Genomic DNA, 72,089 nt, shown 5'->3' with positions numbered 1-72,089 from the left:
TTTGTTTTTATCCTTTATGGTTCTTGTCTGATGATGATCATGGCTGACCTCGAGGGCGTCGAGCGTGCTGCACCTTCGCTCCATTACTCCACTTCAGTGCAGCCCACACATTTCCGAGTGAGGAGCTGAATGGAGTGGGGCTCTCAAAGCACTGAACCCTCTACTGAGCTGACTGACCTGTAGCACATTTCTCTCATCTCCCCAGACCTTCCCGGAAAACGGGCAGGCCCTGACTAATTACTCTTAACAACAAGTGGGATGTGGGCGGTTTGTAATTGGCAAGAGTCAGCATTCAGCCAAAGATCTCTCGTCCTAAGGGCATTCGTGTCTGAGCCTCCCTTTTTTTTTTTAGTTGTCTCTCCTCAGCCGGATGATTTCTGTTACTGTTCCCCACTGTTTTTTTGTTATTTTTTTATGACTGCACACATTTTGTCTCCGAATGGGTCAAGCATTTGTCATTTGGTTCAGATTGTAAATCCAGAGGAGAATGGCTGGATGGGAACATAAAAAACAAGGTCATAAATACTGCAGAGACAAAGGAAATTCATGGGCAGGTTTCTTAACTAATGGCTTTAAAAATGGCCAGCCGAAGTAGTCAGCAAAATGCGGGAAACGTCGAGCTCCAACATGAGCTTGCTATGCGTGGGTGGGATGCCATAGATTACAGTGGCATACCCACTGACAGGAGGCCAGCAAGAACAAAGCCTCTCTGTTTGCAGTCTGAGTCGCAGCAACAACTGCCGTATAGATGGTGATTAAAGGAATGTACCGGAAAGAATTATGTAATGTATATAAAAAAAAAGAAAACTTCATATGTTTTTCTTCAACTCTTCTAAGCCTAAAACAACAATTCTCAATTGAAAAAGGCAGATCGATCCTTCTGTGTAGGAAGTCAGGCTCAAGAGAAGCAGTTCAAGTATCGTGTGGTCTTGTTGATTGTGATGGTTGGATGGATTGGAGAATGAACAGACAGCGCTGAGCTTTTCTACCCTTCTAGGTTCTGGCCTATGAGGGTCGTCATGACAAAAACAACAAGATGCTGGATGCATCCTCCAAAGGATAACTAGGCTTGTCCATAGACGTACCATCAACCATGGAGTCAGCTGAGGTTGTTCAGGTATTTGGTCAAGATTCCTCGTAGGAGGTTTTCTTGGAATATCCCACCGGGATAAGACTCGGGCAGATCTAGCAACTAAGGAAAGACGTAATACAAACTCCAAATAAATTTTCCTATGATCGTATATTTCTTCTCACCTGAAGAAAAAAAAACAACTTAGGATCACCCAGAATCTTCTGGAGAGTGTGACTGGGGACTGGGATATCTTGGTTTTGCTCCTGGACCCACTGAGACTCGATCTCGGATAAAAGGAAGACAAATGATGGATGTTTCTATTGTAAGGAGACGGTGTTTAAGGTGAAGCTGGAGTTTTCTGCTTTATATTTTTACCAGTGCAGCACCTTTGGGAGTGTCTTTGTTTGCTCTGGTTTGAATTGAAGATGTTTTACTTGGTGTGACAAGGACTGGTATCGACTTCCACTGAGGCCTGCAGCCTGAGAGTAGGGACACCATCCATAGATAATTCAAAATCCATTTTTTTCCCCCCCAAAGCAGGTCGAGCCAGGAGCCGAGGCCCCGCTGTTTAAGTCGACGCTTATCGGTTCATCATTCTCAATAAAGCTGCAAGTCCGATACCCTTTTCAGGGGGGAGCTGTAATTATGGTGCATTCAGAGTGATTATGCAGGGGTGTAAGAGCGGCTGGCAAATAATAAAGGAGACTTCACTTCAGCTGTCAGCTGCCATAATGCTGAATGACAAAGGAAAATGTAGAGACGGAGGACTTCATTTCAAAAGACATATATGAGATATGCCAAGTACATCAAGAGCGACCTTAAACTTTTAAAGGAAAAGATATTGGAAATGGAATTATGAACTGTCATGGGCAAAGTCATTTCCTTTTTCCCCCATGGCCATGCTTGGCCTTTGCAATGCCTCTAATATTAGAAAATATTACTGCAAGAATTATTTTCTGACATTCAAATGTTATTGCTTCCAATAGCACGTGGGTGTTGCTACTCCCTTGTTCATTTAGATATTTAACAAGACGCAGTGTGATGAACAGTAGCGGAGGAAAATACGCCTCTTACAGGATTGCAGCTTTGTGGACAGATCATACATGCATCAATAATTGAGTTTGGCACTAAAAAAAAGTGGGGTGTGGAAGGATTAAAAATTTCATGGGTTGTCAAGAACCCCCACCCCGCCCACCTCTTCTTGAACATCACCATCACCGTATCACTGCTCCCGCTTTTGCCTTTATTTCCCCTAGGCAGTGTGTCTCCTGCTCCAGCACTACGTACAGTGAAATGGAGACATCTCACATGGTGGGCACACTACTGCTATTCCTCACTTTATGCCATCAGCTTCATATGAGCTTTGAATACATCTCACGTAGCCGAACTGCGATGATCGGCACTGAAAAGTATTTTGCAGGTCAGATTTTAGTAAAAGTTGTTTGGGGGGACGGGCGGGTGAAGTTCTTTTGCACCATGCATTTACATGAATTTTCTGTAAGAGGATTTTTAATACAAGAAGGGAAAACCAGAGAAATGTGAAAATTAGAGTGAGTGTGACGGGGACCACACGACCAGATTAGAGCACCTCCAGAAATTTGGTCTATAGTGGTCAGAGTAGAATGTTTTCTTCACATATTTCTTCTTGTTTTTGCTTTTTTTTTGTCATACCTAAATCTTAACAAGTCAAAGTTATTTAAACATCACACAAACGTTTCTGGAAGAAGTAAGAGAAAAGAGGCTCCAGTTTGAATATGTGGAAAAGTAATCCCCCTCTTAAATTATTAGCTAACTGTGATTACCTTTGAATTTGAGCTCAGTTTCATTCATTTGATTAGTGCTTGAATCAAGGAATAACTAAGACAGAACCTATTTAAGAAAATGAGATGCTATTGCAGACTTTAAAAAGCAAAACGGCATGGAAAAAAAAATTAGAAGCCATTTCTTGGATTTTGGACTCCAAAGGACGTTGAGAACCTTTATTCAAAAACGAAGAAATCATGGAACACGGATTACCATCCCAGGCGTGGCCAACCTACCGAAATTACTCCAAGCAATGACAAAAAGACCTGGGCACAACATCAAGCTTAATAGAGGCCTCACTTGCGTCAGCTAAGGTCAGCGTTCAGGTTTGACAATAAGAAAGAGACTTGGCAAAAATGGCACCGAGAGAGTTTCAAGTAGAAAATCACTGCTGACTAAAAGGAACACAAAGTTCTGTCTCACATTTTCTGACAAACATCCAGAAAGTCCCCATGAGGTTATGGAGAAAAAAGAAGAAAAAAAAGTAACTTTTTGGAGTTGTGTGCATCCCATTACATCTTGCTTACAGGGGAGGTAAGGTTATGCAAAATTGACTTTTGTGGTGTTTTCATCATGTTACAATGCCATTCCCTCATTAAAAACATACCTGGAATGTTGTTTTCATTCTTTCATGTGTATTTGAAAAATCCTTGAATCTCCTGTGGTTGCTAAATACTTTCTCTGACAAAGCGCTGCCTATTTCCACATAGCTTCTCCTTGGAGCTGCAGTCTCCTCCGGTTGAGTTTCGGCCCCACAGAGTGTCCCTCCCTTTCCCACTCTGCTCCTTCAGACTAGTGGCAGCAGGAATTGGCAAACACCTGTTGAAACTGCACATCTGCTGACCTTAGCATGCAAACTACACCTCAGTGCAATGCTTTTAAGAATGGCTGCAAACGGCTTAATGGAGAAACATTGTGGTGATGTTTCTCACCACAATGAGAAACATCACCATTGATGTTTCTCCTTGTGGTGAGAAATCACAATGACACGCCTCCTCACGCTGGAGGAGGCGTGTCGGAAGCAGGAGCAGGAGCTTCTTAAAGAGACAAAAGCCCAATTCTAAGGCATCAAATTTCTCGCTAAGTTAGTTTTGATATAGTCAGCATTTTTAGAACGACTCACAGCAGCAGTTACTTGAATGTGATATAAAATAGGAAGCTGTGAGACTGTGTGTGTACAGCGCCGCATATTCAACTGCTTGATGTATGACGGGACAATGTGGGCTGAATATTAGTTAACATGAATAATGAAATTCTATTGAATACACCACTGTTATTGTTTTGACTGGTAAAAATAGATTGATGGGGCGTTTTTCTACCCGGACAGTCAAAATGAGAGAGAATAGAAAAAGTCTGACTATGAATGTGTTTCTTTTCCTGAGTGGGATTTGAACCCAACACTTTCTCCTTCATCGTCAAATGGAACGTCACCCCACAGAGCTTTCTACTTGATTTTTTTTTGTGGTGCAACAAAAAGGCCGCGGTCACTTCCTGCTGACCGCACCTTGACAGGAGGCCATTTAGTTGTTTTTTTTTGTGGATGTGTGTCAAGTTTTTCTATTTTTGCACTCCATGGAGCTCCTCTGCGTGCACACTGTGACACCGTGGTCCTTGAATGCTCGCTGGAGCTTAACGCTGTGTTGTTGGAGACAGCAGGGTCTTTGGTACATTACCTGGTGTTTGACAGCCTCTCGGACCGTCTCTGCTCCCGACGATAGCACTTTCGTGACAGCTGGTGGGCTTTTTGGTCCTTTAACACACAGTCTGCGACTGCGTTCCTCTTGGTGGGACACCCCCGCGCCCCTAACCCTGCGGAAAAGTGAGTTCTGCGAGGTGAGACTTGCAAAACTCCCACTTTCGCTATAATTCCGTGGTATTAGTGGAGGTGGTGGATTTCTTTTTACTCCTTCTGTTCATGCATTTCATATTTTTCTCTTTCTCTCTTTTGGTTGTGGGGGCGATGCTTCCCCAAGCTTGCGCTTCGCTTAATATTTTTTCCTGCTGTGGTAAATCAGCAGGTCAGGGGAATTCACCCTGCAGCCTGTCATGCCGCAGCTTCCATTTACAACCCCGCTCTGAAGCTTTGTTTTAGCAGCCCCAGATACATATTCGAGCTACATCAAACGCCGTCAAAGAAAGGGCTTTTTGGAACCAACTTTGCCCTTCTTCTTCTTCTTCTTCTTCTTCTTATTCCTCCCTTATAACTTTCCTCCCCTTGTTTCACATCCCCAGGATCCTCCCTCTTCTACCCAAAATGCTTGTGTGTCATCCCTCTTTTCTAATGAGAGGCAGGGATCAGCGAGGTAGACCCCTGGAGTTTGACAGAAATACCTGTTGTGCCTCCACATTTCTTCCTCCACTCTCTCCTCCTCTCACCCTCTTTCTGTCTCTCTTCCTCTCCCTAAACGCCGGAGCTGTCGACTCCTGCCAGTTTGATTTTAAACTGTTCCCCCATGTCGGCAGTAGCTGCCATGACAGGGAATAAAACGAGTGAAATGTAAAGTTTTAAGCGAACAATGTGAGGATTGGCTCCCTGCTTTACGTGGCGTGTGGAAAAAGTGGAGTCGTCTATTTTTTATTGTTATGTTTTTGTATATTTGTCTGATATCTGGAACGGAAATAACTTTAGAAACTTAATTTTGTCAGGGAACTTCAGTCGCATATACAAACACTTCCGAAGTTTACTGCCAGTATAAAGATAAACATTCAAGGCTTGAGAAATGCATTGCTTCGTAGGTTTATTAAGCAGTCACACTCGGGGGAAATTCAAAGAGAAGCTCCTGATAAGCAACAGTGAAACTTTACCACCATCGACTCTGCCGTTCTTTAACTACAAAACTAAAGGTGGAGTGAACCATGGCTTCTAATTTCAGTCTGCATAAGCTATTTCATTAACCATCAAATCAAGAGTTTTGAAAAAATATGAATTAAATGGTTTTGGTTTGATCAATCGCAAAACTGTTCCTCTCCAATGAATCCAGCAATTAAGTAAAGAAACCAGAGATCAATATGTGATATGGAGAACAATTAGCAGAAGCAGTGGCAGCTTATGGGCTCAATGGGCGCTTAACCCGAGTTGTCTACTTCTCTTAATATTAATATATTACTATGTTTGTGAGTACAAAGAGGAGAATAATCTGTGTGAAGCGCTTTAAGTGGTCGAGTGCTGTATTGGTTTAGCCCGTTTAGTAGAAACTCCTACACTTGAGATGTGACACTTTGCTGCTCCTCCAGAATTACCTCTTTACCGCATCTCTGTTTAATACTCTCAGTGGTCAGAGAACTGGACAAAGTCCAACACTGCTGCATTTTAACAGCACGCTAAAGTATTTTTGTTCTCCTCGCTGATATTGTCTGAAGTTTATCTTACAAAATTAATATTTCTAATTTCATTTCCTAATGAGCAAAATGAGAGCATTTGTTCTTAAGTGCCATCTTTGCCGTAGCAACAATTGGCATCTTCAAAATCCTAGATGGATCAAAGCAAAGGGAGGCAAGAAGAGAAAGACTTTGACTGCTGAAGCTCTCACTGTTCAGCTCAGCACTGTCAAGTAGGTCAATGCGACAGGCTTGACTGATTTCTCCCCCCTCCGCCTCCCTTCCTCTGTTTTTTCTGTTCAGACCCTTTGCTCAGCAGGTGCTACTCTGGATCCACCTGCCTGATACAAACTCGCACAGATGCAGAGTGAACCCGCGATAGATTATATATCGACTTAAGCAGGCGAAAGAATCATTAGATTACATTGGTGTGCATACAAAAAAGGGGAGAATATTTAAAAGACTGTACTGAAGTTCATCTGGAGTTCATGAAATGCCATTGGACATGTGATGGCCTTTAAGCTTGGGTGCCTGTTTTTTTTTCTTCTTCTTCTTCTTTTTTTTTTTTTTGGCAGGAACAGATTATCTCCATCGGTACCAGTTCTCATTGAAGTCATATTCACCTCTTACAATTGTGCGTTTTGCAAAAATACAGAGCATAATGACTTGCACCCTCCACTTCACAGGCCCTCTTCCTGCACACTCAGCTGCTTCAAAAAGGACCAGATCTGACTCATAATAGACCTCATTAGACCGGTATTGAATAAGCCCAGAGCCGGCGGAACCCACTCCCACTGTTTGCCCGATTGTGTGTGTGTGTGTTCTCCATTAGAGAATTAAAGATTAATTGCCAAATTTCTAAACTTTAAAGCATTGATTAATGACAATGAGAGTCACCGGTGGATCCAGGAGATTAATGTTGTGAGATTCGCCTCCTTTAGATAGCTATTGATTTTGATTTGCTGAAAAACGCCTGCCTTCTCCTGCCGGGAGGGCAGGAGGCTGCATCGAGCGCCGGCAACGTGCTCTAAATTACATTTCAGAAGGCACGGCTTAAAATATGAGCATTAGGAATTAACATTCACTTAATTGGGCTGCAAGTGGTTGTGCTAAAAGAGGTTACCAATGGCAACAAAGACTCAGCTGCTGTATTACAGGGGAAACGGTTCTCATTCAAATCAGGAATTAGCTCAGCACAGAAGAATTAAATATAACCTCTAGCTGCTTTTCTGCTTTTTAAGTCAAGGTGCTGACTAACGTGAGACAAAAAGAGGTGTGCAAGGTGGGATTTGTTTTGTTTTTTTTGTTAAAACTAGACAGCATTTCAGTTGCATTGTCTCCTTTTCGGTGACAGTTTTTCACTATTCAGTCTCGGTTTCAGCCCCAACAAATCAAAGCAACCGGAGCATTTTGTCTGCCTCTTTAGTGTAAGCGTGCCATTGGGAGGTAAATCTTACCAAGGCGGCACTGGGCCTCATTCTGATCAGCCTAAGCGCGCCGCATTAGCCGTATTATCAGAAAATCATATTAGAGCCACTTTGAAACGTGGGATGCTTCTGATATCTCTGTGCCGGGGGATCTTGCATTAAAGATCTCGTATTCAATTATGCTTCCATTTTAAATGAGGTGTCTTTAATGTGATATTTCCAGATAGTAAAATTTGTGTGGTTGAATTCACAAGATCTGGTTTTTTTTGTTTTTTTACTGTGAAAACACAAGTATGTTTAACATTGCATGAGAATGGGGGATACATATGAGAGCATAAATGAGCGTTACAGGACAACACACAGCTTCTCAAGGTGTACAAATCAGAGAAACTGTAGAATTTTCACACACATACACGCACATGCTCGCATCTATGTTTATACAAAATCTCAGCATTAAACCCATTATCTCAATCTCAGCATTAAACCCATTAAAATTCTGAATTAAAGTGCTGTGAAAATGTATTTCCCCCCGCTCCCCATTATAGGTTAATAACGTTTTTGCTTTTTGTCACTTAAAACATTCAGGTCAACTAAATGGACTTTGATGTCAGACAATACGATTACATAAATACAAAAGTTCTGTTTTGCAATAATAATTTTACTATTTAAGGGACTAAAGCTGTTGAAACCATCCTTGTTCTATGTAAGCATGTTTAATGAATGTCAGCATCTTAATACGATCAGATTTTTATTTTTGATTTTTGCTTTGAATCCTCGTGATGTAGTCCAAGTGCATTTGAGTTTAAGGTCTCAAACCGATGGATGGACATCGTCCTGTTGTCTCTAGGTATTCTGCTAGAAAGCCGAGTTCACAGTCCAGTCAGTTGCTGTAGGTCGACCCGATCCTGACAAAGCAGGCCCGTACCATCACACTGACACCCCTGTGCTCATGCCTGCTGCCATGTTCTTTTGCTGAAATCCTGTGGTTGTTCTGCCATTGTCATTGTTCAGTTTCTCTTTTATTTTGTAAAACGAATGCATGATTTGTTGCTTTTTGAGATATTTTACAATATCTATCTGACAATACTTCGCATTGTCAGATAGGTATTGAATGAGTTAAATTTTTTTCTAGATCAAGCCTGGCTGTGGCTTGTGAATCTGAACAAAGCTATACGGTAGATCAGAGTTAGGTCATGATTTAATGAGTGGTCAAACAAATACTTTTTCAGCTCGGACTGGGTTGGTTCGGATAGTTTCCCATTAATTAACAAAATCCTCATCATCTGGATGCTTTTGCACATACTCAGGATACTGTCGTCTGAAATTAAAATGCATTCAATGAAACAGGTAAGTGTGATAAAAGAACTGGAACAAGGAATCATTCGGGAAGTAAAACCTTTTTTTACGTCGTTGCAGCTGTAAGTGATATAAAGCAGGTATGTTTGAGATCCACTATTCCAAACCTGTTGAACTCAATCAGCGGAGCTAAGGTGGACCAATGATTGCAAGTCACGTAGACAGTGACAGGGAAATGTTTGTCTCTGTGATTGAACTGTCCCCTGAGCCAACATTAATTGAGCTCCCTGTAATCACACACAGGCGCATATGATTGGTGTCTGTGTCTCTTGAAAAGACTGAGATTACCTTTTCTACTGGGTCTTCCATTCCGAGACGGTAATGGATATAGATTTTTGTTTGCGTCTTCTCCGTTCTGATTGTCACCCAAACATATTTCTGCAGCGCCGATTTGTGTACTACATCATAAATTCATGAGAACTTTTTACGCGTACAGAGCGAGGCATGTTGATGTGTCTGCTTCTGTTGTTGATTTAACGATTTAGCATTTAGCAGATGGCTGAATGACACGAAAAAATTTAAGGAGGCCTTAGATTAATAAAATACTGTGAATGTTTATAAAAAGAAAAAATAGTGTTTCAAGAGCTGAGGAGATTCAGGTGCTGGTTAATGAAAGAGATCTCAGTTTGATCTCTTTGTTGTAACATGTCTTTCAACAAAACGGCACGCAAAAAATATAAAATTAAAAATTTTCTTGTAATTTTTCCACACAAAAAAAGCAATTTCTCATTTGTGACCATTATTGAAATTGTTTTTGGGATTCATAACTTCCTTATTTTGTGGCAGCTTTCCTGTCTCTCAATAAAAGCAAAACAAATATGCATTCCAATACTTCTCTTTGCAATGAAATGCTTTAAATATTTCCTTGTAGCTAAAATATAAATAAAATCTTACGTCCAATTTCAACTTGATTCAACAAAATCAGCTGGACGCACCAAAGTCAGAGTTTTAAAAACCTTCAAAAAGTTTCAAAAGTTCCTTATTTCAACCCAATTTTCATACATTTCAACAAAAGTGCTTGAACTAGCATGCTAACGCAAGGTACAAATAGTGATCAGGTCCCTTTTGTCCTCTCTGGATCTGTTCTTACTCATAAAAATACAGAAGTAATAGATGAGGCAGGTGATTAATTCGTCTTGTAAAGCCTCACTGTGCAATTTGTACAAATATTTCTTTGGCTGGAAGCAATTAAATGCGGAGATGCACCGAGGTAACACTTCCCAGCCAAATCAAAGCTCGGATGGCGAATCAAAACAGGAGCTGTCACGTTTCTCTTTAGTTAAATTCATTAGGTCTGAGAAGCCATTATCTCAGCAAACTGCCACGGCTGAATAATTAAACATCCTATCAACTGTTTGTTTGACCTGAGTTTATAACATTATTATTCCTCACTCTGTGCCTCCTTATAAAATCATCCCTTTAATTTGAGAATAAATGTTGGCTCCTCATGTGGAGAGCTGCAATGTCCTGGCTGACTCTTGATTTGACTAATGCATAATAAATTGCAATTATGTGCCACTTTTGAGGGCGAAGCTCAAGAACACCTTGAATTACAGCGAGTGGCCTTTCGTGATTTAAAAGATATATACAAAGAAAAGTAATTAGAGTGAAAGTCAGTGTCAACACTTTCACGTTTTTTTTACATTTACATTTCAACTCATAAAACCCTTTAGTCTTGTCGTTACATCTTTTATAGGCTGTTTTGTGGTAAAACTGTCTTTTTAACATTTTCAGTGGGAGATTTAAAAAGATGTAAGAAAAAACGTGCAAATAAAAATTGTAAAATGTCAGTGGGTTTTAGTCCTTTTTTTTCACTTATCAAAATGCCGTCGAATCGCATATTTTTGCAATTTTGTCACCCCGGCCAGGTCAGTTTAACCCAAATTGCTCCACCTTGTCTGGGCTGAGAAGTCCTTGCTTTTTTGTGCATAGCAAAGCTGTCAAACCCTTCAGTCTTCAAAGAAAAGGGGAATTTTTTTATGCTTGTAAAATGCTCTCACAAATGAAAATGTGCTGTCTTTTGAAAAATGTTTTATCCCCACAGCCCCAACTGTAATGCCTGGCTTGACAAAGTTTTACGCTTTATCGCATCAGGTGTCCCTGGAAGGTCTTGCAAGCATGAAGCAACAACATATTGCAGGTGCAGAATTTCTCAGATTATCAATTTCAATTTAACGCCAGACAAACACAACTTCAGTGTGCACAAAAAACATTTTTCAATTGTTTATATATGCCACTATGTACTGTGTTCTATACACTACTTGTGAGTAACGGTCTTTACTACTTATGAACCAAATACACAGAGAGAGAGGGGAATCAAATGAATTTTTTTTAGATCCCCCTACTTGTTTTGTTTGTTTTGTTTTTTTTTTGCAACTTGCTCCAGCGTCCATCTGAGCACATTTAAAAAACAAAACATGTCAAAAAAAAAGCAGAGGAACCAGCTCTCAAAGCACGTTCCTCTCCAAATATTTGGATTCATTTGTTTGAACCGGAGAACAGGAAGACATTGTCAGTTTGTGAAAAGCTGACATTTTGGAGCTGCGGTTCTGTGCTTTCTCACATGGAAACCGTCAAAACATCGCAACAAAGAGAGCTGAAGGTTAAAACAGATTTCACCTGACGACAGGCGCAGTTAATCATGCCTGTGTGTTGCCTTCGGTGCGAGTGGAGTTTTTCATGCTCTTAAGCCTTAATAAAGGTAACGGAACGCTCTCCCTGCGCTGCTTTGTGTCCCTCGTTTTCCTGAGCTGATTGGAGGGCAAAGAATGACACGCGGGCCGGCTGTGCAGCTTGGGGCCAGTTTTAAAACAAAGAGTGCAGATTGACCTGCGGTTTGTTATTGTTCTAGTCATTAGAGTTACTGGGAATAGCTCGTTTAAGAACTTCAATGAATCAGTGGTAAATTATCTCATGATTAACTTTCCACTGGTTGGTTCGACCCCCTTTGCACTGCAAATCTGTCGGTGAGGGAATAAAGCGCCAGCGCATTTTAAAGCACAATAAAATGCTGCCTTTGTTGAGAATGCTCCAGAAAGCTTCGGCTGGCGATACAGAGAAATAACTACCTTAAATTGGACCATTTTCTCTGAAAAGTTAGGGCAGTTCTTGTTAAAGCTCACGCCAGAGACTGAAGGAAAGGACAATTGGCTTTCCATCAAACGAGATCTTAAAGGCAACCTCTTCTTCTGGATTTAAAAGGGAGGCAAAAGAGCAAATTCCACTTAGGAGAGAAAGAGCGCGCAGCCGCTGCTTTAATGATGCCTTTTGTTTGTTTTCGGGGGAAATTCCCTCTCAGATCTGTTGGAGCCTCCTAAGGCCTGTCAGGGAGCGCTGTCACAACTCCAACCCCCTCCACATCCCCGCAACCCCCTTGATTTCTTATTTTATCTCCAGACAACCAGATCGATCGCTGCCTCACCTGCACCTGCTCGTCCTGCGCTCAGAGTCGGGCTGTTTTTCCTGCTCTCCAATCAGACTGTTTAGACCGGGTTATTCCAGAGGCTGAACTTTGTGGTCAGGGATTCCTCAGCATTCGTCCACAAGAGATGAACAAGTGTTAAAAATAGGGGGGGAAGGGGGGGGGAAGGGGGTAGAAGGAGAAAGCATACAAATTACTCAGGATCTCAACATGTCTAATTGAAATTTCATGCCCCATTTTCTTCAAGATCCAGAATTTCCCTCTGCTTCACAGTGAGACGGGGTTTTTTTCTCTCAGAGGATCAAGATGAAAGAAACTGTTTTCAGGTTTTATTTATTTTTGGTTGCTTCAGGGCTTTTTTTTGTTTTTCCTTTTTTAATGAAATGCAATTTAATCAAACACACCAAATATGATTTATTAGCAAAACTGTGCTTTTTGTGTTGAATACACACAAAAAATAAACGAAACTGATTTGGTTTGTCTGGTTAAAAAAAATAAAGAATGAAAATAGCTTCATTCTGCACATGGCTAGCTTGTTAAAGTCCCTGACAAATAGATCACAACTCACTGTCATTCTTTTTGACTCATTTAAGCATCCCACAACGCCTTCAGCTGCTGATGGCTTGCTACCAAAAGGCTTCATAAATAACATACAGTGCCTTCGCAAAGGCACTCATACTGCTTTGGCTTTTTCTCATTTTATCACTTTACAACTATTACATTTCATCAGTGTTTTTAGCCGATACACTTTTTTGAAAAAAACTTTTTCACAGAAAAACAGGCACTCCATTGTATTCCAGCTCTAGTCTGGCGTTTACTGCCTTTTTCCGGTCCAGCTGGAAGAACTTTTTGTCCCTTTCTCAAATAGTAAAGAGCAACCCCGCATTTGTTTTCTCTTTCCATCATCAACAGTATCTTCCATGAGCTTTAACCTGATTCCACCTCCCTGAAAACGGCCCAATGCATGAGGAAATCTCAGTTAGTTGATTTTCTTTTCGTGTTACAGAGTAAAGAGGACTGAATACAAATTCCCTTCACATTTTTCCGATGTTTAATACTGTGAAGATTGTTTTTTTGTAACCATGTATCCTTTATCATCCACTTTACAGTTGTGCACTACTTTGTGTTTGTCTGCCTTATGACGTCAATATAAAATACATTACAGTTCTTGGCTACAGTATGAGAAAACATTTATGAGGTTTCAGTATTTTTTGGAAGCCATTGTAAAACACATTTTAGTGCACTGCACAAAATTCTGTCTCCACACAGAGTCATAATAAAATAAATAAGAAGAAGAAAAGACAAATATTTTTCGATTAACCTCAGATCTGTCATGTTGGTGGTGTGCCGGTGCATCACTATGTCATTCTGTGTCCCTGTGGTCCCAGTGCTTCTACAATGACGTCCTCCAGTCTGATATTACCCAGCATTAACAGTCACTCTGGGACCACCGACTTCCCGGCAGGACCAGCATCGGATGGCCCAACTCTGTGACGTCATGATCCATCATCTACCTCTGCTATTGACTGGGAAATGTAAAACAAGTGAACATGATCTCAGATGCTGTGAGCCTTTTTTTGCTGTCTCTCATTGTGTGCGTGCGTGCGTGTGTGCGTGCGTGTGTGTGTGTGTGTGTAAGAGGTTGCATGACAGTTGCACATTAACGTCACATCACCAAATTACTTTTCAGTATTATGTTCTTCAGGAGGAGATGTCTGGGGTTTTTTTGATGCTGTCTCAGACATTTAGTGCAAAAAAAAAAAGCAGTACGTTTTTAATATATATCCTAGACAAAGTAGTGTACAATCATGGTTATGTGACCCTCTTTGTGTCTACAATTGTGAAATCTGTCATCTTCCAAATGATTGTGTAGGCCATAATTTAAAGTTTTAGTTTCAAAAAAACTTTTTTTTTTGTTTTATGTATATGATTTTTTTTTCTTGGCTGTAAGTTAGAATCATCCAAACTAACAGAAATAGTCACTTAAGGCATATGCCTGTGTGTAATGAATATACAGTATATCAGCTTGACATATATTTTTTTAAATCAATAACTAAAATAAATTACATTCTAATTTACTAAGACTCAGTAGCTAGTGTTAGAACTGCAGCACAACTAGCTGCCAATGGGAGTAAAAAAGTAAAAAAGTCGTAGTTTGAACATGGTAACATGGTGGCCATCTCACTGAGGAGATGAGATGTTTCTCTCTAGAGAGCATGATGAGATCTTGGATTAAAACAATGGATGCAAGTGCATGTTGGTAATGGTAAAGAAATTGGTAGATTTTTTTTGTCTGTCGACAAAATAACAGTGCTGGAGAACTGGATGTCCAGCTGTCTGTCATCATCACACAGATTTCTACACACCCATTTCCCTCAGTCAGCTTTACAAAGTCTGGGTCTTCCCACTTTTAGTGTCGACACGTTGTGGGTAAACAGGTAGGGTCACAAACTGCAGCTTGCAAACTGAATGAACAGTGACGTCTCGAGTCCTGCTGCCCACAGCTGATTGGTCTTCTACCTTGGGGTGACTCCCTGTGACGTCTCAATTGTTGAAAATTGTCTCAATATTTCATTGTGATTTGTGAAGTGACATACAGGTATTTTATTTTATTTTTTGGCCATTAATGTTACAAAATATACTTCCCCAAAAGCAGACTTGAAGAACCCTTTTCCAGATTTCCAAATGTACATCATTTGCTGACAAATCTAGAAATAAATGAATTTTTCCTGCAGAACTGAGTGATCCCATTTTGTTTCTCCATCTTAGAGCGATTTAACACACCAAAAGAAACACTTCCTGCGTTGCCTGCACAGTTAAATGACCTGCACTAAAGTCAGAAGAGGAAGATCTTCTTACCAACCTCACACTTATCTAAGATTCTTCCTCTGTTTCTCTAATCACTGCAATCTTTGGGACCGAAGACACACAAAAAAATGACTCACTCTAAGGGATATTTCAGAGCAGTTTTACTTATTATCCTCTTTTTGCAGCATCTTCCTGAGCTCATCTCGGGATGCTTTTATCCTGCCAACAGCAGGGAGTCTTAATAATCACCTCCATGCCACCCCGGGACCATCGTTGCACAAAAGGCTCCAGCACGGCGTCCGATAATGTCTCGAAGGAAGTGCTATTGACATCTCACTCCTCTGCAGACACTGTGGGAGAAGAATGCTCGTGTGTGATGAAATGCCCGGCCTCTCATCGTCGCAGGATGCCACCGAGTTCACAGAGAGGGAGTTAAGGTCAAGAGAGAGCCTACCTTTGACATTTGGAGGGAATGCAAGGGACTAAGGAGCTCTTTTGATTATCAATGGGCAGAGAAAAGACAAGAATTGAGGGATCGATTGAGACTTTTGCATTTTGTATGCTCAGAGGAGAAATATTTTAAGTTATTTTGCTACAATGAAAAAAAAAGTATGATTGGAGGCATAAAGGTGAGGCACATAAAGGTGAGGCACACAAAGCTAAGGACACTTTACATAGTCTAAAGCATGGTGGTGGCAGTATCATGCTACAGCTCTATTTCACTACTATTGGTTCTGGTTGTTTTGAGGTTTATGCCAATGATAAATGTGCAAACTTCTGACCTGCATTGTATTTTAATGAACACATTGCAGGTATTCAAAATATACAGGTTTCTGGGGACAGAAAAATGTAACAAAACTCTTAATTTTCTGATTTTTAGTTTAGAAGACAATTGTTTAAGCATCTTTTTGCATCACACAATGTCTCCACATATTCAAGAGAGGAGGTAGGTTTTGCTCTCCAGAGATAAAGAAACAAAGTTCAAGGAAATGTCTACGCTGTAGAAAAATCAGCTTGTTAGAAAATATTTCCAATAATCCACCAGATTATCTGAAAACCCTACAACGCATGCCTACAAAACCCTACAATTCAAGGTTGATTTGGTTACAACCTGTGCAGAAAAGAGCTCCCTCTTCTTTCAGTATAATCACAGCCGAATTGAAGATGAGGGGTCAGCAACCTTTTCAATTCAAAGAGATGCTTTCATTCATCTGGCTGCAAAATACAGTTGGCCTCTAGCTTGACACTTTGGGAGGGGTTGAGAGAGGATAGATGGGAGGGCAAATTAAAAAAAAAAAAAAAGTAAATATTTACAGAGTAAAATTCTGCTTCATTGTGAAAGTGAAGGGCTCAAATGTATTTATGTATTTATTTATTTAAAGTTGGGCATGAGCCCACTGATCAAATGCCTGCCTTTACTGTGTGAACTTTAGGTAGATTAAACTCAGTGTTTTGTCATATGTGACATCTATGCAAAGGGGAAAAGTGTAACTCATTAAAAACAATAAAGCCTATTATTTCCAGCTAAATAACGAATATCACTAGTTTCATTCTGTTGGAGAAATCCTATGCACATACAGCACAAAGAACATAGAAAAGCTCCATACGCTGCCATTTCCCTGTCTTTTTAATTAAGAGAATAATTAATTGTATTTTTTAAATATTGCTTATTTCAATATATTTTTTCTTCAAAGAATGTATTCAAATATTTGGGGGCCCTAATTTGGAAATGGATTCAAAAATATGCATCCTTTGCATTTTTTTCCCCCATTATGTCCCTTTATAGTTCCTGTGTTAACTATTTTATGTTTATAGTAAATAGTTTTCTCAATCACCCTGTTTATGGGTTACTTGGACTCAAATGTATTCACTTAAAAAAACCAACAACAAAAGTCTGGGTTTTTTTTGCTGGTCTTAGGCAATTAGCCTGGAAGGCGAATTCGAGTAATGTCCCTTTAAGGCCACACGCTCGCTACCAGGAAATGGCGGGCTAATGTTGCGTTCCAGTTGTACACGGAACTGGGAAAATCTCGTCTTTCCAGTCAGACAAATTAACTGCAACACCTTATGAAGCTGGAGCAACTCCAACGACCCCATTTTGGACTTGTAAGGCGGACTTCGCGCTTCATAATGGCCGCTCCTCGCATTAACAATAGCAAGAAGTGGTGGAAAAAACGTGTTTATTTGACAAGACGGACATGCAAACGTGCATCCAAAATCAATGGTACATGTTGCACCTGGAACTAATCTAAAAAAAATTGAAAGTGGTATTAGCTTATTAAACGTAACGTTAAAAAACAATTATGGTTGTCAGAACTATTGTAAACGATGTTTGTGGGCGTCGCCATGTTGCCATGCCGACTTTTTAACTAGAACGCTGTTACCTTGGGTCTAACGTCAAACCCCACTCCGAGTTTCCACTTCTCGGGTAACTGGAGCTCATCATGATTTCACTTTTTGAGAACCTCTGAGAATAGTAGGTAAATTTCATGCAAGCAGCAAAACTGGGTGATAAAGTGATAACAGCTGCTGCCTGTGTGTATGTTTTAAAAAAAAAAAAGGTGAACTTGCATTACATTTGCATGCTCTTGAGCCAAACACTCCTGGTTGAATACTTTTTTTCACAAGAGGGGAAGCAGTAGTGTGCTAACCATAATTCAACAGGACTTGGAGGAATACTTCAGGCCTCTTGGAGCCGCTGAATCACTTTCATTTGCTTCATGTGAGCCATCTTTGTGTGATGTATTGGGCTTGTTTCCAATAGTATGCGATTTGTCAGCTCTAATTAATCTTTCACCCAGAGGGTGCTCTGCAGCTTGCAGCCTAATATGTCTGGTCTCCTTGGTGGAACGGAGACGGCTGATTTCCTACAGCTCCCTGGGTATGGTGTGGTTGGCCAGGAGCGTGCTGCGAGGCCCTGACTGCAAGACAGTGCTGGACCAAAGCTGCAGGAAGCTGGTAAGATTTGCTAATGATTGTTGCCTTGGCTGCCACACAGGGAATTCTCCTGAGCAGCATAGCATTTAATACACCATTGCTCTAGGAGTACTTGCCGGCTGTTTGTTCAGTCCCAAGCCAGAACGACTGAGACTGACATTGTGATGCTGTGTCTGGGTATTTAATGTAGGCTTTAAGGGGTAACTCGGGGGAATACTTGGACCGAAAGGGTTTGCTTTAAAAATTAAACAAGAAACGACAAGGCACATAACTGAACGTATGAATAGAGATCCAAGTATGCGTTTTATTTTTGACTTTACGTGACGAACTAAAACAGTTGCAAGAAAATAAAAACCTGAGAAGTATGGCCTCTGAAACTAAAACTCTCCTTGATGGCTTTAGGTGGATGACTAAGGGTTTGCAGGTTTGACTTGCTTTCTGTCTTCAGATGATTGGCTCAACACTTGAAATGCTTAAAGTTTAGGATATAGTTTACAGTTGAATAGCCTGGCCCCCTTTAAGCATATCTACAATGGCATCGCTAATCTTTGTTAAATGATGATCCCTAAGAAACCAGTGAGGAAGTTCATAGTACGGCTGGATCCTGAGGTTAAATTACACACAGGGTGGCTCTGTTCCCCAGTTAGGCGACCTCAGAAGCTAATTGAGAATTTCTTTAGGGGTATTACAGCATAGGGCACCAAATACAAATGCACCCTATGCTTTTCAGTTTTTACCTGTTGGTGTTGATCCACCGCATAAAATCCCCCCAAAAATACATTGAGGTCTGTGCTTTCAATGAGACATTTTTTTAAGTGATCAGTATTTTATTGGTGGGGAAGGAGGTTTCAAAAAAATCTTTTGAAATTTCTCTTTTGACTCGGTCTGCCTTTTCATGTTTTTTTTTGTCCAAATTTCAATTATGTTTTTGAAAAATACGTAATCGTCCAACAAAGTTCTGCCAGATATAATGAGAGAAATGGTGTTCTTTATATAGTGTGTCTACAAAGTTTTCAACCGACAGCTGTTTTGAGAATCTATGTGTTTATGTCAAAATATGCTTCCTGTCCTTCAAATTTTGTTATTCTTGTTGTTTTCCATTGATTAAGTTCAGTAAGTCGACAAGCTGCGGGTAGGAAAATGTCTAACGTTTCAAATAAGCTGGTTGTTTGTAACAGCAGCATCAAGTGTGACAACATGAAGAAATGAGAGAAGACTTTTGCGCCGTGCTGTACATTCACAAATTACCATAAAATGAGACAATAGGCTTTCGTCCTCCTTTCATCTTAAGAGGTCTAAATGTTAATGAACTGATATTTGTGAAGTGACAATAACTTCAAGGAGATTCAGAAACTAGACTGGACGTAAACGTCTTGATTCTGATTGCTTTTGTCTTTACCTTTCTTTAATGTTGGCGGTAAGGAAAAAAAAAAAAAAAAGAATTTTTAAAAGCAGACATCTGAAAAGGATTTCCAGGTTTTACATCATGATCACACGCTAATACCAACTGCTGTGAGCCAGAAAGCTGGACCCTCATCAAACTACGAAGAGTGATGCTCGGAGCAACAAAATTGCTCTGAAACTCGCTATTGGGGCACTATTTACGCAGCCATATTTAAAACAGAAGTTTTGTTTGGTTGTGCTAGATGAATGTGAGGTGTAGCATAGATTGGATGTTTATGTTTTCTGGTAACACTTGCTTGCAGTCTGTGCATTTTTAAAACATCTTTGTTTTTCCCCATTTTTTTTTTTTTTTTCAGTTCAGACCTGTCAGCAAAGCTGCCAAGACGAGCACAAGCTGCGAGAAGATCTGCAGGCAAATTCTCCTTTCAACACTTTCAGACACTGTATCACAACTTCTCTGCTTTCTTTATGGAATACTAGAACCCACACTAACACTTATGTGGTATCGTGTCAATTTGCATAAAACAATTTGCCATTTGCCTCCCTTGAATGGGCTTCAGGTTTAGCAGATACAGTATAGCATTCAAAGATGGCACAGATCTTAGTTCTTTGTTTTCTAGCAGCTGCAATTGGAATGGTTTTCAACAAAATTCTTGGTAAAATGGAATTTGCATGTCTGCATTTTTCAAATTCAATTAAAAATGGCTGAAGACAAACAATTTTGCACTTAAGTTCTTGTGTCTTTTGTGTTTTTTGATTACTTGTATAGTCAAGTATACAGTCTTGCAAAAAGCACTGAATCAGGAGCACACAATTACTTATAAATGAGAATTGATTTATGGTTGCTGTGCTTCTTGCTGTTTTTAAATTGGCTGTGATTTGGTCAGTCTGGATTTGGGCTCGCTGCCTTTGGTTAGTTTTGGCATTAGGTCAAGGAACAAACATGCCTTGCAGAAGTATTCGTACACCTTGGAACTTTTTCCCCATTTAGTCACTGCACAGCCACCATCTTCAAGGTAATTTATTGGAATTTAATATTCTGCCAAGGCCTCAGAGATTTGTTGGAGAACATTAGTGAAAAACGGCACCATTAAGCCACAGCAGACGGGCCGAGAGGAAGTTGAGACGTTTAAAGCAGAGTTAGAGTAGAAACATTTCAAGCTTTGAAAGTCTCAGAGAACACTGTTGTGTTCTCAATCTAACAACGGGAAAAATATGGCAGAACTTCAAGCCAATCGAGGTTATTGATCTAAATTGACAAGCAGGGCAAGAACAGCATTAATTAGAGTAGCAGCCAAGAGCTATATGGTAACTTTGGCTGACTCATAATTGACTGAATAAGTGGTGTGTTTCTATGTAATTGATTATGTACTTCATAGAAAGATATTGTGTTTTATTTTTACACCTGTCTGTGAAATGTTTGTCTGAAATAAAGTATTATCAACTTTGGAGGAGCTGCAGAGAGCCACACCTAATGTGGGAGAATCTGCATACAGGACAGCTGTTAGTTGTGTTCTCCACAAAATCTGGCCTTTACACCATGAAATGTTTTGGATGTTAGACGTGTTAGAATAGTGGGATCTACATCCAGTCCACGACAGGAAGTGAAAATGGCTGTTGACTGATGGTTCTCAGCCATCTGAATCAACTCTAGGTGTTTTGAGAAAAAGAATGGTTGAAGGTTTCAGTTTCTAGATGTGCTGCACCATTTGAGATATACCCTTAAAGGCATCCCCTATTGATTCATAGGTGATAAATATGGAACTATGGCAAACTTCTTTTTTTCTTATTCGAAAACTGCATTCTTTTTATTCTATTCTCCATGTAAATGCACAGGTTTATTGTGAACACTACAGGATCCTCCTACTTGGGTCAGGACTCGACTGGGGTAATTTCAAAACATGATCTAAACCATTTCATTGCAGCTCTGATGGTTATGTTTAGTCACCCAGCTGGAAGGTGAAACCTCCAGCACCTATTCTCAAGTTTTTAGCAACGTCCAAGAGGTTTAAATCCTGGATTTTTGCAACCCTGTCCATCTTTCAATCAACTCTTACCAGCTTAAGAAAAGCATATCCACACCATGATTCTGCTGTCTACTCATTTCACTGTGCCGCTGCTGTGTTCAGAGTGATGTTTAGTGTTAAGTTTCCCCCACCCGTAACGATCTACATGTGGGCCAAAAAGTTCAACTTTGACCTCACCTGATCATAGCATCTTCTTGTGTTTGTACCTGTGGCAAATTTGAATGCAGCTCGTCATCCTTTTTGTGTAACGGCTTTCTTCTGACCTTCTTCTTACCTTTCTTCTGTGTTCCTTGGCTGTAATGATGCTGTTTGTCAGTAATGTTCTCTAAACAAAACTATTAGGCTGTCAAAGAACATCTGACTTTATACTAAGCTAAATTTCACACAAGTCGACTCATATTTCAGTAACTTAGCAAGGGGGTGGATTGCACAGGTTTTTATATTGGTGTGTCAGTTGTATGAACATATTTGCATGGCATTTGTTTCTGTCGTCTTTTTGAGTTTTAGGATGCCTGGAAATTAATAAATCGGCAAAGCTATTTTCCGTGCAAGGAGTTTTGCAGGTTCCTGCCCAGAAACACTTCCCCCCCCCCCCTCCCAGTCTAACTGTTGCTCCACTCAGGCTGTACAATGGGCCTCACAAGTGATTTAACCTGGAGCTTTTAGCAGCCTGCTCGTAACGTAAACGCCCATCTTTGTTTCTGATTTGAGTGCTGGACGCTGAATTGTACTGCACTCGGTTCCGACCGAAGAGCCCTGCAGGCGGTCTATATGCGAGCGCGGCGCTGTCTGTGGTGCTGAAATCCGCAGCTTTCGATTAGCGTATAGACGGGTTTGCGGCAGAATTACGCGGCGGATGCCTGCTGTTATTTACTCTGATGATAAATGAAGTGAATGAACCAGATAAGACGAGCGGAGAGAGGCGGGAAAAGGGCGATGGAGATGGGTTTTTGTTTTAAATAGTGTTTAATCTGATGATACAATAAAAGCCCAACACGTGAATGTAGCGCACCTTAAATGGCCATCGGGTCATTTCAGTGCCGAATGTGGGTTGAAAGTGAAGCGAATGACGCTTGTCCGTCCTTCAGTGGAGCGGTGTTTGACTTCAAATGCCATGTAAAGGGAGAAGAAAGAAAAGAGGATGAGGAGTAAACGCGCTGTCTCTTTGAGTGACTGTCTCGGGGACGAATTGCAGCTTGTGATCCAGGAGCGACGCGCGGCGCTAAGAGCCAATGGCGTTTAAGAGCCGCCGCACGCAACGAGCGGCGGACGGGGAGCCACTCCGGGTATACCTCCGCGTCCGACGCATGCTCGTGAGTAGGTTGAATGGGATGAAACGGCGAGTGCGGAGAGGTATATAGGCGCGCTGTGATGCGGCCCGCATATATTCCCCGGCAGGACTAGCTTCTTTTAAAGACAGCCTCCTCTTCCGCGTCGCTTTCCACTCCAGTGATGTGGCGTATTTGTGCGGCGCACCTGTAAAGAGCGAGACACGGGGCAGAAAGCCGGGCTCTTTTTTTTGTTTCATTATTTGATTCCTTTTTCTTTCTTCTGTTGGCTTTGGGTTTTTTATTTTATTTTTTATCTTCCCCCCTCTCCCTTCCTCCTCCTCCCTTTTACCTTTTTGTTTCGTGCATTTGCTGAAACGATATCATTCCTGTTTTTTTGATTTAATAAAACATTTTATTTTTCTCATTTTATCTTGTTTGTGTTGGCTTTTTTTTGTTATGTTTCCAAGTTTGAACTAAAAAAAAAAAAAAAAGAGAGAGAGAGAGAGAAAGAGAGCGCGGAATCCACATCATTTGACCAGGTGTTTCATTCAGAGATTGTTTGCCCCAAGGACGCCCCTAACTTTCGTTTATAGAAACGGTAAGATCTTTTTCTGCACATTTGCTCATTCGCTTCAAGCATTTTGAAATCAACCCATTGGAATAGTCTGTTTCGGTTGGTCCTTTCGGTGTGCAGAGCAGATCATCTTATTGCATGCAGACGTGACGGGGATGGGGGTGGTGGTGGTGGTGGGGGGGGAAGGAAAGTCACTGTGGTGCATTCATGTGACGGCTGATTTTCAACTATGAACTGGAGAGCTTTCGGGTAATCAATGAGGGATTTATGGTAATGCTTTTTTTTCCCTCTCTCTCATGTGCAGTGCTGAAACATGGGGAAGAGTAATTTTGGAAAGCGGTCACTACAACAGGCTAATTTAAAACAGTTTATCTTCTAGAGGCCTTTATTAGGTGCAAAACAAACTTTGGTTTTTATGCTCCGTTTTCAAACGCTAACTTATTAAAAATGGATATTTCCTGTGTAGCTCTTGACGTGAACAAAGCTATGTAGGTTACACTCTGCAGCCTGCATGCTGTGCCACTTGGAGTTGCTGGATGAAGTTCTTGCTTTCATAGGCACATTGTGTATACTCTTTCTGAATTTCCTGCAGGTGTGACTGCACAAGTCAAGTCTATTTGTGGAAGGGGGGTAAAGGAGTGGAAGGGGGGGGGGGCTAAGTCACTGGAGAGAGGCTCCTTTCAAGAATGTATTCCCAATGAAATATATTAAGAATATCTGCAATGCTTAAGAGTTGATATTTGTAGTTGTACAATTGTATAGGCCAGTAGATCAAGGTACTTCATAGTGATGCACATTAGGCAACTAAAAAGTATTATTAGTAGGTGTTTTGCTGTTGGTCATAAAACTTAAAGTAAACTTAAAGCAAAATACCAAAAAAAAAGAAGCCAGTGACGTGCTATTGCAAATCAACCCATTTCTTCTTTTTTATGTCAATTTTTAAAACTAAATTTTACATTTTAGTTCAGGTTTAATATCAGACTTTGTTCTAAAACTACAAAAACAAGACCATTCATACAATAATGTATAAAAAATATATATAAAGGCATGATTTAAAATGTGTGGACGTGCAAAATAAAAAGCCTAGCAAGCATGGACAAGTAGCTGGAACGACTCTTTTTATTATTCGTAAGTGTCATGACAATAATACTACAGCACCATGCAGATGTTTAAGTTCACAACAAACATCTAACAGACACTGTACCCTCTGACAGATTTTCCATGGCACCACTGTGCAACTTCTGCTTGGTGAATTTTACAGGATGTCCACAGATGGGCAGTATAGAGCGATCTGCAATTTCAGATTTAAACTATCTGCAACTGTGTTTGTATAATCTCAAGATTGTCGAAGTTACATTTTCTTACTGAATGTGTTTAAGTATTTTACACGGATTGATCTCTAATTATGTCTGTTTAAATTCTACACAAGCTAAAAAAAAATATGGAAAACTGATTCAGTTGTAGTTTTCTTTTTCTTTTTCAAACTTTTGCTATGTTGAATTGTTAGCCGACAAAGTTGCCCTTTTGATTTTTCTTTTTTGTTTGTTTTTTTACTTTGCCAAACGAAGCGGCTTCTGAAAAAGAGACGCATTCTCTATAGAGCCTGCAGCTGCAGCTCATCATCTAGTTATGAATAAACTAGCGATGGATCCTCTGCATGGCTGCTGATTGGCTAACGCCCTGATCAGTTTATTTAGGACGTGCGCGTTCCCGCCACCGCCCCCATATGCTTCGGAAAGACTGCGACCAAACATTTGTCTGCAGGGACTTCATTAAATACCCGCGGCGCCGCTTCAACACCTCGAGGTAAGACACGTAGCAACAGTGGAGTTGAAACGGTCACTGGTGGTGGGGCTGTTCGTCTTAAGGCCGTTCAAATGGAAGGGAGTTTGCTAGCTAGCAGAGCAGCTAGCAGTTTGTGTCTACCTATCATAAGGCGTTTCATTGGCCTTATTGTTATACTCAATAAATGAGTTGCTCCTAAAGAAAATGGTGGCTAACTTAAAACTCGCGTATGACAAAACGAACCCATGTTTTAAACCAGAAAACGTAGGAGTTGCTTTTGATAACGGTCCTGCTAATGCTCGCCATATTTTTTAGTAATAACGCCACTTATAAGTATTATCCGCTCCTGGAGGTTTATGAGTAGTGTTTGTTTTTATGTTTTGTTTTTAAACATATAGAATGCTAAAATATTTATTTTCTTTGCGTTATTGGCTCTTTTTTGCGTTAACGGTAACTACTAGCTTAGTCGCAGTAGCACAGCTGCAACGCATTAATTAAACATGGCGCCTCCACTCGGTTTTTCAAACGCCAGACTCAAAATTGTTAATTTTTTTAAAATACAGCTCAGAATTGGAGCCCGCTCTATAAGTACGTTTTGTCGCAGTACTGTAGACTCCTCTACAATTTCGCTTCCTGTTTGCTTGGTTGGTTTACCAACATTTCAAGGTTAATCTATAAACAAATTATATCGTTGCGGTTTTGTTGAGTCTCTTACAAACATATTTATTCTAGTTTTGATTCAAGCTCTAATCTCTGAAAACGGTTGTCTGTTCTTCACAATTAACGACTTTATCTTCTCTCAAGCAAAAGCGTTTGAATACATGATTATATAACATTTAATTGTGATATTGAGTCATTTCTAGTTTTGGACATCAGTTGCACTGATATTCCAAACGGGTAGCTATAGCTTTTTGGCATAAAAACTGTTCAAAATGGCTCAAAGTCACAATAAGTACTGCTTTCCAAACTGTCTTGTGCAATATTATCGATGTACACACTGTAAAGCCCCCATGCGCCATAAACTCTAGACCTTGTATTAACCTTGCTTTAGTTTGAGCCAAGCAGAAATGCTAATGTAGCTACTTGGAGAAACAGCTAAAACCTTTTAAAGAAGTGTTTGTTTTTTTTTCTCCATTATTTTCAAAATTTTAGCTTTGTGTCCAGATTTGCCTTTAGTGTAAAACATTTGTCAATATATTGTTTTAAACTTCATGTGCCAGCTCATCTTAACAGCTGGATATGGCCTAAGCCAACATTTAACATTTAAATATTAAGATCATTTATCTAAGTTTGAGAAACTGCTGAGTTGCATCATTTTGAAATGGTATACATTGTGCTGCAGGTAATGGTGCTAATGTACTATCGGGTGGTTTTGATAAACAGAAGCCTAATAAAGGAAAAATATTTTAACCTGAATTTCAATGGACCATGTCACTTTTTGCACTATATAACATTCTAAAGCATTTTTTGTTAAATTTGTACTCTTGAGAAATTTGTTTTGACCAACATGTTAGTGGGAATGTTAAAGGGAAAGTAAAATATTTACAAGTTCGTCCCCTGTCCACCATCTCAATAGTTTTGATTTATTCACATTTTTGTTCTTTTATTGCCAAAAAAATAAGCTGCTGGAGGGGGAAAGAAACGTGAGGCAGTAAATATATACTGCTCAAAAAAATAAAGGGAACACTTAAACATAATATAACTCCAAGTAAATCAAACTTCGTGAAATCAAACTGTCCACTTAGGAAGCAACACTGATTGACCCGACGAGGGTCCCCGTTGTCAATCAGTGTTGCTTCCCAAGTGGACAGTTTGATTTCACAGAAGTTTGATTTACTTGGAGTTATATTGTGTTGTTAAAGTGTTAAGTGTATTTTTTTGAGCAGTGCACAAGCAGATGCTTGACGGACTCAAACGCATACAATCAATTGCTTGATATGGTAACTTTTTACCCATGAAAGCCACAATATTCCTTTTGGACTGGGTGCCTATCGCCACCGATTCCAATGAATCTCCATGATCAATTGCAGAGGAACCGCAGATAACTAAACGCATCCAAAACAGATCAGGTGGTGATGCAGTAAATTTTAACTCGAATGACTGGGACCTCTGATTTTGCAGACCTGTCATGTAAGAGGTTTTTATTAAGAATGTAAATAAATTGCGATTCTCACCAGCAAGGACTTGAATTCAGGAAAAGTGACTAGTTTGGGAAATCCGAATACAATGATGCTTTCCTGATTCTGAATTCACATCTTTTTATATTCTACATATTTTTTATTGGGCCCTAAGGGGTCAATGAAATTATATTCTGTCCTCAAACAATTGCAAGTCATTTTTGGACATATTTTGGGAATTATGCATAGACGTCAATGGAAAAACTTGTGTAATTTCCAACACTGGAAGCACTTTTAGTGAGACTGGAAGGAAATAAAATCAGTCATGTCCTTGTATTGGCAATGATTTGGACAGTAATTTGTCATTAATTTTGACTATTATAGATGTTCCTAATCACTGACCTTTTTAGTGTTTGATGTGTTTTTCTTACCATTTTATATACTGCACTTGATCTCAATCATTAATTATGGCAGCAGTGGTTTTACCCCTCTGTCTTGGGAGTCTAACATGATAGTAATTTCAGTAAATTAGTTTTTGGACAAAGTAATTTTGACTGGGAAAAACTGCTGACCTGAAAGTGCTAAGATGCACTTTTTTGAGCACATTTTAAAGCCGGGCATATAAAATATAGTATCTTAATATTAAAATCATCTTTGGAAGCAACTGCATGGTTGTGAAATGTTATATAGTGTCTGTTATTTATGGTTTTAAAGTAGCGCTTGTGAGAGCACAAGACCTCTTCATTTTAATTAAGTTGCTGCAGATGAAGTCTCAAAGTGTGATGAATATCTGCTGTTTTTAGCTGTTTTCTCTCCCTCTATTACTGCAACCATTCCAGCTTCAGCAACCCCTATACTGCTGAGGACATGAGATAAGAGTCGCTGTCTCTGTGTATTGCGACTACGTTTGCCTTTCTAAATAAAGGCTGCTGACAGGGACTAAAATGCAGGACTCGGAGGCCACACATCACTTTTCTCTGTATGGCATTGTGTGTCGCTGTCAGAACCAGGTTAGTATGCAGGGACTGGCTGAAAAGAGAAGCAATTTTACGTCTTTTGTCCTTCCTAAATGGTCATCCGTCCCCTTTTCTTTTCATAACATGGCCTCCTCCTCTAGCGTAGTATGGCTTGTCTGGATATTGCACAAGATTTAGTCTGTTGGCCACAGGGTGGCCCTCCCTCTGCATGGGCAGATCGTCGCTGCAGGCCAGCAATGCGTTGCCCTTGAAAACACTCAGTGAATTACAACAGCTACCACAGACACAACATCTGATACTCATGGGCTTTTGTGCCTTGCAGTTTCTGTCTGCATAAAAAAGAAATGGGTTTAAAACATGACTTATTCCCTCCCTCAAACACAGTTAAAATGATTGTTTAGGTGTTGGGACGTGTATAAGTTCTTTATCTTAAACAAAATGTTCTCCAAATTCAGTTAGTCTATGGAACGATCTGCTGTAAAAGGTGTTAAAGGATTGTAGATTTTCGTTTGACATTTTGTTGATAGACCTGGTGAGTTTACAGTTTCGTCCTAACAGAAGGTTTTTTTAAGAGAAAAAAAACATTTGGTCTTAAGCCAAGCTGCACAGAATTTGACATGTTGAGAAACCGTTTACCTAGAGATGTCAGTGTGGTAGATGCCTGAGACTGGCCTTTTGGGAGTGGTGATGGCCCACAAAATGGCTAATGTTAATGTTTTTATTCCCAATATAGAAGGTATTTTTGTTTTAATTTAGAATTGGTTGGTTCTCAAAGATTATGTTGGGGCTTTAGCTGCATTTATGTGCTTCTCTCTGTTTTCAGCACATAAAAAGCTACAAAAAACCCCCGACCTACTCGGCTAGTTTGAGTCTATGGTTGATTTGCTTGAAATGGCACGTTTTAAGATCAGTTGAGTACATTCTGTGTTGATTACCTTGTAGATAGAATGAGGTAATACGACACTTTGGCTACCAAGCAAATGTAATTAAAGTTGCAGACATAAAATTATTAAATTCATGCTGCTTGAAAATAAAATGTAATCTACATAAAAATACAAATGGATGTTTATGGACTGCACAAACAATGTGACTTTGATTTATAGCTCTTTGCTCCAGCAGCCAAACGCCATCAATGCTTTAATTTCCTTGTCACAGAATTTAGACCTTTTTTTTAATGCAGGATTGTAAACTGCAGCATTTGCCTCTGTACACTTAGTGTGTGGGTAAGCAAGTCACATCTGTGGTTTTAACAGATATTTTGAACTGTTACTTGTGGGCTTTTAGTTTTCAAGGACAGGTTGTGCACAGTGTATGCACTCTGGAAGGTTTTCTTGCTCTGCAGCTTGTCACGCATAGTTGGTCAATTTAATTCTCTGAGGAGCAAGTAGCTGGGATTCGTACCTCCTCACTTTGAGTGCTCTGAGTCACATTGGTACATCTGATCTCACTGTTATCTTCATGGTCAACATAAAATTGTATAAGTAGTCTTATGTGAATTGGCTTTTTTGTTAAAAAAAGAATTGAGGCTTATTTTCACTTCCCTGTCTTGTGTTAATCTGGAAATAAAGCACCTTTTGGCAAATATTTCATCTCGTTTTCTGATGTACTGCAGAATCTTTACTTTTGTACAGCTATGTTTTCATACTCTGGCATGCAGTTTTCACTTTTTAGGTCAAAGAGCTTTGTAAATCCTGGCTGTGGAATAAATCTGAGAACCTGTTAAACATTTATAATCTTGATTATAGCTATTTTTTACTTTTATCTGAAGGGGAAGGTACATCGGGAGTACTTTAAGGTTGCACATTAAATGACTCCTTTAACACAGATTGGATATCATGCTGAAGTATGCTGAAACTGAAAAACTTGTGGATTTTAGCCAAATGCACTTCCTTATTTATGCCAGCAAGTGGCATAGTCTACCAAAAGAAACTTGGTTTAATGGAATAAAATTAATTATGCCGTAAAATGCATCTCTTTTGGCGTTGTCCTTATAACGGTTACATCGTGGGTCGTACCTAGATACTTTAATCTCAAATTAATCTTAATATTGAAACCTTTTTTTTTACCTTAAAATTTGAACAATTTAAGGTAAATACAACCATAAAACTATCAACTTGGTGTAGAAGAGCTACGCGCGGTGGAATATTGTGGAATTTGGGTCTATGTTTCTTTCAGGACCATCGGCACTCCTGAGACTCTCCTGGCTTGAAAAGGATCGCTGGTCAAACATATGTTCCAAGGCGGGAAGTAATGGAGGCATGTTTATTTTTTTATTTTTTGGACATCTTTTTTGTGCATTATCCTTCAAGTGAAACTATTAAACTTCTGCAGTGCATTTGGGGGTGTATAGTCTAGAACCATAAGTGCACTGTTTTCAGAGGTGGTTGGTGGGCCTTCCCGTCATTCATTTGTCTTCCTGGTGTCGGCCTCTTGGACTTCACTGTGCATAGTATCAAGACACGACTAATAGCCCTCTCCTCTTGAACATCACTGTTAACCACAGTGTTAACAGGCCTTCACTTTTGACTAGTTGAGTCGTAGAGCTGCATATGTGAAATGCTTTTTTACCCTCTTTGCATGAGCTGTCCTCTATGAACTCCCTTCCTGCTAGAAGAAAAGATTGAGGCATGTCCAGCATGTCCGTCCTGCCAATTTTGTTTCTGTCACAATATAAATTGTTAAATACTTCAAGTGATGGACAATATTCCATATTTTCAGCTTTTTCTCTTTTTGTAGGGTGAGGGGAGTGGATTTTTTCATATATATTTTTATTACTTTCCTTTACAAAGTGACTACATTAAAAAAAATATTAATGTATAAGATACAAAATCACACATGGTTTAATGTGTCAAAGAAAATACAAAATGGATAAGTAGTTTAGCTAACAAAAAACTGTCTAAAATGAACCACCAAATGGAAATAAAAATACTTGAATACGCAAACTGTTGTGGTTTGATCAACATTAGTTTCACAAGATGTAAATATTTTTTTCCCTTCATGATTTCTTTTTAAATACATGTGCAAAACAAAGAGTCTTTATTTTTAAAAGTAAATCCTTTCAAAATGCTTGCCACCAAAATCATCTGTTTTTATGCCATGTTTGCCTTCACCTTTTCAACTTGAATTTCGCTGCATAGGTGATGGGGTAATGTATTTGTCATGAAATTAGCATATCACTGTAAAATTTATTTTCCCGGGCAAGTTTTTTTTTTTTTGAATGGTATTGCAGTGAATGACATATGGCCCAAAAATACTTTCAGTGAATGTCATATCGCATTACTTGCAGAATGTGATATTCTTATTGGTTAATTCAACCATTTGAATCGTTGGCTGCATCTAAAATATGCAGCTTGCAGGACTCTGGACCATATTCTAAGTAGTGTTTTTTTTAATTTGATTAAAATGCTACAATCATTGTTCATTAAGACCTTATATGGATAAATTAAAATATGAACAGTTTCAGTGTCCTCCTAGATGTGGTGTTTTGACACCAAAACTTGTGTTTAAAGTACATAAGGTCTAGCGTTAATCTTTTACTTGAAATTAACATCAATATATACTTGTTTTATCATTTTGGCAGTATAGTATCATGTGAACATCTTGCCGTTTCAGAAGTAGGATGACTTGCCTTGGAATATTTATGAACATGCATTGTGATTTTCACCATGCCCATCAAAGTTGGACAGTTATATGTCACACTCCAAAAGAGTTGAGTAGGCTGTAATGTTTATCAGTAAATTTTCCTGAAATCATCCATGACTTTGCAAAAATTTTTCCCTCCTCCCCCTCTTCCAGCATAGATGCAGTGGGATCTGAACTAATCTCTAATTAAACATGTTACATTTGACTGCCTCCTAAAATGTTCTACTCCTTGGGGTGAAAATGTGGAGGTGGAAAGAATGAGTATAACTAAAGAACCTTATGGTTTTTCTCTAACCTGGTTTCTGAGGTAAACTATAAGGCTATGTCTCTGTGGAACAAGATGCTCTGCACTCTGATGCCGGCATTAAGACGATGCTGTAGGCTGGCTCCACACAGTGAAAGCCTTGACTGAGTTTTTTTTGTTTTTGTTGCATTTTTTTTTTTTTTTTTTTTTTGGAAAGGGGCGTCTCGCCAAGCTTGCTGTTCCAAGTGTTTATCTAATGAAATATTGCTGCATTGTGGCAGTATCTCAATTGGAACAATAGCCTGTGTTTGTGCTTAGAATAAAAGGAAAACCATAATGAAGACTGAAGTTAACAATATGTTCTTCTTGCCTGATTAACTAGATACCATGAACACGAAAGAAGCTGCTTGAGTAAATGACTGCTTAGAATAGTAAATCTTTGGCTAAAAACATTTTCATCTGTACTTCATTGTTTAATATGGGATAGAGAAGTTGAAGACTTAAACTTTGCTTTTAAATCCCCTACCACCAAGACTGAAGAATATTGAGTAAATATTTACTTGCAATGTTATTGTTGAAAATTGCATTAGACATTTTCACTTTTCTATTATGACGCCTGTCCCACTCTGATCTTTAACATTCCATCAGTGGTGGGAAGTAACGAAGTACAAGTACTTCGTTACTGTACATAAGTACAATTTTCGTGTATCTGTACTTTACTTAAGTAGATTTAATAATGGATACTTTCTACTTTTACTCCACTACATTTTACAGTAATATCTGTACTTTCTACTTCACTACATTTCTACAAACTGTCGCGTTACTCGTTACATCCAAGTCGCGTTGCTCTTTTTTTCCGTTAAAATGTGAAGTTYAGGGAYTTAAGGTGGCGCCGTAAAATCCSAGCAATAACGTGACTTAGTGTCTGTTGTCACCCATCGGCTCCACCTTTACTCGCAMGCGGAGMTCCAGACATGCGCAGTGGTTTCCTCTGAACGGGAGTAATATAATAGCGCTGCATAAATCATAAGATATGGTGACGTGTAAAATCAGCAGCACTTAGCTTTCACAGACGGTGGGACGTCCTCCAATTTTTAGCGTCACTTGGAAGGAAAGCTTAAAGAAAGGTAAGATCTGTGGACGTGATGCTAGCAAAGCTAGCTGTATTGACTGAAACACATGTTGCATCTGCGATGAAAAAAAGTTGTCACTCATGCACTGAATTACTGTGTGGAGGTGTTGACTGAGGTGTTGCATATATGGGACAACGCTGTGACCAAAGTGCAATATAGTAATGACATTCATGGACCATCCGATTCTTCTGGACGGATCTTGACCAAGTCCTATAGTGCTGAAGCCTCACTGAGAGCCGTTCTTTGTTCTTGTAATGCTCTGCGTACACTGCAGTAGCTATAAAGCTATTTTATTTCATTAAAATATCTTTATATTTAATTGGCGAATAAATAAAACAAGAACGTAGGAACACAGAGCATGCTCATTGCTCTTTGTTTTCGTCACCTGTCATGGTGGCAGACTTTGGAGCAGGAGGGAGGATGAGAACAGTCACGGTGCTCCTCCTGCTTGGTTACTTCTTGCTTATTGAGCCTTAAGCAGTGTTGATAGTTGAGCGTTGTTAATTGCTATGTTTAATGGTGCAGACAATTATTATTTCTGACATTGGAAATATGGGCAACCGCACAGGGCGTTATTTCTTTAGGGATGGCAGGAGACCGGTGTATTGTGGCACAGAGATGAAAGCAAAACAGAATGAAGAAGAGTTTGAATTGTCACTGGTTAAATTTATTTCAGCTCTAAGTATTTAATATCTAGGTGTTTTTATGGGAAAGTGAATCTTTCAGATCAATTTGAGAAGCAGTTTTGATAGGTGCACTAAATTTTATTGTCATGTAGCATGGGGTGCTGGTTTTGATTTGGTCTTGGGTTCAGTGGTCTCTGCTACGAGGCTCCTTGGTTCCATGTCCTCCTCTGCCAGTTGGATTTCTTTCAAAATAAATGTGTGGCAAAAAAAGTGAAGTTCATGTTATGTTAGGACAAGAGACAAGATGTTTCCATCCCTGAAATTATGATGCATAGAATCACATATCCAAGTCTAAACTATGTTACAGAATAAACGCAATAAAAACATGCTTTATCTGTGGCATATGATCATATGATCGGTACACTTAATGATGTTAGTAATTAGGCAATTCATTCAGCAAGTACTTTTACTTTTAATACTTAAGTATTTTTAAAAACCAGTACTTTTTTACTTTTACTTAAGTAAAATGTTAATGTGGTACTTTGACTTTTACTTAAGTACATTTTTGTCTGTGTATTTGTACTTTTACTTAAGTAAGTTTTTTGAGTACTTTCTCCACCACTGCATTCCATGCATGCATCATAGGTGGGTATTAAGAGCACTTGGATGTCCAACTGGTCAAAAATGTCACCCATATCAACAGCAAGGGTGCATGACTCTTGAAATGGAATATCCTACCAAAAATTGCATCTAAGCAGTTTTTTTTTTTTTTTTTGCAATTGCTGCCTTGCACACAATGATACTGCAATTTGATATATTGTGCAGATTTATTATAGTTTATAATAAATGCAAAACCAACATTTGTTGTTGTGTAGAGTGACTGGAACAATTTATGTCTTAGGTGTGAGGTGTGTGCAAATGGTTAACTTTTCATTTTGACATTGGAAAAATATTTGACTTGTTTGGCATTTTCAAATGTGCAAGAATGTTCTAGTTTTCTGTTGTCCCTCAACTGATGTATACATCAGTCCCTTACAGTGCAGAACCAATGTGCTATGGGATCTCGTTAAAGTTTCATAGAGATCGCAGAAAGAGGAGATGACTGGCAAAGCATTCTCCTGACTGGTAAAAGCTGATGCTTTGTTAGTGCATCACATCCTACCTGGAAAAGCAGGAGATGGCTATGAAATGGTGGTGAGATTACAAACACCTGCGCCAACTGCAGCAGTGGTGTTTGGCAATCAACAAGGTTGGAGTCTGTTGAGATAAAAAAAACACCTGGTGGTGTCTGCACCGCTGTCCAACACAACTCTGCAACCTCTTGAAATTTAAATGGCTACATTTTTATAAAAAAAAAAAAAATACAAGAAATGGTAAAACTCTGAAGCACTTATTGTAATGTTAAGGTTCTGAAAATGTTGCTAAATATGTAAAAAGTAATTGGAGCACACAAACTTTATGTTTAAAACAAAGCAGGAATATTTAGCTTCATTAACACTTTATCTTCACTGCTTTATGGGGCCAGTCCAAAATGATAGGTTTTGACTCAATTGAAAAGATGAAAATGTACATGGTTTACTTCACTTTGTCTAGCAGAGGAAGGGGCAGCTATTTCAAGTTAAAAGGAGTGGATTAGACTAGTGAAATATTTTACAAGTTATGTGCCGAGCAGTAAACAATCCAGAGCACAGTATTCAACTTTAATACTGTTAATGGAATTGGCATTGCACTTCTGGGTATAAAGTTTTCTGTGGGCCCCTGTAAAAATCAAGCATCCAAAATAACAACCAATAAGTGCCAATGAGCCTAATCTACTTTGTATCATTTAAAATAAAAACCAGTTGAATTTTTGAGATCCAGGGCTATAGTAATTGGGTTCACAATGTTGAGGTAGAATTTTTGAGCTTTAGCCTGATGTCCAACTCGGGCCTTGCATAATGTGGGTAAGTTCTCGGCTAGATTGTAATCTTTCACTATACCTTCTTGCAGCTCTTAGTGCTACAGCTGTGAGAATGGAGTGTCGAGTACCAGTAATTCCGAAATTAAACTACACTTGGAGACAATAGTTTAAGACAGAACATTGTTCTATTATCCAACTTCAACATTTACTTTTCGTAATTAATCTCTAATCAAATTTGTTGGGAGTCATATTGTAGGTAGATTGTGGTAATATCTGAGATTAGTGGTGGACAATGTGGTAAATGTATTCCTCTTCCTACAGAAAAATAAATCACACTGAATAATGGATGGCCTCCATGTTATCAGGCTAAATGATTCTCGGTGCTTTTCCGAGGTTCATCTTCTCTGTAAGGAAATCTTGTGTAGTTAAAGCCATTAGGGTTAAAGCAATCTACATTATTACTCTTTGTTTGTGCTGTAGTTGTTCTCTGGGTTCTGACCTTGGTTTAAGGACATGCGTGTAAATCATGACTCATGTTGTTGTGTAATGCATTGTCGGTTGTGCAGTCTATGAAGCCTACATTCAGAACAATGAATACTACAGTATGGACCTCAGATTTTTCTGTAAATTGGCATGATTCTTTGTAATAATCAATCTGTCTCCAATTGTCAATATTTCCAGTTTTCTCTATATCAAATAAGCATTTATACTTCTGCAGCTTCACCCAGATACAGTCCTGCTGTTATGAACAGTCAGTGAAGTCACCAGAAAGTTTGCAGGTTGAGATGCTGAGTTAAAATGCTTATGAAGAATACTAAAAGACCTCAACAAGAACAGATGATGTTTGGTCGATGATACAGTGCATATAAATCACACTGACTGTTATTGCTTTGTCCCTTTTCTTCTCTTTGAAGGTGCATTGGGAGCCTGATGAGCTTATATTAACTTTGAGTTATCTGTCTCTGCAGCAGTCTGCTTCAAGAAACTCTTTGTAAACTATAGATACTTTAGATGACATAAAGTCTCATAAAATGACCATGTATGGCTGTTTTTCAAGTTGCCAAGTCAGATGCCTCTTTGTGGCTGAAAACCTCTCAAATGTAGACCTTGGGGTTGGATGGCATGGCTGGAAAAACTTAGCACAAGATCAGCCAATAGCAATAATTAATATATTTTAAAATTCTGAAATTCTGCCAAACTAGCTTGACCTTTTCTCTTTTGTCCAGTTTTCATGCCATGGCCTTTTTATATTATTTTTTTTCTTAAACACTTATGAGGCTATGATGTTGGAGAAACCTTAAATTGCTGTTGTGCAAGTTACCCAACAGGTTGTTGTTGGGTAACCAAAGAGTGACTGAGTGAGTTAGTTGTTGCTGTCCACTTTGCTTAGCTGACTGAGATGTTGAGTGGCTAAAACCTTTCCTCTGCCTATATTTCCCAGAGGTGCTGTGTAGTTCTGGGTTGAAGTTCAGCAAATATATTCTATAATATGTATTATCTATTGATCTTTATCACGTGTATCACAATCAGAGGTCGCGTTAACAGATTATTTTCCGTATTTGACCGCTTTTTTTTTTTTTTTTTACGAGGAAATTTGAAGTCCGTCGGTCATTTTGACAGGTTGTATTTAACACCCTTGACTGGTGCACATGCACAGACATTATAAACTTTACGCAAAGAGTTCATCGCAGAGGCAACTAAAATCAATCGATAAAAAAAAATCCTTTCTGAATATCACCTAATGAACACTGAACTAATTGCATCTTTCTGACCGGGAGCTGATAGTGTGTTCAAGAGTTAGGGACTGGACGTTTTGGAGCACGTCTGGTTAAGAAGCGCATTTCAAACCTTTGGTTGAAATGGCATGTTTAATTTCAGTCTCCAGTGCATACAAAACAGAAAAAAAGAGAATGTAATGTTAATCCATTTATAGTCTAAACAGAGGAGCTGACAGTTTATCTTGAGGAAATAAAGGTGCAGAAGTTAATTAGACCATAACGTGCAGTGCGCTACAGCTGCAGAACCAATGCGGGCTCCGCCGCTGCAAAGAATTAAGCTTAACTCATCCTGCGGTTTCAATAAAAGGAGCCTTCTTTGTTCACATTACCCTCCCGCGCCCAGAAGGAGAGCGGCAGACCTAACATTTGTCCATTTCGGGAAAGCGAAACCACGCAAAAACATAATCCTAAAAGCGCACGCCCAGACTGTGCACAGGGTAAAAAAACTTGCAGAGTTCAATTGATCGGTTTGGATCAGACAGATCCAACTGACTGAAGTAGTGCATATTTCTCTGAAGATGCAACCAGGAGGAATTTGTGAGGGTGTGCGTTCAGATTCCAGCGGGTGAAGTGACCTTAATTTAAGTGGAGTTGTTCGATTTCATTTATTATATTGGAACCACAGTAATTTTTGTCACTACGGAGAAAAAGTTAGATGCGGTCATCTGCTTATGTGCGATGGGATCTGGTTTCGGTTAAACTAGGTGAATATTGACTAAACCGCATAAAAATGTGGCTAAATAGCTGATATGATTATAATTTGACTGGTAAAAATGGTACCGACCGACCGATTTTTTTTTTTTTTTAATACCGTCAGCCAAGATAACACAAAAGTCTGGCACGGCCTCTGATCACAATATATATTACTGATTTATTGTCTAGCTCAAAGCTTAATGGAACTTTGTCTGAAATAAGTCATATTTCAAGCAAGTAACACCATATCAGATCTTGAGAGATTAGGTGTTCTCTGAAAACAGATTAAATTCTTTTTGCTCTTGTCCATGCATATTTTTAATTTGGCTTCATAAACTAGCTTTTAAATGGTATAAAATTGTTTTTTAATAATCATGGTAAAATTAAGAATCAATAATTTATTAGTAAAATGTACATAAATACACTTATTTTAAATCACTAAAGAATGCCGCGATTTGTGATCAACAATCGACTGCCGCATCTTGGATGTGTCCAACCTTTAAAAATGTTTAAAGTAATTGAACATTTAGTTGAATGTTTTGGTCTTGGAATGGTTTGGTTTGTTTGCCATTCATGATCTGACTCTGCAGACCTATATTGCAATGTGTATTGCTCTTTAAAACAGTTTTCAGTCTGCTGGCTGCATTTGGTGCTTGAACTAAAAGCTGTTGGGATATAGTAGTCAAGGTTTCACCCATTGTATTGTAAGACTGGTGGGCCACCAGGCTTTTCTTGTTCTCCCTCCCCCTCAGGCTAAGCATTGATTATTATAGTTTTTTTGTTTGTTTTATACACCAGTAACAGCAAAGATGGACTAAAGAGTCTCATACAAGATAGTATGATCAATATTTGAACACATAGGAAGACTGAGATTTGGTCTATTTTTTTCGCTGCAAGCACTGTCCAAATGCTAACAACTTTGGTGAAAAAAGTGACAGGTTACATATAAAGCATCACTTTAAATGGAATGAAATGACTATAAAGCATTTAAGACTTTATAGTTGATGTTATTGTTAATGTCTTGTAGTAATGCCTTGCATGCCTCAGATTTATATTCACTTATTTGAAGGAACTGTGGTGACCTTTAGCATATTTCATATTTTGCGCAATACTTCAAACATGGTAGATAAAAGTTTTACACATGCTCAAGACAATCCTCTCTGATTGGATGAGGTGAAATATAGAGAGCTGTTGAGGATCGCTGTACCATGGAAGAAGATTTAAATCCTAAAATGATTTCAGCTCACATCTGTTACCTAAAGATAAACACAATCAAAGCACACTTTGGTCACAACATTGTGACATAAGCACAATCATTTCAGGTTTTTTTTATGGTAAATGAGAAAAATTTGTCACATTACACAGCTCTGTGGTTTTCAAGATTTTTTAAAAATGCAATCCATTTGCAAGACTAGGAGGCTGGTTCAAACTTTACACATTACTATATTTTAACTGGAAACCTGTTGATTCAATTATGAAGCATGAGCAGCATTTTTATTCAGATTTGTTGTCAATGAAGTATGTTGTTGGTGTGAATCGCAGACACTTTTGTTTGTCCGCATACAGAACTAATCTGAGATTGCCTAGCTGCAGAAATTGCTATCTACATACGCATGCAAAAGGAAATTTCTGCTGTTGGTGGCAAATAAATTAGATGCCACAACTTGAAATGATGGCTTCAACTCACCAAATTTCTTAAAAGCTGATGTGCAAAATACCGAATACCACAAATGTTTATAATTGGTGAAGTATTTTCATATCTTTTAATGGAAACTTGGGGAACTACTCTCAATAAGATGTCAGGATGTTGTATATGCCATGGTACAGATTTAAATATCTTTGCTGAGGGGGGAAAATGTTTTAGGTTTTTTTTTATTATTATTTTGGATTCCACACAATCAGACTGTGATCTGAGCTGTTTGCCAGATTTCTGATTTAACTCCTAAGAAACTTGAAGGCTGTTGTCTCTGTATGAAGGTTTGCCACTCTCAGGAAGTATACCAATGATCCAATTGAAAAGAACACCATTTTCATTTTCAGTATTTACTGTAGAAGAAACAAACGCTTTTTCCTTTGGTCCTTTTATAGCAGAATTCATTTTTTATGCTGATAATGTTTACTTGTTGGTGCACCTTTATTGTATTTGAGTAATGAAAGGTCCTGGGGCTGCAAGATATATAAAACATACTTAAATAATATTTTAAGTTGCTGAAACGGATACTGTTGCTGAAAGTTCAGTTAATGATTCACCACATTTCTTGACTACCTTCTGATGTTCAACCATAATTTGAGCTTTTCTGCTCTGCCACTAAGAGAAGTCTGTCCAACTCTGCATGTATGGCTCTTGGAACATATCCTACCAAATATTTCTAATGTTTTGCATTGCAGTATTGCATGCAGTGGCATTGTGGTGTCTCTTACAAGTTAAGCCACTTAGCCGCTTATTTCCTTCCTGTTTGAAAGACTAAACGAATAATTTTAAAAAATCCAGGAAAGTGGCATTCCCACGGTTTATGGCCTGGTTTTGTAAATGTGTGATGAAGACCCTCACCACTTATCACACCCCTAAAATTACTGCCTTGATAACACATGTTTGCAAATGCCCGCAAATTTCACTAAAATGTTAAGTTCCCTCTGTATTAAGATAAGTACAGATGTACATGAGGAAATGTTTTCAGCTTTATGCCTCCCACACTAGAGGCTTCACACTTTGAGCTGAGCTTTAATATGCAACATTTTGAATCTAGAGAAATGGGTACATCGGTTTGAATGATATTTCGTATAACAGCTAAGAGCTTTGTTGTAAATGCTAAGAATAAACATTAAAATGGTATAATCCTAAATGCCAGTCACCTAAAATATATTTCCCCAGATGGAATTGATTGTGAAGCCATGTTATTAATCTGCAAATTTCAGTAAATTTTATCTTTATCGTATGACATTCCATGGAAAACCTTCAATGCAGAGCCATGTTCAGAATTTAATTTTTTTGTATTTTTTAAAGATGAAGCAAATGTGGGTTGGTATGTGACTTGAGTAATGTTTTTCATTCTCTTAGTGCCGTCAGTCACCCTCGTGTACACACTGCTCAATATGCTAATGGCAGAGAAACAACTTACCATTATAAGAAAACTATCTGCTGTCATTGGTGGTCATTCTTACTAGACTGCACATTCATGATATTCTCTGTTGTGGGAAAGAAGCTGTAGCAAAGCAGAGAGCAGTGGAGATGAATGAGTGTTTACACGAGGATGATTGACATCACTAAGACCCTCCTCTTGCCTCTGATTGTTTTTTGACAGTTGTGTATTTCTGTAGATGGCACTAAGATCACAGGGAGTAGGTGGAGTTTAATTTTTTACTTTTATCTATCATGTTGTACTACTATGACATAGTGACAGATATAAAAAATATTTTAAGTCTTAAAAATTGTAAGCAAACATTGGTTTAGATGTTGGTATCCAAACAGAACTTTTTTCTTTTTTTTTTTTTTTTTTTTACTTTTCAGGGTATCTTTTAAGAAGTATTGATTAGGATCATTGGTTTTTGCCTGTTCACTTGGCAAAATCTGTTTTTTGTGCTTGAGTAAAGAAAATCAATTGGTGTTTGAGTTATGACAGGCTGACATTTTCATCACTTCTAACCTCCAAGCTGAAAGGACTGGAACTTTGAGAACAACTTTAAAGCAGCTACCATAAAAGCTTTAATTTGGCTCTGCTCAATGTGCACATAACATCCCACTGAATGCATTTTACTTTTAAATTGTCATGAATCTCTTTATGAAGTCGATTTTGTGTAAGAGGCGCACACATGTTGCTGCTTTTGTGTTTCTTCAAGAAGTAATCAGTGTTTCTGACATTCTGATACATTTAATTTCTGGCCTCTTTTAATTTATACAGAGATCTCTGCAAATTGCTTCCCATGAGATGAAGTTGTGCTTGTTTGTAGCTGGATGCTGTTCAGTCACAGGCAGAAATGTTCTTAAGGTACTTTGAAGACAGAGCTCACTAATGCAGCATAATACTGTCTTGACTCCAAAATGGTTCTTATTTTACTCCGTTTTAGAAATTTATTTTTATGGTCCCTTACTGGTTAATTGGTGCTTTCTGTGGTAAATGTGGTGGTGGAGGCAGGAGAAAATTCTACATCTGCATGTTGCATGGCAGTTAAATTACAATTGCATTATTTTGAGGCTCACAAAGGTTATTTCATGGCTGATTTGCTGGTATTCTATCAACAAATGTTTTTGACTTTTTGACAAATCACTGAAATGTTACATTGGCACATGAGTTTACTGTACAAGAGCTTTGAGTACACCTAATGTTTTGCAGTATTGTACAAAATTTTAAATTCAAATGTACGTCGTTGCAGGGTTTCCCCCAGAAAACTTAAATGCAGTGGCGGGGAGGGCAGTCCACCAGCAGCCCTCTGCATATTGTTAGAAAATGTGAAAATTGACAGGATACTTGAAACTAGGACTAGGTAATTATGTGGTATTGGAACATGTTATTGACAACTATTAAACACCAACCATTTAAGGCAAACATACAAAATTGCTGGTAAAATAAATACCAATTTGTAATCAGATTGTGGATCTTGCAACAAGTGATGTAATGGCAGTCACATTTAAAAGTAAAATAAATTTAACCTAATATTAACAATGAGTTGGCATATTTAAATGCTTAACTAAATATTATAAGGTACAAAATTCAAGTGTTTGAAGTTTTCTTGTGATTTTCTAAATCTTTCTGCCGGTCAGGTTCTGGTTTGCTGGTTGTGACTGGTTCTTTATTTGAGCGAATGGCAGCATTTGGATGAGAGACCTGTCTGACTGGTAGTGTTGTTTATGTACATTAGCTTTATGTAGTTGAAAGCGCAGGCATAGCAAAGTACGTGCCTGACCACTTGCTAGACAAACATGGCAGAAATATAATGCCACACATTATTCTTTCTTTACAAAGATGTATGCGCTTGCATCAGTCTCACTGTTCACTCAACAGAAACCTTTAAGAGCATTTAGCCTTCATAGATTCGCTTTGAGGCTTGCGTTGAGCGTGAGCTGAGCAAGCGTTTAGCCTGTTATGCTTGTTGTGTACATGGGTACAGTACTCTGAAAAAGCAGTAGTCATAGAAGGATCATATAAATACTGCTACAGGCGAACCTGCTCTGCAAGAGCACCATAAGTAAAGCCTGGCAGTCTGGCATGCTTACAATACACTGGGGGAAACCTTTAGTTGCTTTTATTTAAAACTGAAAAGCCACAGTTATTCCTACTGCTGATAATATATGATTACTTATTATATCACATTTTCTGATGCATAAACTTAAGGCAGACTAAAAGCTCACCAAGCTTAATGGTTTCCGCTAGAGCAGCTTTTTGTACCTTTTTGTCAATAAGCTGTTTGAGTAAAATAAGAATTAAGAGGTTATTCAAGTTATCTACTTCAGTAGACCATGCAGTAATCTGATATGTTCTTAGCTTTCAAACCATACATTTAAAATGGCATTACCTTAATTGGTGATTGGTACTTAGGTTTCCTCACGATTGTTGCTGTTTTACCAGTGGTTATTCAGTTGTGTTCTGAATGTTTGCAAATTATATTGATAAAATGTGCAGATGTTGAGATGTTTGTCAAATCACTATTGGATTAGTGTTTTTTTTTAATTTTTTTTATCTGCTTCAGCGTGCTTTTTGTAGAAAGCTGATCACTTGCCTTTTGTCCATGTTGAGATCAGATTTTTCTTAGCTCAAAGCTTTTGACGTCTTAAGGCAGGTCTTGCATAACTTCTGACTGACTTAAACATCTTGTTTTTTTCCTTATTGAAGTGAATGTGCATGGACCTCCTGTTATAAAAATTGCCTTCTCTATCATCCTCCCTACAATAATCATCTGTTTTTTTTGTTTTTTTTACCCTTGTTTCTCTAACGTGACATACTTTTTGTGTCCACATTTTCAGACGACAACTCCAAACTAACATGGCAGTCAGACTGTGCGATGTGGCTTCTCTGCTTAGAAGTGGTTCGTGGGCGCCTGAGCCTTGGACTGGGGTCTGTGGCCATTTTTCACATCTTGAAATCATTTGGCCAGAAGGTCATTTTTGCTCTCTACTCAGGCCATACCAATGATATTGGCATTGTTGTATTCTGATGTTCAAACCAAAGTATTTCTGCTTAAATTTGGGGGAAAATTGCTCACTGTTGGGGTTGAAACTTCCTTAATGGTCAATGTTTTGAATTGGTATGGTCTCAACTTGTATCCCACTCTTTTCAAATTATATTTGTATGTTTTGATGTCTAAAGAGAAATAGATTTTTTTGGCATATCTGTGCAGATCAACTTTCTGCACATGGTGAATTTGTTAATAAAGGATGACTCTTCATACATGTTGCTGCCGGTCTCACTGATCACACAAGGGCTTTTTGTCTGCTAGTAGTAATTCAATGTTGCTTGTGGCTATATTTATTTAATTGTGCTGAATAGTCATATTTTTCTTTTTGTTTTTTGTTATAACATTAAATTTTACGTGTCATAAGGGCCTTGAAAAGTTTTTTTTTATTATTTTTTTTTTTTAACCAGCAACATCAAATCTCTCGTTCTTATGAAATTGTCAAGATCCTTTTTTTTTTAAACTATGCAATTGTTCTGTAGTGAATGTCACACTTTTTAATATAATGCACAAAAGTCATTCCGACATGTAAATTTGGTCGATACCAATCAGCCAATATTTGTTTTACTTCAACAAATTAATATCTTGACATGTGAAGAGCTTCCTTTCTTAACTGCTGCTTTTTTCTTTTATTACCAATATCAATGATGGTATTATTTACATAATTTTCCTTCTCTCTTTAGCAGGTAATTGCAACCATGGAAACACAGCTGTCCAATGGGCCAACATGTAACAACACGAGCAATGGTCCCTCAACAATCTCAAACAACTGCTCCTCGCCAGTAGAGTCGGGGAGCATAGAGGACAGTAAAACTAACTTGATAGTCAACTATCTGCCTCAGAACATGACCCAGGAGGAGCTGAAGAGTTTGTTTGGAAGTATTGGAGAAATCGAATCCTGCAAACTGGTTCGAGACAAAATAACAGGTAATGTCCGTTTTCTAGTGCTGGCTTGTTTTAATATTTCTGCTGGGGAGCTTTACTGTGTATTTTTATGCATTTGGGACATATAAAGAGGACCAGTTATGCAAAATTCACATTTTGCACGTTTTGTACTTTTATTTAGATCTCTGTATTAAAACAGCTAAAGCACTAAAGAAAGTCTTTAGTGTCTGGAAAAGGAGTTCTTTCAAAAATCTCTCGATTAAGTCACAATTGACTGCCACTATGTCATTGCCTAGCAACTCCAGCTGAGACCAGCCACTCACCTTGCAACCCAAGCAGAGCTTGAGCACGTTTGGTCAGCAGGCTTTACTGCTGTACGTATTGCAGAATGACTGCTGGAAAAGACAAGTGTTTGGTAGTGAACTTCTCATCCAGAAACTGCTGCTGCATTCTTGTTGGTTGAGGAAGGCTTAACTCAGGGGTGCCCAAAGTCTGTCCTCGAGGGCCAGCATCTTGCATGTTTTAGTTTTCTCCCTGGTGGTAGTAACAACCTCCTCAGCAAGTCAATGTTCTCCTTAGGCCTTCTAATGAGACATCATTTGACACAGGTGTGTTTATACCAGGGAGAGAACATGCAGGACGCCGGCCCTCGAGGACCAACTTTGGCTTAACTACTTTGGGTGTCCAACCATGGGTGTCCAACTTTGGACACCCATGGCTTATCTACTTCTGTTTTTGGTTCCGATTCAGGGTCAAAGATGTACAATCGTATAATACAACATCGGTTTGCAGCCATTTTCAAGTGAGTGTAAAAGTTGAGTAAGGTGGTGTGGCCAGCAGCAGCTTATTTGGATTTAAAGTGACAAGAGGCACCAAGACAGCTTGTTTTGAAAAGAGCTCAAAATGGGAACTAACCTATTTTGTTTTGGACTGAACTGGAAACAGAACTCTTATTATCCAGTAATGATTTTTTGCAGGAATTGTAATGAGCACAATTCATTACAATGCTTTCTTGAACTTGACCTAACCTGTTCAAGGAAGCATAATGGGTCCCCCTTAATCTTACTGGATCTTATCTTTTGCTTACAGTAGGAATATTTTCTACTTAAGCTGCATATTATTGTATTTATTTTTTTATCAAATTTGTTTTAATCTAGTTTTCAAAGTTTATAAAAATTGCAAATGATGTCAGTTTTGAATTGATTCAATTTGCTTTTAACACCTGACAAAACTCAGGGTGACATTGATATGAGCAGGCTGATCGCCGAGGCTGCTGTGTTTTACCTGCTGGTTGTTTTGGTCAAGGTTACCATGACCTTCCTCTCAGAATTATATCAAATGCTCAAGCAGACCTGCCTTTTGGAAGTCTCTGCCGTTTTTCATTTTGTGTTAACAATAAGGGTATCTTTCCTTTATTACAAGGCTAAAGGACAGATGGCCCTCTGCTCAATGAGATGATAGATTATCTGTATTTTGACCTGAATAATAGAAATGTACATCAAATTAATAAGGAAGATGTGTGTCCAGCTGTAGCTTGCGTTTTGGAAGTAATTCATACATGTTTTTCTTGTTTCATATGGCTGTTGATGTTTGCAGGGCTGTATGAAGATTGCTGCTATCCTTAAGACTGTTTACTGATGCAGCAAAAATTTGTGTTTTTTTGGTACAATGCAAAGCTGATTGTAAATACAATAAAATTGTGGCAATTTTTAAAAAAAAAGTCAAACAGAATTTCTAAGTGTGTAGTAATTAATTCACTGTTTATTTAAAAAAAAACGGCATCCATTTATTCTGCTTTTGAAATATTGATCAGTTTAATCTTACATTTTTATACATATTTTTCATACATGGAGTATATGAAGTATGAGTATACCCAAAACAACTTTTGGAGTACACTGTTTGCTGTTGTGTTCGTTATAGAGCTGAAGTTTTGTCCATCTGGCTGCTTGTGCAGATCCAGTAGTTTGTGCTCAAGAGATTCTGACCAAAAAAATCTTCTAAATGGCCAAATGTGTCTCTTAAGGTTCACTAGTTGTCTTTTCTTGTGGTAAATCATTGCCTAGATTGTTGGAGTACCTGAAATAATTTATACCTGGAATATCTTGTGCTTGTCAAAACTTTTTTTGGAAGATATGTTGATGCCTTTAGTTTTATTTTTCTTGGTACATTTAACTTGACTTGACCTCTGTAAACTGTTGAATTACACTTTCTTTTGTAAGTTGCTTACACGTGTTGTCTAAGTAGCCTGGATGTTAACGTTGAGCTAGATTTACACTGGCATCCAAGTAATTTTTTTTCCTCCCTGGGAAGCTCTTGGCTTGTTGGATTTATATTTTAAATGTAAATGGTATAAATGGGTGGTATCACGCAACAAAATCCTCAATGGCCTTTGCTGGATCTTTGCTGCTAGGCCACCCTCAAAGATTTTGGTGCAGGAATTTCTGTTGCTGTTAAATGCGAGTTGAATGTGTTGTGATTTCGAATTCATGGCCAGTCTCTAACCCAACACTATATGTTTACCAACACGTACTATTTTTTAAAAATTCCCTTTTTTTACTTCAAGACTTGAATTGACTTGGGAATAATTAGCAGCTTCAAATTATTCAAAGCCTCAAAGTGAAATTTCTTTGGATTGGTCCTCTGATTTTAGCTCTACTTAAAAACCCTCTATCCCTTCCAGACTGTTGCTTTTGTCTCTCCCTTGGCCCTGTGGCGACGGCTTTAAGCCAGCCTACATCTGTGTACGGGTGCTACATCAGATGTTTAGTAATCACCAGAGATGTGTGCTTCCTCTTTTCTTTAAATGTTCATGCTTTGGCTGCTGCTGCAGAAACGGCTCAGTCATTTTGTAAATGTTTGTTCTACTGTTTGTAACGGTAACATTTTACTCAAATCTGGGTGTTGTTTGAACAATTATCTTAGCAAGTCTCCTCTTTACTTTAACGACAGCTAAAAATTGGTAAATGGTTTGTTTTAATGCCTCTTGGTTATAAAAAGATGCTAAGGGTGTTTATTTCCCGAAACAAATCGGTTCAGCAAAGGCTTAACGTGTACATTACAACATGCCCTGCAGGTTTTAGTGAAAGTGTCATTTTACTTGCTCATTTGAAAGGCTTGATGCATTTCTTTTGGCTATATTGAATCCAGCCTTGCAAGGTGAAATTAAGTTCATGAACTTGATAACAGGAATGAAATAAAGTTTGAATGATATGCTTAAAGCAGGGGTGTCAAACTCCAGTCCTCGAGGGCTGGTGTCCTGCAACTTTTAGAAATGCCTCTGCTGCAACACACCTGAATAGAATAATTAAGTAATTAGCAAGGCTCTGGAGAACTGAGGAGGTAATTAAGCCATTTGATTCAGGTGTTTTGTACCTGTGGCACATCTAAAAACTGCAGGACAGCGGCCCTTCAGGACTGGAGTTTGACACCCCTGGCTTAAAGCAACTTGATACATTAACATTAGTTTCCTGTTTAATAGCATCTGAGGTAAGCTTTTTAATTGTAACATAAGTTGAATGTCTATTTTGTTTTTTCATTCTTAATAAGAAGCCAAAACTTAGACTTTCTGCAATTTTAGCACAACTTCACACAAAGTAAAATAAAAAAACAAAATGTAAGTTAAAGCTCTTATGGGTTAAGTGTCCATTTTGTTCCAATACTGTGACAGCATCACAAACGTACTGTGGAAAAGCAGTTCAGTGTTGGTAACTCCAGCTTCAATACACACTTGTAAATATTATGCACTTAGAGTTTTTATGTACTTGGAGGAAGGTTAGTGCAGGTCAATATCACAAAGGAAAGCACCGGGAAGAAGAAACGACTCAGCAAATTGAAGCCTGTCGGGAAGAAAGAAAAAAGTTCCATATTCTGCATTTGTACTGGAATGAACTAATAATAAATTGAAATGCAAGATTACCAGGTGGCCTTGAAAACCTTAAATTATGATTTTATTTTTGTCTGTGCCATGTAATACAAGTTGCCTGCTTTAGTTTCTGGACTTTATTCCTCATTAGTTTTAAGAGGATAAAATGGGAATTTATGAAAATAGAGCATTTTTTGTATTTAAATAAAATTTCCACATCCCTTCAGTTGGCTGTATTTGGGAAAGGGCCTCTGACAAAACCCTCAGATAATAATCATCCCCTCATTGGCTTATATATAAACTCTGTTCTGCCTTAGATCTTGCTAAAGCATCAAATTACCTCTAATTTAGAATTTTCATCATGCACATAAAAAAGCAGAATATCTCAACCCCTCTAGAATATTTTCCAAAATCTGTACTTGGTGTAACATACTCTAGTCCTAATTTGAGAAGCTTAATTTAGAGATTTTGAATCGGCCATCCAAGTTGGTCCAGGTGCCAAATAAGGAGCAACCCTGTGACTCGGGTCAGCTCGGCAATGTGTTTTAAAACTGTAGAAAAACATATCGGGCTGAAACTGGGACAAATTTTAAAATGGGAAATTTGTAGCAACTCTGAAAATTATTTTACATTTGTGTAACATAAAACAAACTGAAGGTATATTATGTCTTAACGGAAAACACGATGGAAAAGTTTTTTGTTGAAGTAGCTGCAGTTATGACTTTGTCCTCTCTGGAGGGTTTAGAGTTTGTTGCTGATGGAAGCAGTTTTTTTTTGTTTGTTTGTTTTTCTGCCTCCATTCTTGCATAGGTGGGGTTATTTCAAGTTTATTAGGGTGTTACAACTTTCCCTAATTTCAATTTGGTCTCAAGGTATTTCATAGTGATGTACCATTTTCATCACATCTTGCTGATTACAATTAGTAAGTTGATCTAATAAGGTAAGTAGGTAGTTAAAGGGTTGAGAATGCTGGTTTTTATACTATTAAAAATGCAAATATTTGTGTTTAAATCGGCTTGCACTGCTTTCTGTATGAGAAGAATGTAGCAGCTGGAGCAAGATGTAGACGAACAAACTACGACATGCTGCTCTGAAGCAAGGATTTAAGTTTTCCAATTGCATTCATGCCCATAAATCATATTCGAGAGATGTCACTTCCTCCCTTTGGTTACATTTTTTTCTCTTGTTCATTGAGTAGACTGACTGTATCCCTGCATCATCAAGGTTTGCTGGCAGGCAGACAGACCACAGTGTCCATGTTTGGTTCTTAACAGTTACATTCTGGAATCAAGCTGCTCACGGTGGCAGCATGTTGGACTTACTGTTTTCGTAGTTCTGATTTGTTCGACGTTTGGACAGTTATTCCTTTTTGTTCTGAATGTTCAATTGGAAGGATTTATTTTCTAATTTCACAGTAGGGCTAGGCTATGTGGGTTAGAAATTCTATGTACATGTTTTATAAATCCAAAATTTATTTTACTTTTTTTTTTTTTCTCCTCCCTTCTCTTATCCTTCCATGGAGACAATTGAAGAGAGAATTTTCTGAGTCAGGAGCATATCCCTGACTCGGACTATCTGTGCTGCTTTCAACCTATATTACCAGACAACGATTGAAAGAAGAGTACTTGCTGGGGTGCTGTGGTGGCGCAGGGGTTGGGCACAGCTCACGAGTGGCTGGTCCTCAACGCAGCCGTCGCGGGTTCGATTCCGGGCCTGGTAACCTTTGCTGCATGTCTTCCCCCTTCTCTATTACCCACTTTCCTGTCAATTCACTATCAAATAAAGGCCACTAGAGCCAATAAAACCTTAAAAAATAAAAAAGTAAAGGAGTGCTTGCCAACAACTGATATTATCCAGGACATGCTTGTGATGTTTCTACTGCCCTGAAATTAAGCTGTTGGCACATCATGACTGTCATGAGATTGTCGTTTAGCAACAGTCTTCAGTCAGGCCTCTTCAAATTTGCTGCTAGACTCCCTGCTACCAGAGATCAGTCTTGCTCACAGATACTTGGATGATATGAGTTACAACAATTACGTTCTTTGAGATAAGTATTTTTTTAAATTGAATTTAGATTAGACTTCACGCATAAAGTGGAGTGCACTATCTGAGGAAACAAACCCTGGTCCAGCTTAAATAGAGCAAAACTGTTATGAAGACCCTTAAAGATGTAAAGAAGGTGACTGGGAACATGTCCCAGGGGTGTACTTGCAGTGTAGACAGGGTTTTTCCCTGTACTAGTAGGTGACCGCAATGTTGGTTGCTGTGATGATGAGTCCTGTGATCCTTGATTATATTCTATAATAAGAGGGAGTAATCCATTATTGAGGGAGAAGCATTTTTGACTTTATCTATGCCTTCAGTTCAGTTTTGTAATTTGGGTTATGGCCGTTCAAGCAAATGTCCGTATTTCTTTGTAGCTGGATTGGTAATCTGCTGCCTGACGAAGGCTGCAGTTTTAAAGTATCTTGAGGATAGTTGGACTTTTTGTGCATTGGTTATTCACTTGATGTGCATTTGTAGACTTGACTCATCGGCACAGTAACAATAAAAAAATGTAACTGTAAATATTTCAGTTACATCAACTTATTTGTTATAGGTATGCCTTTTTTTTCCGCAAAAGTTGCAGCAATATTATGTATTTTGACTTAAGAGATTAAAAGCACACATTATTTTACACTCATGGCAACATTTTCAGGCTGTTTCTAAAGTCTGTCTTGAAATTGTTTATTTTCACTAGTTTAACAGTGTGAGCTGATTTGTTTCTTAATCTACTGTAAAGACTGCAATATAATTTATGTTATTGCTTTTATGTGTAGTTGTTTTTGAGTACATGATTTGGATTTTAAAAACTATTCTTTTGTCTTTATTTGTGGGAAGTTATTGAATATCTCCAAACTATGGCTCTCCACGTTAGAACGTTACTTCTGCAATGAATGAATTTAGGGTTAAACATTTTGCCTGGTAGAAAGAATGGTTGTGTTTTTTCAGGAGAAACTTTTATAACAGAAAAACTCACAAAGGGTAAAAGTTATCAGCCTGGTAGAATGGGAACATCTGGTGAGTGCAAAATCCTGGGGAGGTTCAACAATCAAATTTTAATTGTCCTTATCTTCTAAAACAGGGATCCAAGTTTTTTTGTTTTATGTTTTGAAAACTGATGCCAATGGGCAACGCTGAGTTGATCACAAAATACACTCCCACTCAGTTTGACTTGCCCAAAACCATGCAGTTAGTGCACTAAGAACCTGTGGAAGCTGTCTCATATGTGCTTGGCTCTGGAAAGGACTTTCACTGCCAGACACATCTCCAAATGTCTTGTTGTTGATACGATTTGGGAGAAGTAGGTGGGCGAGGAGGTCTATTGTTTCTGTGTCAGACTGTGCACAGCACCCTGGTGTGCATTTTCTCCTTTTTTCCCCTCCTGCGGTTGCAAACTTAACAAAAGACCCAGGAGGGAGTCTGTCAGTTGCAGAGTAATCAAATGTCAGCTTATAAGGTCCAGACCCATTAAGGAATCTTGGCTCGAGAAATGTTATCATGCTGAAAGCTTAAAAGAAAAAACTTCACATGAAAACATAAATGTCTTAGGAGTAACCTGTCTGTGGAGTGATTTCATGGTATAGCAGAATGGATGAGTGAGCAGGTATTAACCACACTCTGAGATTGAAAGTACAATACAGCTGTGCGGCGTTGACCAGTGACTCAAGTTTTGTTTCCACTTTGCTTGTGGTGTCTTAAGAGCGCAGTTTTTATGTCCTGCTTTTAGCACAGAGATTACAGCCAAATTTACAAAACATTCTCTTTGTAAGTCGTTATTGATCAACAACTTTAAGCATGCCTTTCATTTAAAACCTTTAAAAGCACTTGAAATAAAACGGGGCAGGTCGGAACAACGTTCCAAAAGGGTACCGTTAGATATGAAACACAGGACTCTGCAACAGTTCTGTTTATTACAATATTATTGAGACCTGATGGACATAAACCCCAAAGTATCTGCTGTAGGAGTTTCTCCAAGAAGTTGTCCTGTTTATAAGATAGTGTTTAAATTTATAAACCAGACATCAATTAAAATTAGTGTCTTACCTGGAAAAACTTGAGGCTGATTAAACCCCTCAAGTTGCTTTGATAATGAGACTACAGTCTTGTCGCTAAAGCTGCCGTTTGCTCTTTTTTTTATTCCTAAACCTCAACATTGGCTTGCTCCAGTCTTGAGCTTCAGATATTTCATTAAAAAAAAATTTGACGAAAGGTGTTTTGAGCTGAAGTGACGGCACTGCGAGTAGAAATGTCCTTTTTGCCATTTTATGCAAGAAATGTAGGTCAAATTACTGAAAGCAGAGGTTCTTAAAAGAAAACTAGGAGAGCTCACTCCTTTTTCATGTTTTCCAAACAACTAGTTTTCCATTTACAGAAAGGGGCAGTTGTGCTCAGGTGCTTACATATTCTAGATCAGGCGTGTTGATCACCAGCTTTTACGGGCTGTTGTCTTCCGTCACATCCCTGGCTTTACACCCCTGAGTTTAATGGATAATTGCCTAATCATTCAGTCAAGTTCTCCAGAGTCCTGTTGTTGCGCTAAATATTTGAATCAGGTATGCTGAAGTAGAACCAAATGCAAGTAGCAGAATTCTGACCTTGAAGACTTAGAGTTTTGCACTTCTGTGCAACAGCATCTAAATAATTGTACTCTGGAATCGGTTAGAAAGACGTGTGGCTTCGAAACCTTCTGGTCAAAAAAGTTCATTTTACAACTATTGGAAAAACTGAAAGACTGTTATTTCTGGTTGCAAAGTAAGAATGTTCTGTTTTTGTCAACTTTCCTAGTCCAATAGCTGCTGGAATTTCAGATAAAGCAAAAATATTGTGGACACTAACATTTTCCCCTCCGATATTTAAAAAGTTGATCCCTTAGTTCTTGGCATGCAGGGTAATAGTTGATAGGTTAAAAAAAGAAACTGTATAACTTCAGTGCCGTTGGAGTAATTTCAGATTTAAGGTTGTACAATAGCCCATCAGTGTGTGCAATATTCAGAGTGCAACGGGCTGTCTGGAGCACAATAATTGTTTGCTAATGTATTCAAAGATTTATGAACTGGCATTCTCACGGCAGCAGGAACAAGTGACATTGCCCAAAATGCGAAACTTAGACTGATGGACACACAGAAATGAAGGAAAGAAGAAATCTCATGGTTATTTCAATATTTGTAAATGGTGTTGCCATTGCAAGATTTTTTTTTAAATATTGGGCAGCTCGTGCACAGTTGGTGCTGATTTATTGTGCAGTTTGAGATGAGCTGAATAAATTAAAATTTTTGTCATGGATTGCAACTTGAAACCTTTTGGTTGTAGAGCATATTTGAGATTCCTACCATTTCAAGCAGTTTAAAAATTGACTTCTGACCTGAATAACTGTATAATCTGACAAAGATAACACTGTTCTCTGCAACTTACCTCTGTCTGGCTTCCGTAAAATGCCATTCGATCTTTTTCCACAATTGCATTCACCCATGGCTCATAAAAGTCATTGTATCCACATTATGTTGAAATGTCAGTCTTTGTAATGGCTTTTTTCCCTTTTCTTCTTACCCAGTTTTTACACTTTGAGTCTGAAATGTTTTATTTTTGTGTTTTGCAGGGCAGAGCCTAGGTTATGGATTTGTCAATTATGTGGATCCTAAAGATGCAGAAAAGGCCATCAATACCTTAAACGGCTTGAGACTTCAGACTAAAACCATCAAGGTAAGTTATCAAAGTATATAAGAACTCCTCCAGTATGTGCTGCTCATATCTACCTCTGCTGAGTTGAGCTGAGGCATTATAATGCTGGAGCAATGTGGGGCGGTAAGGGAGCCTATTGTTAATCTGGGCACAGACGGCTTTGCTTGGGCCTCAAGTAGAGCAGAACTGTTTCTATGGTTGCATGTGAACTAGCTCTGCTGTATGCCTTTACAGGGAGGCAGCTGCCATTAGCATTCATCATACAACATGGCACTCGACACGCTTGTTGGGGCGGGGGGGGGGAACTCATTTGCTCGATGTAGTTGTATTGGAAAGTGGACAATAGAGTTGGCTTTTTCTTTAGTGCTTTTATATACAGGTCCTTCTCAAAAAATTAGGATATTGTGATAAAGTTCATTATTTTCCATAATGTAATGATAAAAATTAAACTGTCATATATTTTAGATTTATTGCACACCAACTGAAATATTTCTGGTCTTTTATTGTTTTAATACTGATGACTTTGGCATACAGCTCATGAAAACCCAAAGTCCCTGTCTCAAAAAATTAGCATATTTCATYCGACCAATAAAAGAAAAGTGTTTTRATACCAAAAAAGTCAACCTTSAAATAATTATGTTCAGTTATGCACTCAATACTTGGTCAGGAATYCTTTTGCAGCCTTCAATGCGGCGTGGCATGGAGGCAATCAGCCTGAGGCTCTGCTGAGGTGTTATGGAGGCCATGATGCTTCGATAGCAGCCTTAAGCTCATCCAGAGTTTTGGGTCTTGCGTCTCTCAACTTTCTCTTCACAATATCCCACAGATTCTCTGTGGTTCAGGTCAGGAGAGTTGGCCVGCCAATTTCAACAGTAATACCACGATCAGTGGTTTTGGCACTGTGAGCAGGTGCCAGGTCGTGCTGAAGAATGAAATCTTCATCTCCATAAAGCGTTTCAGCAGATGGAGCACGAAGTGCTCCAAAATCTCCTGATAGCTGCTGCATTGACCCTGCCCTTTGACATGGCTCCCCAGACCATCACTGACGGTGGGTACTTGACACTGGACTTCTGACATTTTGGAATTTCCTTCTCCCCAGTCTTCCTCCAGTCTCTGGTACCTTGATTTCTGAATGACATGCAAAATTTGCTTTGATCCGAAAAAAGTACTTTGGACCACTGAGCAACAGTCCAGTGCTGCTTCTCTGTAGCCCAGGTCAGACGCTTCTGCTGCAGTTTCTGGTTCAACAGTGGCTTGACCTTTGACCTGGGGAATGCGGCACCTGTAGCCCATTTCCTGCACACGCCTGTGCACGGTGTCTCTGGATGTTTCTACTCCAGACTCAGTCCACTGGTTCCGCAGGTCCCCCAAGGTCTGGAATCGGCCCTTCTCCTCAATCTTCCTCAGGGTTTGGTCACCTCTTCTCGTTGTGCAGCKTTTTCTGCCACACYTTTTCCTTCCCACTGAGGTGCCTTRATGCAGCACTCTGGGAACAGCCTATTCGTTCAGAAATKTYTTYCTGTGTCTTACCCTCTTGCTTGAGGGCGTCAATGATGGCCTTCTGGACAGCAGTCGGGTCAGCAGTCTTACCCTGATTGTGGTTTTGAGTAATTAACCAGGCTGGGAGTTTTTTAAAAGCCTCAGGAATCTTTTGCAGGTGATTAGAGTTACTTTGTTGATTCAGATGATCAGGTTAACTGCTCGTTCAGAGAACCTTTTCATGATATGCTAATTTTTTGAGACAGGGATTTTGGGTTTTCATGAGCTGTATGCCAAAATCATCAGTATTAAAACAATAAAAGACCTGAAATGTTTCAGTTGGTGTGCAATGAATCTAAAATGTGAGTTTAATTTTTATCATTACATTATGGAAAATGATTAACTTAATTTTTTGAGAAGGACCTGTATATATTTTTTACTGAAGTAAATCTTAAGTGACTTTTTTGCTTGAAAAAACTAAGTTGCATGGTTTTTTTTGTTCAGTGTTAAAAAATTGGTATCGATGCAGCATTTTATAAACCATACTGCTTTGTTTTCTCAAGCGGAGCAGGCGCCTTTCTTTTCTTCATGTCTGTGCCTCAGTTAATCTCCCAGTTTGTGCCCCTGAAAGTAGGACACGGTAACGTTTCTTTGAGTCTCGTGTCTAAAGTTCTCTCGCTGCACCGTCAGATGTGCAAATAAACCATAGTCTGCTGAAGGAGTACCCTTTCTGTGCATTTGCATCAAATAAAGTGTGAAGGTGAGACTGATGGAGGCAGAGGTGAGAGGACAGTGTATTCTGGATCCTGTCATGAAGCTGCAGCTTTTACACTTTTTGCATTCATGTCAGTGCCGATTTTGAGGTGTGCTCATCAAATGGTTTGACTCTGTTCCCCTACCATAAAAGGAGGCATTTTACACCAATAAAGCAGAATGCAGAATAGCTGCACCACTCCTGATAATCAAATCGGTCCAGTCCAACATTCCTAAAATGTAAAATAAAAGGCGGCATCTGAACTGGATACGTTCCTCACCTCTCATTGGTTAAATGTCTGCTTGCCTGAAAAATGAGCTGGAGAAGTGAGGAAAAATTAATTGGACTACTGAGGGGTATAATGACATATTGATAGGCGAGGCATTTTTGCTTGTCAGTTTATGGATAAATGTGTTTGTAATGCATTATTTTATCTAATTGATTACTACTGGCAATCCAGACAAGTCTCGACTTTGGAAAGGAATGGATGTTATTGGCCATAAAGAGCTGCCACGTTAAAATGTCATTTTAAAAGCTGTCCAGATGGGCTTGGTGCTGCCATTATTGCTTTTGGATCTTGAAAGTGTATTTTCTTTTTTACAATGATGCTAAATGCCGTTAATTTAACAAAGGTTAGACTGATTTGATCATTGCTCAGTTGAAGTGCCCAAAATTTTCAAAGGTGAATTTCTAGTGATTCCCCAAGCAGTTGAACTGATGACTCTATTGTTTGTAGTTCTTTCTAAACAAACGCTTAAAATGCTAGTATTCAAAATTACAGGTGTTTTCAAAAATGAAGTCTGAAATTGCAAAGATCTTTGAAGTTATTTAAAGAATATTTTATGACAGATAACACAGAAGTATCACCTTTGACAGGTAAAAATTACAGTAGTAGAAACATGAAACACAAAATTTAAATGAGGGCATGCAACATGGCCTTTTCCATACCTGACCATGTTTTGTACCAAATAGCCAAAACTGCCAAGGTTGAAATGACCAGCACCTCTGAAGTCTAACTGGAGGCATTGGCAACTTGAATGAAAGCCTGTCAATGGGATCTGCAGCTTCTATTTCAACTGTGGCCTGGCAGCATTTGTTGCGTTTACAGATCAGAAAAATAACAGAATTTTTAATTTCTCAAGGATTGATCCAGCTGAAAAGCTTGTGATTCAGTCTCCAAATTCTCTTCATTTCTAATATTAGCCTGTTGGTTGAATTTTCACTGCAGTTGATCTCCAAAACGGATTTTAAACATGTCATGATTAATGTGGGAAGAAAAAAAAAAGTAAAATATAAAATGTTGCTCAACTACACAGTATGTCACAGTATTTAATGGTTTCATAGCAGTCTTGAGTTAACCTACTATTGTGCAGTCTTGTTTATAGTTTAGCTTTTCTTTGTAGCTGTAATTTTTCTTCACTTGGCAATGGATGGTGAAAAGCAATTGATTAATGATCGTTATTAATTTTAAATTGCCTTTCTGAAACTCTGCAGTGTAATAAAGGAATTTAAAATGAGACTTTGCTTTAAAACTATATCTGATGGTTTTCAGTTGAGTTTTGCATCTGTTAAACTCTGTCATTGATTTGAAAATGGGTTTAATAACGGACTTTGTAGGCTAAACAATTTTGGAGTTTCTGAATCTAAATTGGTGAATGTTAGTTTCTCTGCTTCTACTGATGGATAATATGATCTAGGTAAATGCTACCAAGTATTGTTTGCATTGAAGGCGTCTCTTTCTGCAATTTAATATCAAAGGTGGCTAGCAGCCTACCCAGTCAGTAGGCAGTCTATAATGAGTTAATCACCAGGTGCGGCTGTGATGTTTATCTTGTGGTGCTCATGTAAACTTTCCCACTGCAGGTTTCCTATGCGCGCCCAAGCTCCGCTTCTATAAGAGATGCAAATTTGTACGTCAGTGGCTTACCAAAAACCATGACGCAGAAAGAACTTGAACAGCTCTTCTCCCAGTACGGACGAATTATTACTTCGCGTATCCTGGTGGACCAGGTAACCGGTGAGTAGAACAGGTCCACCTCCCCTTGTGTTTTTTTTTTTTTCTACTTTCACAATTTTTTTCCCTTTCGACTTCTCCCTTTGGGAATACTGAACAAAAAGACACCGCCTGAGCTGAGAAATGCATCAGAGGTGCTGGTGCGAGACTCGTCCCCAAAATGCAATTTTCCACTAGAGCTGTTCATAAATATGCATCGACAGGATATGAAAGTAGTGGCTGTAAAGTAACAGGAGTCAGTGCTTTAAATGTTCTTTCTACTTCAGCCTCTTCTCTTCACATTTGCCTTTTTAAATTTTTGGATTCCATTCTCCAAGGTCTACATGTTATGCCTGTATTTAGACTACTTATGTTTCTCAGTCATCATTTAAAAGCAGAATCCTTATAAAAAAACAAAATGGATCTGTTCATATTTATTTATTTTTTTATTTTCTCTCTCCCAGTAGATGGGTGCAGAATCCTTTTGCATTAATTTTGGGCAACTTTATTTTTCAAAGAAATCACACATTCCAGGGTTGTTCACATGTTCTCCTTTGCAGGTTGTACATAAGTAAGCTCAAACCTTTAGTGCCTGCTCTTAAAATTAGAGAGCAGGCACCAATTCCTTTACATTCGCACAAATTCAACAAGACAGTTTCTCTAAGATGCAAATTTAAGACGAAATTGTGATTAGACTCTTTAAGTGCCTGATTACACGTCTCTCACTAAAGAGTGACATGTAATTAATGTGCTCCCTTCACATTAATCTTTTTTTATACAATCGGATACTTTTTCATGTAGATAAATCTGTTTAACTTGTAACACGAGAAATGTGTAAACTTAGTCAAAAACCACTAGAAAAACCTGCAGATGTTTCCAAAAGGTGGTTTTAAACAAATTAACAATGATTACAATAATTTCATTATGGAGAAATAAAAGCTGAAATGATGTTAAAAGCTGAAATCCCGAAAGTGACACGACAAAGCTGTTCAATTCGTTTTGGGGAAAAGTAAACAAAAACACACCATTTTCACTTGCGTACTGAAAGCAGAATCAATAGTCAGCTTCTTGGATGAATTAGCCAATCTGCAAAGAAGATTGAGTCTACAGTGAACCCAACTTATTTGTGTTGGGGTCTCGGAAAGATCTGTGAATATCAACTCCAACTTATTTACAGAAAATTCACTTAGTCATGGATTTTTAATTTAAAAAAAAAATCTATCTAAAATTATGATGCAGTTTGGGAAGCTGAAATACCAAGGTACAGTGAGGCTTGGCAAGCTATTGGCTGGTCTTAGCAAAGCCACTAATCCAGTGACAAGGGTCAGTAGGTCAGTAACACCACTGGCTTCTGCAGTAGTGTTAAAATGGCTTCAATTGTGTATTGATGTACATTAAGGTATAGTTATCTGGAATATTAAAATAGGCATCTGTTGTTGGGGTGGGTCTCAAGCATTTGTGGATTTCAGCTATTCATAGGCAGCTGTGGTCACTCAACCTGCAAATACTAGGAGTCCACTGTACATGAGCTAAGTAAATAATCTCACAATAGAACATAGGGTAACACTTTATTTGAAGGGGTGTGCATAAGACTGACATGGCACTGTTATAAACATGACATAACACCTGTCATGAACATCAAGAAGTCTTTGAATCTTTGACAGTTGTCATGAAGTGTCACACGGTACATAATGACACTTTTAATGCAAAGTTGCTCTAAAAGTTGCATTGAAAGTCCATTCAAAATGTCAACTTTGCATGATTTTGTAAATGACAATTTAATGCAAAGTTGGCATTTTTAATTTACTTTCAATGCAACTTTTATAGCAACTTTGCATTAAGTGTCATTATTTACCGAATGACACTTAATGACAACAGTCAGACATTCATAGACTTGTTCATGTTCATAACAGATGTTATGTCATGTTTATGACGGTGTCATGTCAGTCTTATGCACACCCCTTCAAATAAAGTGTTACCGAACAGACATTTATTTTTTTAGCTATCAAAGCAACTGTGTAAAATTTATAGTTTAAACGTCCTTTGGCTTAAGGGTCGCAGAAGTATCTGCTTAGCAGTAAAGCAAAAATGCTCATGAAAGAGTTAAAGATGCAATGGCAATAAAAGGAACCCTAAAAGAGATAAACTTTGCATGTGTACACTGGCAGAAGTAACTGCTGTTTCAATAACATGAGGTTCTAGATGTATAACGTTTTTTCTTGTCAAAGGTTTGTTACATGAGTGTTCTGCTTTCCTTAGGCGTTTCCAGGGGGGTCGGCTTCATCCGTTTTGACCGGCGAGTTGAGGCTGAGGAGGCAATCAAGGGTCTGAACTGTCAGAAGCCACCTGGTGCAACCGAACCCATTACAGTCAAGTTTGCAAACAACCCGAGCCAGAAGACCAGTCAGGCGCTGCTGTCTCAGCTGTATCAGTCTCCCAATCGAAGGTACCCAGGACCCCTCGCACAGCAGGCACAACGTTTCAGGTAAAAGGGACGCATCTAAACAGAAGTAAATCTGATCAGAGACAACCTGAACGAATGATTCGACCTCATGATTACATTCACCACCATATTTTTTTTTTTCACCCCGCTCATATTTTATTTTATTTTTTTCAAATATAGAAAATGATTAATCCTGGGTTGATGTGTTAATTTAAAAACATTTTCAGCCCACTCACCATACTGATCTCTAAAGAGTTTCTTGTAACATGCTGCTAAAGCCCTTTTTAAAAGCTCTGTGTAAACTGAATATCTCCTGTTGACTAAGCTGTGTAGGTTGATTATTGAAAAATAAGTACAGTCAGCAGGTTATTAAAGGTCATAATAGTCCTGGGATCCCCCTGAGTGGAACAACTGACTTTAATCATTGTATCGAAACCATTTTTCGTCTGTCATCTTCTCAAAATGCATAATTTCCAGCAAAGCTGAAATGTATGTTCTGTTTTCCTCAAGGTTGGACAATTTGCTGAACATGGCCTATGGAGTCAAAAGGTAATCAGATTTTCTTTTGAAATCTATTTTAAATGATCCTCAGGGATCACTGACCTAATGGGAGGGCTTATTTTGTTGCGTAGGTGGTTGATGCTTCACAAGGTCGACCTGATTCAATAAGGGATCACTGACAGAATGCATGAACAGATACCCAGTGTAATTTATTCACAGAAATCAGTAGGAGTGAATATTAATATTTAGAGATTGTGAGTAAGACTAAAAAGTTGATTTGTGGAGTGAGAAGAGGCTCTAATGGTAAAATCAAGGGGACCCTGAATTGAGGTCTCTATAGATTACCTGCTGCCCAATAAAACCAGCTGGCTATCTTTTAGTACATCTGTAAACTGTTCAAAAGTTCTGAGTAAATTCTGTTGGTTATACTTAAATAACCAACAAATTTCACACTGTTAAGGTGTCATACTTGCTGATTAAAACTGGTGTTAAAATTTTGACAGTAGTTCACACGCTGCCATGAATGTAAGGGTGTCTATTGTGAGTGTTGGGGTACTCTTCTTAATAACTGCCCTTAAAAGCTATACTATTTGAAATGGGTATCGTCAGGATACCAGTCGCATAAAGATGTGATTTGTTTTACTAAACTGCACACAGTAACTGCTTTTAATCACATTATTGAATGATTTTACATTTATTGACATAGAATTAAACTGGTTGACAGTACTGCCAGTGTTTTTAATTACAAATTTAATTAAATTCAAATACATTTTTTCTCAAATGGGGGGGGAGCAATAAGTACTCCACCCTCACAATTGTTACAGGAATCATATCTGTAAGGTTCATCTGTAAGGTTCCTGTTGGCAAATTTTGAACAGTGCAATGAACAAAAAATGTGTATTAAACTGCATGTGGCTGCACACAATTCCTTCATACGCCCAAATTTGCGTGAAATAGTGCAGCTGCCGCGTGGACCGCCCTGTTCCCACCCATAAGTACCTATGCAAATTAGTATAAATACTAAGAAGGCTTCCACTTGGGCTGGACGATGAAGCAATAGCTATTATAATACACATGACCAATATCACTAGAAAATATGTCTGAATACACACAGTGCATCTAATTATCTGGGAGCAGTTTCTAGTTTTGCCACCATGCCACAAAATAAAAGAAAATGAGAAAAGCAGCTTAAGAGGAAATTGCAGATAAAAGGAAAAGTCATGTAGTTTTTTTTTTTTTTTTTTTTTTTTTTTTTTTTTTTGGCTTAAATGTCCAAAATACTTCAAATTATCTAATCACTGGTAAATGCTTACATCACGATGCATTTTTGAGCCATATCGCTCAGCCCTAGCTCCCACCTCGTCTTTGAATAACTATGGCAACAGTCCACCAGTTCCAACAAAAAGTTTGCATTCAGTTTTTAGTCAAATTTTGACACATTTTGTGGAACATGGATCAAGTAAATTGTTCCACTTGATGATCCTACTATCGTTACAAGGACAAAAGTTTTAAATCATACAATCAAAAAAAAATTTAACTGCAGTTCTGACTTGCGTAATATCTTTCTGAAATTTGGAATTTACCATAGTAAGTTCATACACTAAAACTTAATTATTTTTTTATGGATGAATGCTTAAAAATCCAAAACCATTGACCTAACTGAAGGTTTTCTTTAAAAAAAAAAGGTTCTGTGGTATCAGATTGTTTTCAGTACATCATTGCTTACTATTTGCATTATATCTTGTTCTCTCATGTACTTCATCCTATTCATTGACAAACAAAAGGCATTCTGCGATTGGTTTGAAGTCACTGTGAGCTTGATGTTTGTATGGATAAACATCCATTAGAAACGGCACAGTCGAAGTTTCCCCTAAAGTGCTCATTCAAACCTAGGCATGCAGAACCGTGACACATGAAGGTCACATATCTGGATTACTCTGTTTACATCACAAAGACCTACATTTTACAATCATGCCTGCTATTGCACAAAATTTCGTGCCTATATTTTGAGCTTCACTTCTCCTACCTTGATCTATTATGGACAGCCCTGTTCTGTTTAAACTTGGTTGCATCAGACACCTTTCAGGATTTGCCAGAGTATTGGTGTTGTTTCCTCAAGTGTGATTGAAGTCCAGCTTTCTGAAAGCTCAAAGGGCCCATCAGCAGCAACAATACACTTGTGATTTCATGTCTGCCTTGCTCCTCTGCGTACGTCTTCGTTGCCAAATCCATCTGTGGGTCCTTGATGCTGGGAGCACACCTGTCACAGTGGATGTTCCCTGAGAGGCCAACTGGAGCAGCTAATCCTGTGTGACACCTGCTGCAATAATTCATAGACTTTCCAAGCACTCTGAATTTTGTTTCCCAAAACCGCAAAACCACACTCACTAATGGCCAGGGCTTTTTTTATGCCACTTTATTTTGGTCTAAGGAAAAACTTAAACTGTAATGGGATATGGATTTTCAGTTATGCTGTGCCTTTGATTTCAAGGGATTATTTATTTTTATTTTTTAGGAATTATAGCTTGAAAAGCAGCTGTTTTTTAATAAGTGTGGAAAGCTGTACTTTCTGGCTGACTTGTGAGATTAAGCATCGACTTGTATGAGATTCAGCCTGAGCTTTGAGCAAAAAGGTCAGTTTGAGGTCGTTTGCAGTGTTCATAAAAAAAAATCCAATGAAAAGTTCACAAAAAAAATCATCATAATTAATTGAAATTCAAAGAACGAGTGCAACTTTTGTTGTTGCTTCTAAGGTCATATTTCTTTAATATATTCTAGTAAATATCACAGGAAAAAAAAGGCTCGTCTTTGGCTATCAAATTACATATCTTGTGACTTGTCCATGAAAGTAATTCCACTTGAAACATGGATTGTAGCTTTCTATGGAGGTGGATGTGCTTATGAAATTTTATGTACAAAGATTAAAATTGGCAGCTGATGTTGCAGTAGCACTAGTCTAATGGTAGCAAGTCATGAGGAGGTTGCAAGGAGTTCCTGACCATGGGCAGAGTTGCTCTCCTAGAAGAGTTCTTAAACTGAGGTTACTCCAATTACCTTTTCTGTGCCCCTAATTGTCCTCTGCTCGGCCCTTTGAGCTTTGTTTTTGCAGATAGAGTTGCAAAGCTGAGATGCAGAATGTAATGGTTAAAAAAAGTAATAAAAATGCTCATTTAACTCTTTGCCTCTGAAGGATGAAGCATCATAATTTTAAGGCATTTAATTCTCACACCATTAGTTTACGTTAAAGGTCAAACTCCATGGTATATTTAATGTCATAATTTAATCTGTGCTTGGTTGAATTATTTATTTTTTTGGGTAGAATATGCTGGCCATAGTATGCTTATTGACTATGATTACTGACGTGGTTTTTGTGGAACACCTGCATCTTAAGGACTTGGTCCAGCAACAATCACTGTTGGTGAGGAACCTCATTTGTAGCTAATGTAGAGGCTAGTTAATGGATATCCAATAATCTCTTGGATAGCCAAGCTGTTTGAAAAGGCAAAATTATCCCAGCTGCTCTAAACATGTCCATATCAACAAAGAATCACTGTTGAATGCTTACTGGGAGTAGAGATCCCTAAAATCAGACCTCTTGGTCCATTACAATTCATGTTACACTTAAGCTAAACACAATTTTAACCGTCTGGGTACTCTTAAGAGGTAGCAAGTGTTTTTTGTAACATATTGGTTTTTGTAACTAAAGGGTTTTTAAAGGAAAAGTCTAGGATGAGATTCCAACAGAACTTAAATGTTCTCTTGGTTTTGGAAGGTTTCCATTTTATGATTCACAATCTAATGCACTCCTATAGCAGAGTAAGGTTTTTTCCCCTCTTCATTGCAGTGAATGGTAAAAGCACCGTAAGTCAGGATGAAGGATGGATGGGGCTGAACCCTGTAGACAATTGTCAGATTTGATTAAAAACTGATCTTTGTTTAAACAGGCTGTTCTGTTCTCATTCTGGTTTTGCCTTGAACCATGTTTGGGATTTTTCTTTTTTTGTTGTTTTTGTTCTTTCAGCCGGTTCTCCCCCATGGCCATTGACGGGGTGACCAGTCTGGCTGGCATCAACATCCCGGGGCACGCGGGGACCGGCTGGTGCATCTTCGTCTACAACTTGGCTCCAGACGCGGACGAAAGCATCCTGTGGCAGATGTTCGGGCCTTTCGGCGCCGTCACAAACGTCAAGGTCATCCGCGACTTCAACACAAACAAGTGCAAAGGATTTGGTTTTGTCACCATGACTAATTACGACGAGGCAGCCGTGGCCATTGCCAGCTTGAACGGATACCGCCTCGGGGACAGAGTTCTGCAAGTCTCGTTCAAAACCAACAAAACACACAAAGCCTAAAAAAAAAACCCACTGAGATTGTTTCTAGAAAACTCACCAAGGAAAAAGAAAATGGAAGCATATTGACCGTAACTTTCTACATTAGTAAAACATCTTTGTAATCCATATTTAGAGTCCAACAATGTTTTTGTTTTTCCTCATTGCGACACTTTGACTATTTTAATTAGTTTAAAGCAGAAAACCCCCCAGCAGGATTTAAAACCTGACATTGAATCTCGCCGTCTTCACAGATGGATCACCTATAAGGTTACTACAGTTTTCTTGATTTTTCTTGCACATTACTTTTGATACCGTTAGTCTTGTAAGGTTATGTGTTGTGATTTTTTCTTTGTGTCCTGATTTGCCATCGGTGCGTTACGCTTTGAGTGGTTAGCAAGTACTTATTTTGAGCCGTTTCTGTTAGTTTATTGTACTGAGTTGGTAATTGGTTGGCTGCATAATGTTGCTTCTTGTAAACCTAACGGATAAAAAGACAAAAAAAATTCTTAAAGCAGTACCTTGCCAAAGAGCTAAGAACCTCTTTGATGTGGGTTTAAAAAAAAAGCATCTATTTTTATAAAAGAAAAATTTGGAGAAACTTTTTACTGGACCTGGAACAAAATATTTTGACTTGGATACTTTGAGAAATATCTTCATATGACACCTTGTGAGCTTTTGAACTTTAAATGGAAAGTTTGCAGTGGTTGATGTTTCTGGAGAGATTTATGATGTAAAAGATACCTTTTGAGATCTTTGTATTACCTTTAGATTACAGAATCGGCACCAGTGCTGGTTTCATTTGTAAATCATCTTGTGGGTCCTCCTTCATCCCAGTCGTCTGCTCGACTACAAACTCGCTTTTCTGATTTTTAGATTTGGAAACTGACAAAAATAAAGATAAAAGATTTATTTGCTTAAAAAAAAGTGCATGCAAAATTACAGTAAGGAGAGATCTTAAAAGGCTCTGGGGGATTAAAATCAGTTCTTCCTCTAAGATTTCCTTCAGATGGAGCTCATGGTGTTTTTGTGGTGTACCTACGGTATCATTAGACGGATTTTTGTCTTAATATCGACCATTAGGGGTTTTTACATACTTTGTATGAAAGATTGTGGATAAGCTGATGATGGCAGCCGCATTTAAAAAGAAAGTCCGAAGAATCAAACGGATAACTTCTGAGCTTTGAGCTTTGTAAATAAGTCTTTTTCTTTCTTTTTTTTATGTTGTACTAAGCAGACCTTTTTTTGGTTCTAGGTTAGACTTTGTTGGAAAGTGTGATTATACCTTTTTTTTTCCAGAGTATGTAAGATATTGTTTTTGAAGCCTTTAATTTCCCTGAGGTTAAGATTTTATTTGTCGTCCTATGGACTAGCATTTCAGTGCATCAAATATGTTGGTTGTTTGGTCTGTAGATAGTCTTGCTTTGTTGAAAAAAAAAAAGTATTAAAGTATAGACATTTTGTTTTTTTTTAATATATATAAACATTATAGATATATATTTATGTGGTAAAGAATGGATATAAACCACAGTTTGGAAATACTTTGATTTCTTTCATACTCATATATATGTAATGCATATAACCTGTCTTTAAAATCGTAAAAAGGTGTATATTGCTTTATAATGTTTGGGGAAGGACAGTGAAGCAGTTGCATTAACATTGACAAAAACCATTTAAACAAAAAAAGAAATTGGCTGCTAAATTTCCATAAACAAGATCATCATGACCAAACGTCTAGATGCACTGATTACTGCACCTGCATCCTGGTTGGTGTTTCAGCCAGTTACTAGTCATGCTTCCCCTCTCAAACGAGCAGTGTGCTATGCATTATAGAGTTCTTTGCAGCTGCTTTTTTTTTCTTTATCTATTTCCTCCTTTTCTTGTTACTTGTAAAAGTTAAACTTTAAGTCAAGATGAGTTGTGATACTTGCTGCTGTGGGGGGAGACGGGGAGCACATTTTTCACGCCCGACTTACCGCCGTTAATCTTTTTCATTTAGGAACCTTTTAATGATGGTTTGGTCTTTGCGAATTTTGCCGATGGTCCGGCGTGAAAAACCGCTCCCTCCAACCCTGTCTATCTCACTACTTAATGGGATTATTTATTTGAAGTTGTATAGTCGAACTTGGTTTACAGCAATTTTGGAGCAGAATATCTTTTGACTATTTAAGAGGATGTACATGTTCTTTACTTTGTGTTTGGATACTTTGGATTTTTTCAATGTTCAGTACATCAATAAATAAGTTTGAAGGGCAAAGCATTGCTTGAGATCTTTTTGTTTTCCTTTTTTTTTTTCCAGCCAAAAATGTAATTTTATTCTTTAAATTGCAATTGGTAATTTCCATTCCACTTGATGCTTACAATAAATCTTATAAAGTTTCTGTTTGGAGATTTTAAGCATTAAGCAGCTGGTTTGGTCGGTCACTGACGGTCACAGCACTGGCCATCGATGAACTGTTGCTCCTGGAGTTGAAAATGGGATACAATATATTGGTGGCGAGTTATTCACCCACCATGTGTTGCCTAAAGTTTTGGTTCATTTCTCCAAATCATGAACTTGATGGTCATATCCATGACCTCAGGTGAAAACTGCAGGCTGTTTCTAAAAACGGTAGTGGGAATAATGAGCAAGTCAGAAGACCTGTACATTCCTGTGGGGTACACCTATCGAGCAGGATCTGTTCAAAATTTTTGAAATTTTCTCACACTTTAAGCAGAGAGGGATTCCTTTACTACTTTGAGCAAGTTTTTTTGTCTTGCTTTTGTGCAAGCCATTTAAGGCCTCTTTATAGTCCGCAACTTCATAATGAACTCTAGTACTTTTGCAACTGGAAGATATTGGTAGTTTTAAATAAAATTGTTGGAACCCTGTTTTCTTCACTGTAGAAACTGATTCATGTCTTCCAGCTGGATCGACTTGGGCCTTGGTATCTTTGGAGTTGTTCTTAAACATGCTAAAAAGTTCCTCTTCTTCAGAATGGCATCTTGCATCGTCTTCCAGACCTGGGCAAGGAGGTGATGGATCTTTCAAACATTTCAGTGCCTGAAAGTTACTTAAATTGATAATAATTTTGTAGTTTGGAAATGGCTTCGAAATCTGCAGTTTTAGTTCATTTTCACCGCTCGTTTGGTTAGCCCAATGACTGCTGCTGAGCAACTTTTCCAACTCTAACCCTTTTCCATAAATGCATATCCAGAGTTTAGCTGATCAATCTTACAAGACATTATGGTGATTGTAATTACTGGGCTTCAGGTGTCGGGACAGCGCTTGCCCTATTCCTAAGCAGCCATAACAGATAATTGGACCTCGGTTCAGGTTCCAATGAAAAGAACTGCAGAAAGGTAGAAGCCCTAGAAAAATCAATACTCTACATTTCATTAAAGTGCTCACTGGCAGCTTATGGTTGCTGAAGATGAAATGGTTTTTAAGGCAAGCTTCCCCACTCATGCCGGGAACAGTTTCACTGAAAACTATTGGTGGAACGGACATGCAATCTTTGTAGCTTTGTTTAGAGACGGGGAGGAAAAGGTTGCTACACTTTGTCTATCTGTATTTAACGTTCACTTCTGAATCTGAAAAAATCATTCTTTAATATCAGAACTTTCTGTAGATTTGAAGCCTGCAAGTGCTAGTATTGAAAGTGAAGGGCTGCTGGTTTAGTTTGTGATGATTTTGAAGATGCGAGGAGATGAGTGATGGCATATTTGGCTCTCATCTGCGCCGAGAACCCCTCTTAGATCGGCAGATGTTTGAGCTGTATAAAGTGATTACACTCTGCTGGCTAAAGTAAGATTAGCCTTACCAGTCGATGGCTGTCACCGATTAGCTGCTGTAAGCTGATCTTTTTAGGTGTTGATGAGAAATACTGTTTACGCTTCAGCAGGGCTAAATTCAAAAGTTTTGACAAGTTCTTGCAAAGTAGCGCCAAAGTATAGAAGTATTTCAAAGACGAAATATGTTTTAACTAAGAATCCTGAAGAATAAAAAAAAGCCAATGAGTCATTTAAAAATGCACTTTTCTGTCAATATTAAGAACTCTGCCTCACTAAAACGAAATGGTACAGCCTTGAAATAAAAGCTGGTGTTAGAAAAGTAATTTTTAAATATACAGTGCTTATTCACATAGACACAAATGCACTGGGAATACTATAAGATAAAATACCCTATATGTTTTTTTAAGCGTAACATACTATGCAAAGCATCCTCATGCCGTAATGCTAGATCCTCTGTCTTAAGTTTATTCTTTGGGGACACCAAATTTACTTCTCTGGTTTTGATTGATCTAGCTGAGAATTTTGTTTTCTGTGCTTCATCATTATGCATTTTAAATCAGCTTAAAAATACTAATAAAAAAAAAATCGTTTCTAGAGTAGTGTGCATAGCCACCACACAGCTTCTCTTTAGATTTTTAATTCCTGGGAGAGCGTCTCAAACCTCAGCCCTTTGTATTGAGAGAAAGATAACCATATCAAAGTAAATTAGAATTCATAACGCTTTAATCACTTTTTAATTCTTCAAAATGCTTTACTGATGATCGGTTTAAATCAACAGTGAATGGTTTTCTCACTTGTATAACATACTGTACAAGGGTTTGGTAAGTCTTAATCCTTTCACTCCATTTTCACACAACCACAGATTTACACTTGATGTTCACTTTTTTCCTTACAAGTAAAACATCTGAAAATTGTGGTGTACTTTTATATACAACATCACTGATTCAATACTTTCTAGAAACACCGAGTCGTTTTAGTCGAACCCTCTTCATTTCTAGTGCTGTCGGTTGTTGTCCTGGTAGGAGGTGAATGTCTTTGGATCTGAAAAGTCTTCCTCAGACTGTCACGGGTTTTCTTTCAGGATTATCTCCCTTTGCCTGCTGAAGATGTTCAGTCAGTTCACCGCCATACTTTCACCTTGGGGTTGGTGTTTTCTCCACCATGCATAAAGTTGTGTATGTAGGCCAGAAAGTCCAGGAGTCCATCTCTCCTACTTGATTTTTGACAAATGCCACTGGAACATTTTATGCCTTTCCTTCAACAATATCTTTCTTCTCGCCACACGTCTTTCTATAAAGGACTAATTTGTGGGGGGAAAAAAATGTAAGCAGTATGGATATTCTTGCTGTCGCCAACAGCTTCGGATTTCTTTTACACCCCAACTCTAAGGCTAATTCTTCTGGGAAGAAATGTGCTTATAGCCGTTTCGTGATGGCTTGTTACCTCCTGGTTGGATTTATGAAGCTATAAAAAACCCCCTTGTCCTGTTTGTCCTTTATGTAAAGCTGTAAAGTGATGCAGCTTTGACCTGCAGCTCCCACATGGCTCCTTACATGAAGATTTGAGCCTAGGCTCTGTGTCCTCGATACATTTTCTGGGTCTGCCCTTCTGCTGAAACCCAGCGTAGTGTAACGTGATGGGGACTGGGGGATAAATAAAAGATGTTTGTCCAGAGCTGCTGATGTCAGCAGAGTCGTGCATAAACACATCTGCATATGGTCTGTCTGCTGTGATTTATAACCCAAGGTGGGTTCTGCTGGGCTCATTTATTATCCGCACCTCGCTCTTGTGCAGATTCTCCGGCATTATAAAGGTCTTTATCATCCTCGGGGTTTTCCTCTTGTGTGTGCTGTGAGCTCGTATGCATT

At 38.5% G+C, this 72,089-nt stretch overlaps 1 protein-coding gene and 1 long non-coding RNA gene across 6 annotated transcripts; both read left to right on the top strand.

The window, feature by feature from the left end:
* The first annotated feature begins 17,454 nt into the window (after positions 1-17,454).
* Positions 17,455-20,277, top strand: LOC103480664 (uncharacterized). Its single transcript, XR_536137.2, has 3 exons — positions 17,455-17,927; positions 18,007-18,163; positions 19,903-20,277. It is a non-coding gene; the product is annotated as an uncharacterized LOC103480664 (long non-coding RNA).
* A 2,698-nt stretch (positions 20,278-22,975) lies between these two features.
* elavl2 (ELAV like neuron-specific RNA binding protein 2) lies at positions 22,976-68,705 on the top strand. Of its 5 annotated transcripts, none has more exons than XM_008435697.2 (8): positions 22,976-23,442; positions 44,273-44,363; positions 45,168-45,408; positions 54,867-54,970; positions 59,046-59,199; positions 61,435-61,660; positions 62,129-62,167; positions 66,141-68,705. In XM_008435697.2, exons 2-8 carry the CDS (start codon positions 44,292-44,294, stop codon positions 66,469-66,471), a joined length of 1,167 nt encoding a protein of 388 aa, XP_008433919.1. In that variant the 5' UTR covers positions 22,976-23,442; positions 44,273-44,291; the 3' UTR covers positions 66,472-68,705. The 5 variants fall into 5 exon arrangements, with proteins under 5 accessions (XP_008433919.1, XP_008433917.1, XP_008433916.1 ...); XM_008435695.2 differs by having other exon boundaries at positions 22,977-23,442; positions 45,165-45,408; XM_008435694.2 differs by lacking the exon at positions 22,976-23,442 and adding an exon at positions 25,076-25,224 and having other exon boundaries at positions 45,165-45,408; positions 61,435-61,621.
* The last annotated feature ends 3,384 nt before the right edge of the window (positions 68,706-72,089 follow it).

The sequence above is a fragment of the Poecilia reticulata genome, linkage group LG18 (genome assembly GCF_000633615.1).
Source record: "Poecilia reticulata strain Guanapo linkage group LG18, Guppy_female_1.0+MT, whole genome shotgun sequence".
Classification (NCBI taxonomy): Eukaryota; Metazoa; Chordata; class Actinopteri; order Cyprinodontiformes; family Poeciliidae; genus Poecilia; species Poecilia reticulata.
This window is presented reverse-complemented; position numbering and strand designations above follow the sequence as displayed.

What these genes read in the sequence shown, in the direction of transcription:
- elavl2 (XM_008435691.2), top strand. Translation starts at nt 25,145, where the DNA reads ATGCTTCGGAAAGACTGCGACCAAACATTTGTCTGCAGGGACTTCATT. An exon ending in CGCCTGAGCCTTGGACTGGG is followed by an intron (nt 44,364 to 45,164) that starts GTCTGTGGCCAT and finishes TTCTCTCTTTAG; the next exon opens with CAGGTAATTGCAACCATGGA. An exon ending in GGTTCGAGACAAAATAACAG is followed by an intron (nt 45,409 to 54,866) that starts GTAATGTCCGTT and finishes TGTGTTTTGCAG; the next exon opens with GGCAGAGCCTAGGTTATGGA.